The sequence below is a fragment of the Quercus lobata genome, chromosome 1 (assembly GCF_001633185.2).
Source record: "Quercus lobata isolate SW786 chromosome 1, ValleyOak3.0 Primary Assembly, whole genome shotgun sequence".
In the NCBI taxonomy this organism is placed as follows: Eukaryota; Viridiplantae; Streptophyta; class Magnoliopsida; order Fagales; family Fagaceae; genus Quercus; species Quercus lobata.
This window is the reverse complement of record NC_044904.1, coordinates 12,977,967-13,050,055: the sequence shown is the minus strand read 5'-3', so window position 1 is coordinate 13,050,055 and position 72,089 is coordinate 12,977,967. Positions and strand designations below refer to the sequence as shown.

The following is a 72,089-nucleotide window of genomic DNA, read 5'->3' as shown; positions in this document are numbered from 1 at the left end:
ATGTAGTCTTTAAGCTTTAATGGTAGCAACTGAATTAATCATCAAGGTGTAGAAAATATCTCCTCCTTGAAAACCCTATGTTTGTGTAAAGGAAAACTTCTCTAGATCTTACAAGAGATTTACACAAACCACAAATATGAGCAACACTAAAACATGGCTAGGGTTTGCCTTTTATACTTATGACAAATAAGAAACCCTAAAAACATTTTAAAATAAATAGGGCTGAGTTGGACGAATTTGCAGAAAAGCAATCTGCCTGAGCTTCGATCAGTCGAGCCTAAGCTTCGATCGATCGAGCCAGGCCGAAAGCCACAGTGCTTCCTGCTTTAAACTCGATTCCAACTTTACATTGACATACAACTTTAAGCTAGTTTTAAACACTTCTAAACACATTGTTTTGATCATGGTTTGCCAACAATACACATTAGAGTTCTAAATACATAAAATCCTAAACTTTAGAACCTAACAAATTGAAAATACATGGATGGGTAATTTAAGACATCATGTCCTCCAATGTTTGGGAGACTTGAGCAATTGGTGATCTCTCCAGTGAACAAGCGTCGCAGTGTCCCAGTGTAGCCCTCATTACATAGGAAGCGGGTATAGTCGGACGTTGAAATGTCATATATCAAACTGGGGTCCAATGCTCTAATGGGGTCAATTTGGCCAGCCCCATATGCTAACTCAGTTTGGTCATCCTTGATTTTCAATTCAAATGCTGATCATCAATCAAGAAGCAAAATTATAAAACACTCAAAAAGCCTAATTTTTTTATATAAAACTTATTTTGGGAAATATGAGATTATATCTTGATCAATGTGTTTATATAGAAGGAATACAAATGTTAAGATTGTTGGAAATATGCATATATGTAGCGGAAAGTTAAACGGATCTACTTCATTCACAATTTATAACATGCACTATGTAAATTTAAGAATTCAAGTATAAGAGAGAATACCTTGAAGCGGTGAATTTCAAAAACAAAGATTGAAGCACTTGGGAATACTTTTAATCTTCACTCCAATTCCACTAACGCCCAAGAAGTGTGGACTCTCAATTGGTTACAAATGATGAATTTGAGAGTGACATACACTCACCTACACCATTTTACAATGATGTTTCTCATATATATAATTCTATACATTTTTCCCTTTGTATCTAACCAATTATCTAATTGGGCTGACCTTTTGGGCCTTTCCAATTGGGCTTAAGTGTGTGGTTTGGAGTGGGACCAAAAGGGACTAATAAGACACTAGCTCCAATGGGCCTTAGACTTTTCTGTCAACTCTTGACAAGTCCAAAGTTACCATTAACTATATTTAATACCACTATATAAATATAGTTGCACTCTAGGCCTTATCTATAAATTATATCCCAAGACTTTATTGTACATGCAACCCCTTCATAAAATATTCGTAGTAATACAAAGTCATTAATGTAGACTATCACTATATAAATTACTACATCTTAATCCTTGAGTACCCGGTTTAATCCTTTTAAGTTATTCACCATATATTTATGAAATCCAATTCATAAATATATACTTTAGTAATTTCTTACTAAAGTGGTTAGGCCTAACTCTCTGAATAACTAAACCCATTAAACTTATCTCAAGGGAATATTTTATATCTCCGTTAAGAGACTATGAATTCCATCTTATGAATATATGTTCCATCAACACTAAATGTGGCTGCCCAATATAATGAGGTTTTGACCGTTACTTTAGATTTCACTCTTGACATATCAAAGCAACCTACACTTCATGATCAAGTCCATTATTTTCTCAGGATTAAGAGTTCATGCAAATATAAGTCGTGAGATTTATTATTCAATTGACAGTCTTTACAAGAATAATAAATCTCACAGCGGTCCAGTTCAATATGTTTTAACTCTTAAAACATATCAACATATCAACTAGAAGTCACTACTTCCATGATCAAGACAAATCATCTTAGTTGATATGTTATAGTCTTCGCAGATGAAACGCCCAATTTCATCACCGACTACGAACTAAATTCTGAGTTTACAAAGAACTTGTAATTTATATCTTCTGTGACTTTTCACATAAATCACATACTATGCATCTCATGGACTATATGATAATGTCCAAATATTCATGTTACCATTATTCAGATAATAATAAAACAAATTTATTAATTACAATATTAAGTCATGCATCATGTCATACATAATGTCACACATAATATCATACATAGCATCATACAATAGGATTTAAGGGCACTAATCCTAACAAAGATTATTACAAATTTTGCTACCGAAGATTTACAAACTAAAGTGACAATATGAATTTCATTGGTGCATCTTCAATAACTAATATATAGACATATATATATATATATATATATATATATATTGTGGATAATGACACATTGGTTTGTAATGATTTTGCAATAAAATTTCTAGTATCCCTAACTTTACTCATAAAATGAATATCATACATTTCTTATTAGAAAATAATCATCTCCATTAATCATGGGGAAAATTTGTTTCATAGTAAAGATTTTATATTTGAATCAAACAGTTTACATAACATATGGAAACATATTAAGATGGGTATTATTTCTACTAAACTAATTGGCATATTATACATATTGTTGGTAAACAATGAGCAGTGTGATGGCATTGGAGAATTTGAAATAAAAATTAAAAACCTCTTATTGACACCATTATAATGATGGTTCTTGTAAAATGACACTCATCTTTAACACATCATGAGAATTTCAGGAGACTAACCAGTTGTCATTAGGGCCGATTTAATTGCAGAAGAAGACCAATTAGGGTGGAATGTTTTGATGTAGGCAGCAGCACCAGCCACATGAGGGCAAGCCATTGAAGTTCTAGATAGTATATTATACACACCAAACCGGTCGTCCGAAGGAGACCTAGTCGCTGATGAAAGTTTAGAGTAAGCAGCTAGTATATCTAGCCCAGGTGCCACAATATCCGGCTGCAAATCAAACATAATTTAAAACCATCATACTAGTATATATGCTCAAAATAAGTACACAAATTTATGCCTAGAATGTTTATCATTGCAAAAGGTTACCTTAAGTATTGTGCGAGATATCTTGGATGGACCTCGGCATGAAAAGGAAGCCACAAAGGGTGCAGCAGTGTTGCGTATTGATTTGGACTGGTGTATGATAGCTTGAGGGTTTCTGAAAATTTTATCATTGAAAAAGAAAATCTATTAAGAATGTTAATATATCAAGTTATTTTTTTATATTAATTGAATAATTACAAGTTATAATGAACCCTAAATAATGTATAAGGTATATATAGGATCAAAAACTAGGCTACAGGCTAGCTCTATATTAGTATGAACTTAGATTATATACTTTGGTCACAACAAAAAGAAAAAGAAAAAATTCAAATTAATAGCAACCCTCCTAGCAATTATTGGGGAGGGGGGGCATTTTATATAATAAATCTGTTTCTTCTTACTTACTTGGTTGAGTTGACGTATGCAAGAATTTTGTAAGCAAAACTAGAATCAACAAAGGCACCAGGGATGATAGACGTAAAGGTGGTATCTATCTTCTCTACGAGAGATATGAGATCCCCAGCCGCACCTATGCTCTTAATGTAAGTTTGACTTGCTGATTCATTGCATAGCACGATCTTTCCTTTGACTTTATTCGCGTCCAGGCTCCCTTCACTACAATACCTGCACAATTCTTTAATTGATTAGTGCTACTAATATTAACAGTCTGACCCTGAATATATATTAGGTTTGGTGATCTTCAATTACAGTATAAATCATGAAATAGAAAGTGCTCTCTAATTAATTACCAGGGAGTTGAAGTTGGAGATAAAGAACTATTGGCTGCTAATCCCGCAGTGGTTAGAGGGTACGTCTTCTTTTTTGGTGAAAATATGTTGATGGAAATTCCCTGTTATTCAATGCCCCATTAAATGTAACGTGATTATGATCAAGAGAAATGGAAAAGGATCATGCTCCCAGATAAAAGCACTCCATTGCTGAATATTATTACACTCTAAATGAGATGAGTTGTTTTATTTACGATCATCCCCATTTAAAATCTTTTAAATAATGTGACATTCTGTACATAGTTAGATTTTAAAAAAATTAAAAATTAAAATCTTAACTATAAAACGAAGTCCACCTGTTTCAAGTAAAAAAGAAAATTATCATGTTCCTAGATGGAAGCACTCCTTTACTAAGCAAGACCATCATAATTAATGCCACAAGTTGCTTCAGGATCATCTCCATTTGAAATATTTTCATATTTTTGGTTAGATTAAATATTACTATAAATCTAGTGCTATATCATTTTTTTTTGGTAGCAAAACTTTGTATGCCATCCCAAAAAGAAAGAAGAGACTTACATCAGTTTGTAGGTTATTTCCAAGTTTAACTGAAGTCCTGAACAGCCTATCAATGGAAGAAGCACCAACAGTCATTATTCAAGGACCTATGTTCTGCACAGTATACAAAGATGGGCCACCATTCCCCGCCGAACATACTGTGAAAATCCCCCTCTTCATTGCATGAAAGGCACCAATCGAAATGGGATCCTCAAAAAAGCTACTTGAGGATGCTCCAATAGATATTGATAGCAAGTCAATTTCATCATCAATGGCATCGTCCATCTAGCCAAAAGGTCTATCTCACTGCAATCTTCGTTCGAACACACCTTGTACATTGCAATGCGTGTTGATGGAACCCCACCTCGAGCTATGCCTTTGGCTAAACCGTAAAAGCTTGCGCCTGCTATTGAGGCACCTGCTGCAGTGGATGCAGTGTGACTGCCATGGCCATCATCATCTATTGGGGATGGATTTGGATCTAATTTGGCCCTTACGGGGTCATTGTTGTAGAATGTTGCACCTATTACCTTGCTGCATAAAAGGGTGAATAGCTTGGAAATTAAATGAAAGATCCATGCGTGAATAGCTTGAATCATGTGCTTTATAACAACCTTATGTGCACCACATGGAATAATATCCCATTGAACTTGTCCTACTTAAATTAGGACTTGTGGTTACCGACTTAGGTTTTGCTTTTTACCCTAACTAACTTGTACTTGTATAAATAGCAATGAATGGAAATAGTATTTTGAATCAAATAATACCATGTCATCCATATCAAAATTCAATAAACAAGAGACATGTATGTAAAAATAACTACTCATTAACACAACCGATATGGTATCATTTGATACCAAATACCCTCTATAATTGATGGGTGGTAATCAGAGTGAGCACCAACTTTTGTTATTAGAAAAGGTTTCCTCTATTCTTTGGTAGAGTTCTAAGTCGAGACTTTGTTTGTGCTTTGGTGTCTACGAGTTCTTTGGGTGTATTTGAGCCTTAGGTTTTGTGAGAGTGCTTTTGGTACCACCTTTGTACTCTCTTTTGTTAGTGAAACTTTCTCCTTAACACCGCTTGTGGACGTAGGCCATAAGTCGAACCATGTAAGTCTTAGTGTTACCTGTGTGATTGTTTCTTCTTTTTTTATTTCTATTTTTCATAACCCCATTGCTATTTGGATACATACAACAAATAGATCTTTATACTTTCTCTATTCTCAACAAATTGGTGTCAAAGCTTCTGCTTTTATAATAAGATGTATTATTTAAATTTCATTTTTATCCTAAGTAATGTTTAAAACACAATATTTTATTTTTAGAATTATTGATAAGATCTGCTATGATTGGAATAAAGCAACATACTTTTTATTATGCATCTAGGCATACTATTTTGTGGTTGGTCATAATTGAGGAGAGAGATTGAGATTGTTTACTTGTTACAGCCGGTGAAGTTGCCTACTACTTGGCATCTACCCTTCCATTTTGACGGAGAAGGTCCTAGTCCTTTGTCATCAAAACTTGGAGCATCAATATAAATTCCTAAAAAATAAGAGGAGGAAAAATAAAAAATTAAATAAGTTATCAAAATTCCACCATGATGACATGTAACATAGAGGAAGTTAAAGCTCTATGAGAAATCCCATGATCTTGTTGTATGAATTTTTGAATTCTACTAGGAAACACCGACACCACATTTTCATTCTCTATAAAAGATGCATATACCTATATAAATTATATAAGACAACCACTTGAAGAGAAATAAAGAAAAAGAAAAAGAAAGAAAGAAATGTCGTGTAACATGATGTTTTTAGTGTGTACCTTGTAGTCTTTCAACTTCATCTGGCAATAGGTTTGCTACAAATGCGTTAAAACTCTTTGTGTAGCTATATATCATGGACTTATGGGCAATAGGGCCACTGAAAAAAAAAACAATACTTGATGGTTTAATTGTCTACCCAAAAAACTCAATTTGTTGCATGCTGGGATGCTATATCATATATGGATTATACCCTAAAAGCTAATTTTATATACATATAAAATGATATAGAATAGATAGTACAGGCATTCTTAGAGTAGCAAGGCACTAGAAGTCATGGCGCAAGATCAAGGGGGTGCTAGTAGAGGCAATCGGGGTGACAATGTCGGAATTACATAAAATTTGACAAGTTGAAAGGAAACAGCATTTTGATAAAGACTTGAGCCTTAATCCTTGTGGGTCACCCAAATTTAGTCAAATTCCTTTGTTAAGGCCCCGAAAACTGTGTTTTTCATATTTTTAGTAATATTTGTTTTTCTTTAATAACTTTTAATTTAAAAATCAGAATAATGTCTCATCTATTTTGGGACATCTCTTAGAAACAGTATTTTCAATTTTCATAATTATCTCAATTTTGCTATTTTTGGAAAAAAATTTAATATTTTGCCACCTAATTATGTGTTTAACACAAATTAGGCTTTTGAACATATTGCTAGCTGTCCTAGGTTTTCTTTTAATTATTTAAACATATTGTAGCCTCCAAGACAATTTAGTTTTCAGATTTATAAAAATACAGAATTTGTCTATTATTTTTCTTTGGTGGATTCCAGATACCTATCACCTTGTGGATTTGAGGTTTTCATTAAGAAGATAACGTGTTTAGTTTCTTTTTCCATTCAAAAAGAAAAAATGTTTGTTTTCTTGTAGCTTCCACAACATCAGAAAAGCCCAATGCTATACATATTGATAAGTTCCTAACCATTATGGAACCGTCCCCTACCACCAAATCTTTGACCCATGTATGAATTATACTTCACCCAATTACTTTCCATGAAAGAGAGAACAAATCAAGACATTTATTCCTAGAGAAAATCTTCAGATTAGTCAACAAATTAAGGGACTAATTACTAGAAAAAATCATGGGATTGAGAACATTAATATTTAATATGCAATTCAAATTCAGATTATTTTTACTTTTGCATGTAATTCTATTATAAATTTGGATTCCATTGTAATTTACTTTCATGAGAGGTGTATGAGAAAATCATGTAAACTTGAATGTTTTCTCTCTTCTCCCTTTTCTTTTCTATGTATCTCATTTACAAATTTATAAATGAATTATTCCAGGTATAAATAAAATAAAAAATAAAAAATAAAAAAACAAAAGGAAAACTAGTATTGTTTAAATTAAAATATGAGTAGATATAAGCATGCAATGTTTAGATATTTTGTCATCCCACTTACCCTCCAACAATTGAAGAAAGCAAGTTGTGATGAAGATTAGTGGCAGAGGTTTTTGACTGTAGTGCCTCTCCCATGTACGCAATGTACGCATATGTGTTAATGAAAAATAAATTTCTGATTAGTGAATGAACTCGATTGTATGAAGTGAATGGATCAAGTAATATACAAATTATAAAATGCCTTCACCTTTCTAACTACGTCACTAGAACCATGAGTGAATGACCAATGAAGTTGCGTAGCCAGAAGGAAGAGGGTGATCATACAAATTTGAACCATTTTTAGTTCTTCCATTACATTCAACACTGCTCTTGCTTTCTCTGTTGTTCCAATATTTATAGTCAGATTTTTCTTTAAATATCCCTAGTTGTTCTTTCTCTTTTTTTGTGTTTTCTTAATATGGAGAACATTTTTATGCTAAAATATAATCTTGGACTTTTTCCAATTTACAATTAAGATTCTTGCATAGACTAATTAATTAAAGATACTACATCTGTTTAGGTGTAACTTCATTATATTTAATTACAAACGGTTTCTTTATTAGCTTGTCCACCTGTTAAAACTGAGAATAAGCACCCAAAATTTTTATGTATTGAATTATTTAAACAATGTACAAAGTAAGAATATGTTATTTATATAACTAGTCGCTAACCCGTGTGATGCACGGGATAGTTAAACAAAATTTATACACATTCACTTTTATTGGTACAATCATTTGAAAATAATTCTAACTAATACCCAAATGTAAGAGACACATTGATTTACTATTTAAAGTAGCCTTTTGAAGAATTTACACATATTGTGCAACTGAGCCTTAATTTCTTATCAACAATAAAAACATGGAAAGAAAATTAAAATTACAACAATTAATTACATTATCTTTCATGCTATACTTTGTAATTGTACGGAATTAAGTCAACTCAATTTAAGTAGTTGTAATAAAATTGGCTTCTACTATTCTCTATTCTATAGAGATATGAACATATTAGATTTCTCAAACAATTAACGGTATTGCAATAAAATGATTTATTATTGAAAATAAGAAACAAAGAAAATCTATCTATAGCTTAAGAAACACAATATACTAAAATTAAAGAGATAAAATTTTCGGAGGACAAAATATTATAGATAATTTTAGAAACAAATTATACACTTAAAAGGGTTAGTAATTTATAGCACTTACCCCCCACTATTAGTATATAGACACCAAGTGCGGTCGTCGTAACCCTTTGAAAGAACCTTACCCTATTGGACCCTATCAAAAAAAAAAAAAAAAAAAAACCCAATTAACAAAATTGATCCAAAAGGGTCTAAAAAGCACACAAAATCAATTCAAAAACAAAAATATGAGACAAAGTAATTACTTTCCGCTGCCAATGAAATCGTCTTTTGTATTGCTATTCCAAACTGCAACACTTATCTCTCTAAGGCCTTCAATTAACGAAAACACAAACTTCTCTTGGAATACCGGAGTATTATGACCATCTATACACACACACACAAAAAACAAAATCAGCATAACTCACTATAACTCTATAGAAGCCTCAAAAATATAAAGAGAAATTAAAGGGGTTGAATTTGATATTTATGTTTGGAGAGAGAGAGTTTGCAGAAACTGTGGTTTTATATTTCTTAACTTGAGAGAGGGGTAAGGTTGCTAGGGTTTTGAGGTGTTATAATGTTTTTATTTTTATTTTTTATTTTTTAAATATTGTACTGAAATATTGTGCTGACGTGAAAAAATGTGGTGCCAGCAGAGGCTTCGGTTTTATATATATATATATAGACTAAACAGTGTTAAAACTAACCAACTCCTAAACTAGCCCATGGACGATGAAATAGAATTTTAACGACTTTATTTACACCGAATCTAATAGACGGGTGTTTCCTAAAATAAAAATCTAATCGAAGTGTACACAGACAGTTGTATCACACTCTAGCAGATTATGGGTTTACTTGTAAGTTATAACAAATATGGTGTTTTGACTTTGAGAAGGCCAAATAATAATAATAAGCGTACTGATTGTTTTGGGGATCTGTGAATTAAGTACTGATGGTTAAAAACACACGAATTGGCATGCATGCATATAATTGGTGCGACTTTTATCATTTCAACTAGATCCTATAATTGGCCTACGCTAAAAAATTGTTGCATACTAAATTTATCACTGTGTCTTGAAAATATATGTAATATGCGGTGAGTTAATTTTGATAACATTGATGCATGCAAATTTGATCAAATTGCAACCCACATGGCCACATGGCGCCGTGTGCCAAGATCCACGATTTGTTGGTGAAGATGGAACTTCCATAGCAAAAGAGGCCAAAGACTTCTGTATTATTTTTTATTCTAACCTCCATATCAGTGCACACTCCTTTGGAAAAAGAAATTAAAACATGAATCAGGATTTCACTTGGGTCTAATTTCTAGGAATTCTCTTTGACACCCACACTCTCTTCATTGGGGCCAAGAATAAATTAATTTGGGACGACTCCAATGACCACCTTTTCCTAGGTTTCAATTGTGAACACATAAACCTGATGGTGAAGGCACTAAGTGGGAGTAGACAAGCAAAGTTTTGCAAAGAGTATGATTCTAATGATTACCATTCAACATCTTCAGGTTCTATTTCAGATCTGCCATTGTGAGTTCATCCTACATGGATTCTTTTGTTTCAAATATATTTATAGATGGTAAAGAGTTCTATAAAGAAGATACTATCATAAATTGGAATTCTCCACCAATCTTTGACAAGTACCTTGATGAAAATTGTGAATTGTGTATGAGTAGTCAAGTTGTGGCTGATGATGATGATGAGATTTTACAGAAGAAAACTCTTTAGAGGTAAGATTTATTCCTCTAGTCGTAGAGAATTGGATATAAAGAAATTATCTCTTAAGGAGCAAAATCCACATGTTGATTTTCATGGAATTGACAAATATTTATTTCTTAATGGTAAACTTGATGTTGATCTTAGTCCATCAATGGAAACTAATGCTCCTCATCTGGAAAATATGGGTGATGTTATTTGGGAAGCTTTTGTGCAACGTGAAGTAATAAAATTGGGTTCAACACTCACAAGGACAAAGCCACAACAATTTTGTGAAGACGAAAATCTTGGATTAATGGGTGAGTATGCTGATTTGTTTGTAGCATTGGCTTCATGTGCTACACTTTGGCAAAACAAATTACAATCAAAATTTGTTCAACAATGTTTATCATGAACGAGAAAAGAATGATCAGTAGCATGTTGGCTTTACTTGTATTGCTAAAGAAAAAGGAATGGAGAGGAATGATTGGACATCCAAAAGATCGAGGGAAGATTAATTCTTAAGTCAAACTCGAGATCGAGTTCTTTTTCGAGAAGGGGAGAATGATGTAGGAACAAAGTGGCAACTTATGCGGCAGCCACATAGGTGACATGTATCATTTATTTATAAGCCCATTTGTCTTTTATTTATCTTTATTATTTAGTCAAAACTAATTATAAGTCTTGTTAGTAGTTGTTCTAACCTAATAAATTTGATCATAGAGTGATGTGAAGTTAGTTTAGAGAGTTGTCATCTGTATTGAAAGTTGTCAAGCATTTAGTTGAAAGCATTTATTTCACATGCAATGTATTCACCTATAATTATCAACTAGTATGTAACCCGTGCTATCGCACGGGAATGAATATATTATTAATCATGAGTTTATTTATGTTTAAAGGCTTTTTCTTATACGGAGAAATATTTATAATATACAATCAAAATTACTTTGAAAATTTAAAATAGTAATATGTAGGCTATTAGATCAAATCATTGGAGTGGTGCAATTGCACAAAGGTTGTCACTTCAAATTTTAAATCAAACAATGGCTATTTCAATTTCTTATATTTTGTATATAGTAAATTTGAAAAAAAATAATCAATGGAGAACATGATAATCAATTAATCATATACAATTTAAAGGCAACATTTTAGGAAATTGTCTCTGTTTTACAAAATTTGGACAGCTATAATAGCAATTACCGAAATGAAGTACATGGCTTAACCAAAATATGACCAAAAGTCAGAGAACACGAAGCACTAAAATAAAAAAATGTAGTGGCTAATTGAAAGGGTTTATGGGAAAAATATGAAAGAAAGAAATAGAAGCACACTTTATGGCCTTTGGGATTTTCCAAAAAGGGTTAAAAGTGCACACTTGATGTGCGGTTCATTGAATGCTCCTTGGCTTTGGGGTCTTGCAGTTCATGCTGCAGGAGTGATAGGCGCAATTATAACAGCATTACTAACTTATAGTATAGTAGTATATAACTATATTTGTAATATCTGGTATATGAGGGGTGGCTTGATATTTTCGAATTTAAAATATCCCTTTTAGGATATGAGAGGAAATGAAGTCATCAATATCTTAATGCAAAATATTTGATGTAGCTCTTGGTAGCATATGTAAGCACACCCCGTTATGAAGGCCTGGAATCTGACAGAGAGATAGCTGTGAAGGATTCAAAGGCTCCTTTTTAAAGCAGGGGAAAAGAAATTGGGAACTGATGAGAAGAACTTTATCCACATATTTAGTGAACGAAGCAGGGCACAATTGGCTGCTATTATTTTTGCTTACCATGACATGTATGGACATTCACTTAAAAAGGTATATATATATTTTCTGAGTAATTTTATATTTTTGTTTTTGTATTTTTTAATTTATATATAAAAAAAACAAAAATCTTTTGCCCGAAGAAAAGAAGTGCTTATTCAATGTTGAAATTTAGGTAGTGAAGGGCAAGACATCGGGGCTTTTTGAATATGCTCTCTTGACAATTTTAAGTTGCTCAGAAAATCCGGTGAGATACTTTGGTAAGGTATCATTCCACATTCTGGGTTTAATTGTTGTTTCTCTTTGGTGAATTTGATTACAATGTATAAGTTTTTCATAATAGTAATTTCACAAACTGGTAGTTTCATGCTAAGAAGTTAACGTAAATAGTACTTTTTGCTATTTAGGTTTTATCATTGATCATTTTGTGGAAAATAAAAGAGGCAATAGTAGAGTAATCTGGTACATGTGTATCCCTTTATGTTGGATGATTTTAGTACTATTAACTACTTTAAATTTGAAGAATAGTAGTCCGAAATGATTTCCTTAATTGAAAAAAAAAAAAATTCATTCTAATGTAAAAACCAATGGGAATTAGTTTGGTTTTTGAAGGCATTTCAGCACCCTAAAATAATGAGGTATGCCAAAGCTCACACATATTTTCTGTTCCTTGTGTGGGTAAGGCCCATGTTATTGTACATATACATGGATCAATTTGTAGTTGGACAGCATCATGATAATTCTATAAAGCTTTTGCATAATTTCCTTTTATTATGAGCTGACCTTTTTCAAGAAAATAAACAATTATTAATACATTATCATGGCTAAATACTAACCATATTTTTCTAATCACAACATAAGTAGAGGGAAAAAATGACCTTTGTTAACAAAATAAGCAGGTACAATGGAAAATCACAGCTAACTACTTGTCATATATATATATATATTTAAATATTGTAGACATCTTACGCCTTGCATGTATAGAATTCTTTAAAGGTATGACTATTTGAGAATATTTATATGCATGCATTAATAGTTAAGGGTAAGTTTGATATATATATATATAATGCTAAAAATGGTAAAACTTTAAAAACTTAGATACCAAAATATTATAAAATCAACTAAAACTCAAATATCTTAAATTTCATAAATATATATTATATGTGTTAGGATTGAATTGTTAGATTTTTTTATAATATTATACCACTTGATGATTATGTATAAGATTATTATTTTTAAAATCTTCCCATTATAATATGGATTTTCTTTATTGAATACCATAAAATATTTTTCATTTCATTTTCAAGGTCAATACTAAATACGAAAAAATAAGATAATTTTCTTGAATTCATTTTTTTGAATAATAACTCATTTCTTTTGAGAAAAACAAAAAAATTATGTTGAACCAAACAAAATATTTTCGAAGTATAGAGTGTATAGACTCTAGAGAAGCAACGTATTTAAATAGTAAATTTATATATATATATATATATATATCATCTAATAAAAATTTATTAAATAATGTATAATTGTGAAAAACTATAACACAAGAAATAATTTGAATCTTAACTTTTTTTTTTTTTTAGGTTGACTCATTTTATGCATATGACTATATATACACAAAAGCGATTATTGACACATAAAATAATTTCTCCCCATTCTGAATCATTACAGTTGCATCTTGAATCTCTACCTTACCTTTTCTTTTTTGTTTTTGGCTATTTTCCCTTTTTTGGGCAATTATTTGATCTGTGCCTTAGGTGTCAATTCCTCGAAAGCACGTTACGTGTTTTGACAAAAGGATGAAATGTGGATTGATGGAAATCCCACCATGTGACCACTTAGAACAATTTCCACTTCAATTGAATTTGGGATAGATGTTTACAAACCTTTTTTTTTTTAATTTTTTTTTTAAATTCCACATAGATGTTTTGGCTTTCAAATGTAGGAGCCGTTTGATAACGTTATTTTAGTAATATTGTTTGTATTTTTTTTAAATACGTGTGAATGAAAAAATGTATGAAAATGCATGTAATATTGTTTAAAAATTGAAAATATGTTGTTAAACTACTTTACCAAACAGGAACCTTAGACTTTACACTACAACACATATTTAGTCTAGATTTATATCTCTAATAAATAGAATATGAACAGTTTATCAAATAATTGACCAATAATAAAAACATAAACAATAAAAAAGAACGGACCTTTGATAAGAAAATAAGTAGCTAAAAAGTCTCAGTTCGTTCGCAACAAAGTTTCCCAATTTTATGACAATCTGGAGGGAAAAAATCACACAAAATAAGGACATGAATTGTAAAAACATAGATGACCTTTGTTAAGACAATAATCTGTTTAAAGACCCTTTATTAGTCAAAATATTTCAATTACTGCTCATAAACAATAGTCGCAACAGTAGATAAACAGTAAAAATATTGGCCTGAAACGCGTGCAAAAAAAAAAACAAAAAACAAAAAACACAAAATAAAGATGTGAAATTCTACTTGATGATTCTACCAAAAAAGAAAAAAAAGAAAAAAAAAGGAAAGAAATTCTACCTGATTCACTCCTGTCCAGTTGTTATAAAGTTAATCCTTGTTGTTTATTATATATATATATATATATATATAATTATTAATTACTGTTCACTTATAGACTTTGATTGAGGAGAGTCAAACATGGTATAACTGGACGAATACTAATTGAATTTTACCGTACTATATTTTTTATTTTTTATTTTTATCTTGCACCTACACCTACTACACGTCTCTAGAGTCTTCTTTAAAAAATCAAAAATCAAATCAGCAAACGCAAGCAGAAGACAGAAGCTTCAATCCCATCTCAGATCTGTTCTCACTTCTCAATATTAAATCAAAATATCACTCCCAATCTCAGAAGTCTCCGTTCTCTCTACTCCCAATCTCAAGTCTCTCTAGTCTCAAGTCTCAACCCTTCACTGACTTCACTCCATACCCTCCACAATCCAAACCCCAGCTGTTGCCGCCGCCGCCTCATCAACACACTCACGGCTTCGCCTCACTGTCCACCATGGGTTAAGGCTTCTCATGTTGACGGATCAGTTTCTTAGTCTCAAGACTCAGGTAAATTTTCTTCCTTTTTCATCTATCTTTTTCTCTATTTGGGAATATGATTTTTTCCCTTTAAATTTATGTACATCTCTCTGATATTTAGTTTTTTTCCTTTTTTCTTTTTTTGGGTGTTTTCATTTGGTTATTCACAAAAACGAAGGAATAGGAGTAATCAAACCTTTCGTTTTGCAGAGCAGGATCTTTAAAATTGTGAAGAAAAGTACAATCGGAATAGATGGAGAACCTCTGCCCTATATAAGATACAGAAATACATGCATCATTGATACTGAGATATTCTTTTGAAATTTCATAGCATTAATTGAAGAAGAGGGGAGCTGTATATTGAAGGAGACGAAGGATTTTGGGTTTTGATTATTGTAGAAGGGGAGGTGAACCTGAAAGTACACGGGTGTGAAGAGCAATGTTTTATTCACCCAAAAAAAGAAGAAGAGCACAGCGTAATCTGATCCCACTTAATTTTAGATAATTTTAGACAGATTGAGGAAAGACACGTCACACAATTAGAGTTATAATTTGAAATTGTAATCTGGACACGTGGCATAAAATTAGAGATCTAATTTGAAATTACAATTTGAGTTTCTCTCTGCTTCACCTATTATTTTATATATAGATAAGAAATCAGAAGAAAAAAAAAAGTTTCTATTCCCAAAAAAAAAGTTTCTATTCAAAAAATTATTTGCAAGTATCCGAGTTAAGTGATTCCTCCCAACAATCAAGTGTGTGACTTGGTCATGTTGAGTGACATTCATGATTAGTAGTATTGAGTAACATCTGCTACCTTCGGTTTAGTGGCATCCCGAAACCATTCATCCTATCATTAGATTAAAATTTTGATTTAGCCTATTTTGTAGGTCTCGGCCTACATTAGTCCATGACACCACCAAGTGTTGCAATGGCTTCATGACACTAACTCGATAGAAGTTGAGGTTGAAGGGAAATATCAAGTAACAGTCATACCTATAACCAAGAAAGATTCACGTGTTCATAATTATGGGATCACATAAGGGAATTGCTTTGCTCATATGGACTTTAGCTTCAAGGCTTCAAGTTTTATGCATTGAGTTGCCAAGTTAAAGGTGTTTTGTGCCAAACTTATGTGAGCAACTGTGTGAGTAAGGTAATGATGGAAGTTGTTATGGTGTTTTGTACCAAACTTATGTGAGCAACTATGTGAGTAAGGTAATGATGGAAGTTGTTATGCCATTATGGCAATTTAAATTTGCTCGATTGGGATGAACAGCTGAGGAGTAGTTTGTAAGAGATAATTAATTACTCTTGCTTTTAGTGCTCTATCTAGCTACCTAATGAGCGCTCCTTGTAACACTCTTTTGTCATAAAATTTTAAACAAGGTCAGAGTCATCATCATAGACATGTATCTGGCCATTTAATTAGTGTCTTTGTTCAATTAGTTTATATATTACAACAAAATGGTATATTACAAAAACTGCATAAATATAAGTTTATAGATTATATAGTAAATAATATATGATAGGCACAAATTTTGACATGTGTATTAAGAGCGTAAAGGACATGCAATCCAATGGTCAGATTTTAAATATTTAGTTTTGTAGCTAAACATTGTCTAAATATGTTTATTTCTTTTACATTGAAATAGAAACCATTAAATAACAAACAACAAATGACTTTTTTTGGGGGGTGTGGGGGATGCAGAACAGCTGCATTATTAGACATTAGGCCTAAGAAATGTCACCTACATCTGTTGTGCTAGAGTAATGAATATGGGACTCCTGACTCTATGTTTAGTGTCACTCCACTCCAATGATGCTGATAAATGGGTAATTTGGTTAGTTTGGAGCAACAATGGTGGCCCCTGTATCGTAACATTGAAAGATTTTTTCTCGTTAAGCTGACTAAAAGCTAGTACGTTCGGAATAACAGAGACCTTGAGATTCCTCGGCGCCTTGACAGTTGCCTTGTATATGGAATTTTTAAGGCCCACATTTGTAACTGTCCTATGAAAGACGATGTTTATACTAGTGTTAGGGTTTTGAAATTGATAATACATGGATGGGTAATTTAGGGAATCATGTCCTCCAATGTTAGGGACACTTGCACAATCGGTGTTATCTTCAGTAAACAAGCGTAGAGTTGTCCCACTGTAGCCCTCTTCGCATAGGAAGCGGATGTAGTCAAACTTTGACATGTCATAGATCAAACCGGGGTGCAGTGCGCTAACAGGGTCAATCTGGCCAGCACCATAGCCTAACTCAGCAACAGTAGCCTTGATTCTCAATTCAGATGCTGATCATTAATCAAGAAGCAAAATATAACACTCATGAAGAATACTAATTTTTCATATTATAAAAGTTATTTTAGGGAAATATGAGATAATATCTTGATCAATGTGTTTATATAGAAGGAAGACAAATGTTAAGATTATTACAAACTTTACTAACAGAGGTTTACAAACTAAAGTGACAATATGAATTTCATTGGTGCAACTTTAATAACCAATAAATAAATATTTAAATTACTATTTTGTGAATAATGACACTTCGGTTTAATGTAAGGGTTATTTAATAAAAATTGTGGTATCTCTAACATTACTCATAAAATAGATATCAAACATTTCTTATTAGAAAGTACTCCTCTCCATTAATCATGGAGAAATTCTATTTCATAGTTAAGATTTTATTTTTGAATCAAACAATTAACAGATTGTCGTGTGATATTGTATACATATTAACATGACTAATATTTATTCTAAACCAATTGACATATTAACCACATTATTGGTAAACCATTAGCAATGTGATGGCCCTGGAGAATTTGAAATAAACACTAACGACCTCTTATTGACTCCATTCAAATGGTGGATCTTGTAAAATGGAACTAATCTTTAACATATCATGAGTTAAAATGGGAGAATTTCAGGAGACTAACCAGTTGTCATTAGGGCCGATTTGATTGCAGAAGGAGACCAGTTAGGGTGGAATGTTTTGATGTAGGCAACGGCTCCAGCCACATGAGGGCAAGACATTGAAGTTCCAGACATTAAAGTATACACATCAAACCGATCGTCGCCAAGAGTTCCAGTCATTGATGAAAGTTTAGTGTAAGCAGCTAGTATATTTACCCCAGGTGCCACAACATCCGGCTGCAAATTAAACATAATTTAAAACATTAAAAAAAAAGTACACAAATTTATGCCTAGAATGATTGGCAATCATTGCAAAAGGTTACCTTAAGTAATGTGCGAGAGAGCATGGCCGGACCTCGAGATGAAAAGGAAGCCAAAAAGGGTGCCGCAGCATTGGGTGCTGTTTTGGACTTGTATATGACAGCCTGAGGGAATCTGAAAATTTTACCAATGAAAAAAAAAAACATAAAGAATGTTAATATATCAAGTAATATTTTAATTAATAGAAAACTTACCTGTTATAATGAACCCCAAATAAGGTATATATAGAAATATACTCTAAATTGGTCACAACAAAAAGAAAAAGGAAAAATCTAATCAATAACAACTCTCCTAGCCCATTATGGGGGGCATTTTGTATAACAAATTTGATTCCTCTTACTTACTTGGTTGAGTTGACATATGCAAGAATTTTGTCACCAAAAATAGAATCAACATAGGTAGCAGGGATAGCAGATATAAAGCTCGTATCTCTCTTCTTTTGGAGAGATACAATCGCCCCGATCCCACCCAAACTCTTAATGTAACTAAGTCTTGCTCCTCCTTGGCATAGCACAATCTTCCCATTGACCTTTTCCCGATCAAGACTCCCTTCATCACAAAACCTGCCCAATTCTTTAGTTGATTAGTGCTACTAATATATATATATATATATATTTGAACTGTGCTACTAATATTAATAGTCTGAATATATAAATCATGAAATAGAAAATATTGAAGTAGAAAATGCACTTTAATTACCAGGGAGTTGAATCTTTTGATAAAGTACTATTGGCTGCTATTGCCGCGGTGGTTAGAGGGTACATCTTCTTGTTTGGTGAAAATGTGTTGATGGAAAGTCCCTGTTATTCAATGCACTAGTAAATACAATGATTATGATCAAATGAAATGAAAAGGCATCATGTTCACCATTGCGCACCCTTGGTGTGGTGGTCACTCCACAAGTATAAGTGCTTATATGGGGTGTGGTGGGCAAGGGCCAAGGTTTAAGTCTCCAGGACGGAGCTTCACACACATATACACTAAGCACTCCTTTACTAACTTTATCCAAAAAAAAAAAAGAGCGCTCCTTTACTAAATATTGTGACATTCAAAATGAGTCAAGTTGTTTTATATACGATCATCTCCATTTAAAATGTTTTAAATCTTGTAACTTTATACATGGTTAGATAAAAAAATAAAAAAATAAATTCCATCCATTTCCAGTGAAATGGAAAATAATCATGTTCTTAGACGGAAGCACTCCTTTTCTAAGAAAGGCCATCATATTTGATACCACAAGTTGCTTTAGGATCATCTCCATTATGAAATATTTTCATATTATATAAATCTAGTCCTATATCATTTAAAATTTTAACAGTAGAAAAACTTTGTACACCGCCCCGAATAGAATGGAAAGACTTACAGTAGTTTCTATTCCATTTCCAACTTTAACCGGAGTCAAAAACTGCCTATCTAAGCCAGAAGCACCAACAGTCATTATCCAAGGAGCTGTGTTCTGCACTGTATACAAATCTGGGCCGCTATTCCCTGCTGAACATGCTGTGAAAATTCCCTTCTTCATTGCATGAAAGGAACCAATTGCAAAGGAATTGTCAAAGAAGCTATTTGATTCCCCACTGATAGATATTGATAGCACGTCAACTCCGTCATCAATGGCATCATCCATTGCAGCCAAAAGGTCTATATCACTGCAACCTTTGGGCCAACACACCTTGTACATTGCAATGCGTGCTGATGGAACCCCACCTCGAGCTGTGCCTTGGGCTAAACCATATAAGCTTGCACCTGCTATTGAGGCACCTGCTATGGTGGATGAAGTGTGAGAGCCGTGGCCTTCTTCATCTTGTGGGGATGGATTTGGATGGCGTGTGGCCGGGTCGTTGTTGTAGAACACTGCACCTATTACCTTGCTGCATAAAATGGTGAATAGCTTGGAAATTAAATGAGAACTCCGTGCATGTAGAGAAGTATTATTTAAAATTCATTTTCATCTTGAGTAATGTTAAAAATGGATTTTTTTTTTTTAATTGTTGGTATAATCTGCAATGATTAGAATAAAATCACTTTCATCTGGATCTATTAGACATACTTTTTATTGTGCACCACCATATTAACCATTGTGAAAAAGAAGGTTGTAAATTCAAATATTGTGTCACTAGTCAAAATATTTTGTGATTGGCCACAATTGAGGAGAAAGATTGAGATCGTTTACTTGTTGCAACCAGTGAAGTTGCCTGCTACTTGGCATCTACCCTTCCATTTTGATGGTGGAGGTCCCAGTCCATTGTCGTTAAAACTTGGAGCATCCATATAAATTCCTAAAAAATAAGAGGAAAAAGGAAAGATTATGAAATTTATCAAAACTATTCCATGTAATAAGGATAAAGTCAAAGCTCTTTGAGAAGTCTTAATTTATTACCTGAGTCTAATACACCAACAATAATATTACTTTCAATTTGATGATTTCTCTTCAATGTTTGAGGCATTCTTAAGATATCCCATGATCTTGTTGTATGAAGTTTCCGTATTCTACTAGGAAATACTGACACCACATTTTCGTTCTCTGTAAAGGATGCATATATGTATATAAATTACATAAGACAACCACCCCCAAGAGGGAAAATATATATATATATATATATATATTTTGTAACATGATGTTTTTAGTGTGCACGGTGCACCTCGTAGTTTTTGAACTTCATCTGGCAATAGCTTTGCGGCAAATGCATTAAAACTCTTCGTGTAGCTATGTATTTTGGACTGTTGGGCAGTACTAGCACTGTAAAACAACAATACTTGATGGTTTAATTGTGTACCCAAATGTTACAATATGTTGCATGCGCTGTAATGTCATATTATATTATATATATATGGATTATACACTAAAAACTAATTTTATATGCATAGAAAAGCCTAATGCTATACATATTGATCGGTTGCTAACAATTATGGAACCATCCCCCACCACTAAATCTTTGACCCATGTATGGATTAAACTCTACACAATTTATTTTCCTTAAAAATGAAAACCAAATCAAGACATTGATTTCTATAGAAAATCTTGGGACTAGTCAACAAATCAAGGGTTTGATTGCTAGAAAAAATCATGGGATTAGATTCCATTATTGTAATGTACCATCATGAAAGGTGTATGAGAAAATGTAGTGTTTTGGGCTCTGGTCTCGTAGATGTAAGCTGTCAAGCTGAATCATGGAAACGCTAATGTTTTCTTTCTTTTCTATATATTTTATTTATAAATTTCTATATGAACTATTCCATGTATAAATTACAACCAAAAAACAGAACTATTTCCTGTAAGAAATAAAAGGAAAACAAGTATTGTTTAAAATTGAATATGTGTAGATGTAAGCATGCAATGTGTAGGGACAGCAATGTGTTTGTGCCTAAGGCCAAGATTTTAAGTGGCTTTTTTTTATATATTTAAATATTAATTAAAATAATATTAATTTATTTTTATATAATTTTATTTCAAAAATTTTCTTAATATGGGAGAGTTTTAAAAATTAACTTTTATTAATTGAGTCCATTTTTGGTGCCTTGATTTTTATTTTTTTTGGAAAGGTAGGAATATCTTAACTGAATATATTCTACTGGGTAATGAAGGGGGCTTTTTTTAATTTGAAGCCTTTAGGTCACTACCTTAATTGCCTATAGTGTTGAGCTAATCCTAGCAATATTTAGATATTTAGTCATCCAACTCACTCTTGAATTACTGAAGAAAGGACGTTGTGTTGAAGATCAGCGGCACTGGTTTTTGACCGCAGTCCCTCTCCCTCTCCCTCTCCCGTAGCAGCAGCACTGGTTCTTGACCGCGGTGTCTCTCCCATATACACAATGTAAGCCTATGTGATAATGAAAAATAAATTTATGATTAGTGAATGGAAATTATAAAATTTAAATAATATACTTAATAAATATGTTCATACAAATTATAAAAATATATTCACCTTTCTAAATGTGTCACCAGAACCATGAGTGAATGACCAATGAAACTGCATAGCCAAAAGGAAGAGGGTGATCATAAAAGTTCGAACCATTTTTGATTGCATGCGATACTGCTCTTCTCCGGCTTTCAATACTGCTCTTCCTTTCTCTCTTGCTCCTATATTTATAGTCAGATTTTTTCTTAAAACATCCCTAGTTTTTCTTATGTGTGTTTCTTAATTTGGTGGAAATTTTCGTGCTAAAATGCAATCTTTGACTTTTTCCAATTTTCAGTTAGATTACTGCATAGACCAATTGCAAGCAAAGGTGTTTAGATTTAACTTCATTATAATTAGTTACAAACGGTTTCCTTATTAGCCTTTTTAGCTGTTAAAACAGAGACTAAAGACTGAAAATTTGTTCTGTATTGAAATTTTTCTTAGAAAATTTTCTTCTGTATTTAATTAATTAAACAATGTACAATTCCTCAATTTTTTTTAAAAAAAATGTATAAATTAAGAGTCTGTCATTTATATAACTAAATTTAGTGTTAAAACTAACTCCTAAACTAACCGTTCGTTATGAGGATGTTATGATGGCTCGATTTTTTCCCTGAAATCTATCTATACTATTGTTGAGTCGGTGGCATGTATTTGGTCAAAGTAAGTTTGCATAGTCCTAGTAGTAATAGGACTCTACTTTGGCAATGTATGATATGCACTAGAAAACCAGGTCCTACTTGGTTTAGGACTTATAGTATCCGACCTATGCTAGTGTGTGTGTATATATATATATGCATAGATTCTTTTGTATTCAGTTTATTGTATCTTAGAGAGAGGGTTAGCTGAATAGGAGAAATAGTACAAGACTAGTGCAAACACAATAGGTGCTCTATTCTTTGTGAGAGAGCCAAAGTGTATGATGTATTTGGAGCTTGGGTTTTGTGAGAGTGCTATGTAAATTTCTGATGTCTTTTTTTCTTCTCTCTTCTTTAATCTTATGTTAATGAGTGTATTTTTCACAACAACTATCTATAACATGATTTCCCTCTTTGATTTGGACTTTTATCAAGGTCAAAAATACCTCATCTATTAACCAATGATTTCTCCTACAAATGTTTTAGGAATAGGGTCAATAACATCAAAAAAAAAAAAAAAAAAAAAATTCCCATAAAATCCTCTTTTTTGAACTAAATTTTTATGTTTTTCGAAAATACCTCTACACCCTAAGTTTGAGCATAACAAAAGTAGAGGACAACATAGTAAAATTATATCTCTAACTCCACCTAGAACTTTGCCTACAAAATAGGACCACTATTTCGCCACCTTAGGTCTTTAAGAAAAACTCTTAAAAAAAAAAAAAAAGTCACCATATTTCACTCTAAATAAAAATAAAAAATAAAAAATAAAAAAACTTTATCAACAAGATTTACCAGTTTCTGTCCTTTTTTTTTTTTTCCTTATCAAATCTCATTTTCTTTATTTTGAATTTGAAGGAAAAAAAAAATAAATAAATAAAATAAAAAACTTCTATCATAAAACCATTATTATAGCTTCTCATCCATATTCCTTAAATTTAGGCATTACCAGTTTACCACATATCATTTATTTTTATTGTTTTGGGTAGTTCCCAATTATCTCAATCACAATTTCTAAAGATATGACTATTCCAATTAGTAGTATTTGTTCAAAGTTAAAAAATTCACAAATAAAAAACTACAAACCCACAAAATCATGAATCCATAGTTCCATCATGAAAATAATAATAATAATAATAATGATCAGTTACTAGTTGCCCCATTTCAATTCTTTCTCACTTCTCCCACTTCATTGTACCAAAAAATAAAGATCATTTCATGCCCAAATTCCATTGGGAGAATATCAATATTTTTCTAGTTGGTGACACCACTTTCTATTAGTGTAAGGGCCTAAAACATCACCATTCCGCATGGCTTCTCCTATCAATCTATTATCCTACAAGTGTTTTAAGAATATGTATGTTTATAAATTGTATCTTGTTACTCATTAAATTCTTCTTCTTTTTTTATTAACGAAGAATTATGAGAAAACTTAAAATAAAAAAAATAAATATAAAAAAGAAGCCTCATTGCACATGCTAGTATAATTCCAAACAGCTTACACCTAATCTAATTTACATAAATGCCTCTAAATTTTTGTTTAAAGTAAAGCTCCCACAATTTTCCATATTACCTATATTTTCTTTTTAAGTTTTTTATCATGAACTTCCATAGCTTTAAAGTAAGAAAAAGTCTAGGAACATAAAATTTTTCACAATTTCTTGCCATAGTTGTTACATGATAGGATGTGATTCGTGAAAGAAAAAATTGTGGATGTAATAATTAACTATTCATAGTCTACCATGTCAAAGTTGTGGCAAGAAATTTGTGAAATAATTCATGATCCTAAAACTACTCTTAAAGTAAACGACAAAATTTATTACAGTACTTATGTGTTATTAATTAGGTTTCCTTTAAAATTCTATTATGTGAATTTTTTTCTCGGTATATTCTAAATCTTAAGAATAAAATATAAATAACAGCATCTAAGTTTTGTCTTAGTGTGAATTTGGATACAATATTTGCATCCGTGCAATTTTTAGTTGGTCTTGTGCACTATTCACAAGACCTGTAAATAATTTTTTTCAGCAAAAACAACTTTAAAACTAGGTTCCACAATACTATTCACACATTTAAAAATTATTTTACTACAGAGTTTTTAGTTTTTAACAATAAACGGTATCCAAATAGACTCTTAGGCTTCGTTTGGGAGGTCATAAGATAATGAAATGGTATGGAATAGAATGATCTTAAGGGAATGGAATGGAATGTATTTAAGTAAGGGAAAGAAATGAAATGGAATTAAGTAACCTTGATTGGATGTTTTAAAATAAAGGAATGGAAATGAATGAAAATTAATAGAATGTAAGTAACATAGAAAGAATGAAATGGAATCATTTTATAATAATATTACTATTAGACCCATATTTTAAAATAAAGGGTTGAATATATAGGTCTATTTTGGGAGTTTTAATAAAAAATTTATTAAATCTAATTTCATTCTCTCTCATTTCTCCCAATTTTAAGTGAATGAAAATTTGAGATTTTAAGGAAATAGAGAGGAATAGGTATTCTCTCATACCCATTGCATTCCCTATTACTTAAACTCTCAAATAAGGAAATAAACTTTCCATTCCCTCCATTAAAATTCTCAAACAAAAAAATGAAAGAATATTTTAAAACTATTCTTTTTACTCATTCTCATTCCATTCAATTCCATTGCCTCCTTCAAACAATGCCTTAAATTAAAGTTACCACATATTTACGCGTCACTTTTTAAATTTTTTTAACGTAAACTTTCATATTTACTCAAACCCATAAGAATCTGTCATCTGCCTCTCTCTTCGCTCTCTCAAACCGTAAAAAGCCAGCCTTCTCTGTCTCCACTCCAGTCTCCTGTCATCTCCAGTTGCGGGTCAGAATGTCAGAGATCTTGCAGCGACCCAGATCTCCCTCGCAACTATGGTCAGATTTGTTCGAACCCTGAATCTTCATCGCCTTTCAATTCATCTGTAGGCTTCAAAGCTCTTCTGCCTCCTTTTATATATGTTCTAATTATGATATTGTTCAGTATTGATTTCGGTTTCTCTCTCTACTTTTCCATGAAATTTGTTTTTAATTTTTAAATCTTGGGTCTCATACTGTTTTTCTCATTGTTGAATCAAAATGCAGAATTTCAGTTTCAGGGGCATCAAAGCTGTTGGCCAACATTCTGTACTCATGAGCATATCTGTTGGGAACTTGATTGCTAGATGGGATGATGAAACGATGAGTGTTTTTCCTTGAATCATCTTTTTTGGGTTGCTTTGAATTAACCTATTCCATACATGTTCTTTTGATGTTGCATGACATATGAGATCTTTTCATTGAACTATTTTTTTTCCTCCTCATGTTGTGATAAATCTGAGTAGCTATATTATGGTTATAATAGAAATTTTTTTGATAAAATTGATTTAAATCTTAAACTACAGGGTTGTTTTTTTTTTTTTTTTCATGATATATGTTCGATGAAATTCCTTTTAAAGTTGATTATATGATCTACTCATTCAATTTCACGTTCCGAGTAGGCTTCTTTATGTGTTCTGAAAATGTTTGTTAAAATTTCTAGGAAACATGAGTCCTATTAGTTTGAATTTAAGAACCCCAAGGCCAATCAACTTAGGATGCTTCAAATTAAACTATGAGCCTAGCCCAGTGAACTGTTCTCATGGCAATCATCTTGCGGTTTCATGTCTTGCCAAGTAATAGGATTAGTAGGGACACTGAGGGTTGGCTTGGGTTGCATATTTTGCTTCCTCAGGTGGGCCACACGAATACATCTTTTGGCCAACCTGGTTGTGCAATGTTATACCCTTCCATTCAATTGGGATAAGAGAATCTAGAAACATAATATTTTTTGCCACAACTCTAATGTGGTAGTCACAACAACATAAGATAATTGTGAAAAATTGTGATCCTAAAATAACTCTTGAAACAAGGAAGAATTGCATGAAATGATCAACTGCAAACATGATGAACTCTTTGCAGGTATGTTAGCTTTCTAGATTAATTGTTTTGGTATTTTATTTATATTGGGCTGTTATGTTTATTCTAATTATGCTTTTGTTGTTCACTCATACCTCTTTTTGTTTTCTAATTCTGTAGTTCATAGCTTTTTTATTTGTGGTCTGACTGATTTGGAGGATCAATTTAGCTGTTAAGTTTGATTGTGTTTGTGGTTTTGGATCCTGAGCTCAATACTGATACCATGAAACTAAGAAATTTCAAGGCCTTTCCAACAATCGCTTCCAATCTCCCCTTTCACAGGCACCTTCTTTTCTCATTCTTTCTCTCATTGGAAAACCAGCAATTCAGTTATCTATTTTTCATTGGATTTTGGGTTTTGGTAGATATATATCACTTGGTTTCTCAATCCAAATTTTTTTTTCACCTTTGGTTTATCAACTCCCCTCAAATTGTTCCATTAAATGATTATGGAAAACTGGTTTGCATCTTGGATGGTTTTCATCTTCATTGTCTTAGAAATTAACATGCAACATAAGAAACTATAGCTTTACCAATAACTTGATCATTGTCTTAGACGTTAACATGCAACATCAGAAACTACAGCTTTATCAATAACTTGATCATTATCTAGACAGTGATAGATAATGTAGATATTCAAATATAGTTGGTGAACATGCACGTTACATTTTTTTCTTTTTTTAATAGGAAATCTAGTCGAAGCTATTTACTTCATGACTGGAAAATTTGGTTTACATCTGAAGCAGTCTCAGAATTTATAATGGGTGGAATTTCCTCCATCCATGTTACTTAATCTTCTATAAATTGGGCATACTTGGCTAATCCATGCACTGCCTTATTTCCTCTCTTCAGGTGTGGCGTACTTCAAACTGGCATAATATTGGCAATAGCTGCCAAAGATTGTATTCTTCTGTTTCCTACTTGATGCCTTCTCACAAAAAAAGTAAGTATTTTTATCCCTGAATTTTGCCCAACAACTATGTGATCTCTGATGCCACATATCTTCCTCCATCACATATAATTTCAATTGGTTCAATTATTTTCTTGTCTCTCCTATCTGCTCTTGGTTTGAGAGACCAACAACATGTGCCTCCAGTGTTTGCAATTCCTTTTGCATACATTATATGTTCTGCCCCATGTGTCCAAAGACCCGTGAGTTCCATCTTGTTAAGGCAGCCCTGCAATTCTCCAAACAACCTTCAATTGGATTTGCCCCTCCCATGTGCATCCCCCCTTCCCATTCCTCCTTTACAACCTCCTCGCTCTGATCATGTTTAATCCACATAGATTTAAATAAAAAAAGTTTGGCACTTCCTTTAGTTTTTTGTGTGGGCTGGTCTAATCTCAACAATAAGACAGTGGTCAGAGGCCAAATTTGCTAGATGAAACAGCCTTGCTCTAGGCAACTTCCTTCGCCACTCCGTTGTGACTAGAGCTCTATCAATTGTTTCTTTAATGCATCCATTATCCCTCCTGTCCACGGCTTAAGTAAACCAAGATCCTGTATAGCCCAAGTCTCTCAGCCCCACATTTTCTAAACAATTTCTAAAATTCGTAATTTGTCTACTAAACTGGTCCAACCCCCCCCCCCTCCCCCTTCCTTCTCATTGACACTTAGAATTTCATTGAAATCTCCTATGCACACCTATGGTTTGTCAATCTGTTGCCCCCTAGACATTTTAACAGCTCCCATGACTATATTCTCTTATGTGTTTCAAGGTTGCCATAGAATCCCGTTAATCTCCACACCCCAATCTCATCATTGGAATTAATCAATGCATCAATGTTACATATAGCACTAATCATAGTGGTTAATAGTCCTTTTTTTTTTAATCCCAGTGCTCTTCTTAGTACTTTCTTTACCACATAATGAAAAATAAAAATGCAAGTTCCCTATAATATAAATGTGAGATATCTTCTTCTCAAAGTTTATACTCTCTCTCACTGGACAAATTTTGTAATCTTAAATGTATAGATACATGGATAGGTGATGGTTTTTGTGTTGATATGTTTTTGAATTGAATAAATTATTCTCTCCCTTACCCTTTAGAAAGTGCCTAGGTTAGCCATTAGTGGTTGATTATCCAGCACAATGTTTTGAATTTCGTTCCGTTCCAGCATAGTGTTTAACATTTTTTTTGCTATTTTTTTTCCACAAAACAATTGTTATTGGCTTGACTGCAATAATTTTGAAAAGTTTCTTCTGTTTCAAGTTTAGAGTGAGTTTTGAGAAGGATGTGCAAATGCAAGAGGCAATGTGGGAAAGACAACATGAACTTGTGACTGATAAGATATATGCTAGGTACATGAAACTTTTCCTTCTAATTTCAATTGGGTATTTGTTTTTGTGGTCCTTATTTTATTTTTCTTTTTGATAAACTTATTCTTAGGTTTTTAGACATTTATATTGTAAATTACTTGATTTTAGGTATCATTCTTTTGTGGACTAATTGGTTTTCAAAAAATGGCTGGCAGATTTGCAAAAGTTATTGCCTTACCAGCTGCTGCTATGGTTAATTAGGCGTGTTCTCATTATATCTAGCACTATGTCTAGCATCTGACTGATTTTTAGAGTTAGGTAGTGAGTATAAATGGTTAAGCCTAACAAACTGTCTGTTACTCAAGCAGCTTAGCTTAAAAGTGTAATATGATTGTAATAAACTCTTCATAACAGAAATAACACTCAACCTTTTTTCCTTGCTCTCTTATAGCTTTCAAGCCTTGCATCCCAATTTATGACATTGAATAAAAGAACAGGCTTGGGTTTTGAAAAAGGTTTTCGAATTGGTTTTAGGTGAGTGAATATTTTTATTGCTGAAATAATTGGATTGCCTATATGATCATAGATTTTTTCTGGATTTCCTATTTTGTTTTTTGCTAAATGGATGTTTGGTCAATGAATTATATGTTTTTTATCATGTATCATATAGTTTGTGGTACATGTTATGGGATAAAGGCAGATATATACAAATTTAAAAAATACAACATGGTAACTGTTAGAAATGCACATTAACAGTAACAAAAGAGCCTCAACATAGGAAACAAATACATTTAGTCCAACAAAACTAAATGAAATTATATTGAGTTCAAGCCTGAGGCAGAGCTGGCAGACTATGAAAATTGGGTAAGAAAAAGAGAAGATGGGAAACCAGTCACCGACCCGATTCAGAGAGAGAGAGTATGTGGATGAGTGCATTTTGATATGCGAACAATGGTGATGTCTTTTAATGTTATTGAAGGGTGTATATCAAATAATACCAAGTGTTGCAATCACAAGGCTTCATGACACTAACTTGATAGAAGTTGAGGTTGAAGGAAATTTCAAGATCAAAGTAACAATCACGTGCCTATAACCAAGAAAGATTCACATGTTCATAATTATGGGATCACACAAGGGGATTGCTTTGCTCATCTAGACTTGATCTTCAAGTTTTATGCACTAAGCGGCCAAGTTAAAGGTGATTTGTGCCAAACTTATGCGATCAGCTATGTAAGTAAGGTAAAGATGGGAGTTGTCATGCTAGTATGACAATCTAAATTGCTCTATTGGGATGAAATTTTAAATAAGGTCAGGGTCATCATCAATGACATATTTTTGGCCATTTCATTTAGTTTCTTCGATCAATTAGTTTATATTCACAACAAAATGGTAAACAACAAATACTTGTATGTTTATTTCTTTTTCATTGAAATAAAAACCATCGAATAACAAATAACAAATGCATTTAGGGGGGGGTTGGTGGTGGGGGGCAGAAGCAGAACACCTACATCATTAGACATTAGGCCTAAGAAATTTCACCTACATCTATCGTGGTAGAGATAGCGAAATCAATATGGGACTCTTAACTCTATGTGTACCATCACTCCATTCCAATGATGCTGATCGATGGGTATATTGGAAAGTTTGGAGGAATTGTGGTGGCGCCTTTAGCGTAACCTTGAAAGATTTTTTCTGGTGCAACTGAGTAAAAGATAGTTTGTTTGGAACAATAGTGACCGTGAGATTCTTCGGTGCCGTGACAGTTGCCTTGTATGTAGAATTTCTAAAGCCCACATTTGTAACTGTCCTATAATAGATGGCTGATATAGTAGAGTTAGGGTCATCATACTGATAATACAATGTTGGGTAATTTAGGGAATCATATCCTCCAAATTTAGGGACACTTGAGCAATTGGTTTTATCTTCAGTGAACAAATTTAGATTTGTCCCAGTGTAGCCCTCATTACATAGGAAGCTGATGTAGTCCAACGTTGACAAGTCATAGATCAAACCAGGCCGCAGTGCGTTAGTCGGGTCAATTTGGCCAGCACCATAGGCTAATTCAGCAAGGCCATCCTTGACTTTCATTTCAGTTGCTGATCATCAATCAAAAAGATAAGTTATAAAACACTCAAAAAGACTAATTTCCTTTTTCTTTTTTTTCATAATATAAAAGTTATTTTAGGGAATATGAGATGATATCTTGATCAATGTGTTTATATAGAAGGAAGACAAAAATGTTAAGATTATTACAAATTTTACTTCCAGAGGTTTACAAACTAAAGTGACAATATGAATTTCATTGGTGCAACTTCAATAACTAATAAATAAATATTTAAATTACTTTTTTTGTGAATAATGACACTTCGGTTTGTAAGGGTTATGTAATAAAATTTGTAATATCTCTAATATTACTCATAAAATAAATGTCAAACATTTCTTATTAGAAAATAACCCTCTCCATTAATCATGGAGAAATTTTGTTTCGTAGTTAAGATTTTATTTTTGAATCAAATAGTTTACAGATTGTCATGTGACATTGGATACATATTAACATGGATAATATTTAGTCTAAACCAATTGGCATATTAACCACGTTGCTGGTAAACCATGAGGAATAAGATGGCCTTGGAGAATTTGAAATAAACACTAACAACCTCTAATTGACACCATTCAAATGGTGGTTCTTGTAAAATGGCACTAATCTTTAACACATCATGAGTTAAAATGGGAGAATTTAAGGGAACTAACCAGTTGTCATTAGGGCCGATTTGATTGCAGAAGGAGACCAATCAGGGTGGAATGATTTGACATAGGCAGCGGCAGCAGCCACATGAGGGCAAGACATTGAAGTTCCAGAGATTATATTATATACATCAAACCGATTGTCATCAGGACTTCCAGTCAATGATGCAAGTTTAGAGTAAGCAGCAAGTATATCTATCCCAGGTGCCACTATATCCGGCTGCAAATCAAACATAATTTAAAACCATCATACTATTATATATGCTAAGAAAAAGAGTATAAAAATTTATGCCTAGAATGGCAATCATTGCAAAGGGTTACCTTAAGTATTGTGCTAGTGAGTATGGTCGGACCTCGAGATGAAAAGGAAGCCACAAAGGGTGCAGCAGCATTGGGAACTCTTTTGGACTTGTATATGATAGCCTGAGGGACTCTGAATATTTTACCAGTGAAAACAAATCCGTAAAGAAAGTTTAATATATCAAGTAATTTATGGCAAATGTTAACAAGCACTATACGGTGCTTGTTAAGGTTAAAATAATGTGGGTCACACTAAACTAAAAAAATTGGATAAATGGAGAAAAATTGTATAAAGCTGACCTTAAAGCCTATAAAGCTAACAAAGTACTGACATAAAACTAAATGGTTGACAAAGATTCTGACATAAAGTTGGGTGACAAAGATTATGACAAATGTTAACAAGCATGCATTTTTTAATTTATAGAAGAATTGTATGTTATAATGAATTGTAAATAAGGTATATATAAAAGTAAAAGCTATGCTAACTCTATATTAGTACGAGCCTAGATTATATTTTAATTTGGTCACAACAAAAAGGAAAAATCTAATCAATGACAACTCTCCTAGCCCAATATGGGGGGGGGGGGGGGCATTTTATATAACGAATTTGATTCCTCTTACTTACTTGGTTGAGTTGACATATGTAAGAGTTGTGTTACCAAAACTAAAATCAATAATGGCTTCAGGGATGATAGTTGTAAAGCTCGTATCTATCTTCCCTATGACAGATATCAACACCCCGATCCCACCCAAAGACTTGATGTAAGTTTCATTTGCTGCTTCTTTGCATACCACAATCTTTCCATTGACTTTTTTCTGGTCTAGCTTCCCTTGATCACAATACCTACCCAATTTTTTAATTGATTAGTGCTACTAATATTAATATTCTAAATATATATTAGGTTAGGTGATCTTCAATTACAGTATAAATCATGAAATAGAAAATGCTCTTTAATTACCAGGGAGATGAACCTGGCGATAAAGTACTATTGGCTGCTATTGCCGCGCTGGTTAGAGGGTACATCTTCTTATTTGGTGTAAATGTGTTGATGGAGAGTCCCTGTTATTCAATGCACTAGTAAATGTAATGTGATTATGATCAAGTGAAATGAAAAGGCATCATGTTCCTAAATGGAAGCACTCCTTTACTAAATATTGTGACACTCTAAATGAGACAAGTTGTTTTATATAGGATCATCCCCATTTGAGATCTTAATATTGTAACACTCTACACATGGTTAGATCAAAAAAATTAAAATCTTAACTATGAAATGAATTCCATCTGTTTCATGTGAAATGGAAAATAATCATTTTCCTTGATGGAAGCACTCCTTTACTAAGCAAGGCTATCATATTTGATGACCCAAGTTGCTTTAGGATCATCTCCATTTTGAAATATTTTCATATTTTTGGTTAGATTAAATATTATAAATCTAGTGCTATATCATTTAAAATTTCAACGGTAGCAAAACTTTGTACACCGTCCCAAAAAGAAAGAGGCAACTTACAGCATTTTCCTTGCCATTTCCAAGTTTAATCGGAGTCCTAAACTCCATATCCATGCTAGCAGCACCAACAGTCATTATCCAAGGAGCTGTGTTCTGCACTGTATACACATATGGGCCGCTATTTCCCGCTGAACATGCTGTGAAAATCCCCTTCTTCATTGCATGAAAGGCACCGATCGCAATGGGATCGTCAAAGAAGCCACTTGAACCCTCACCGATAGATATTGATAGCACGTCAATTCCGTCATCAATGGCATCATCCAATCCAGCCAGAAGGTCTATATCACTGCAACCTTCGGGCCAACACACCTTGTACATTGCAATGCGTGCTGATGGAACCCCACCTCGAGCTGTGCCTTTGCCTAAACCGTACAAGCTTGCGCCTGCTACTGTGGCACCTGCTATGGTGGATGAAGTGTGAGAGCCGTGGCCGTCAACATCTAGTGGGGATGGCTTTCTTTGGGGAAATTTGGGGTCGTTGTTGTAGAAAGTTGCACCTATTACCTTGCTGCATAAAAGGGTGAATAGCTTGGAAATTAAATGAGAGATCCGTGCATGTAGAAAAGTAGTATTTAAAATTAATTTTCATCTTGAGTAATGTTAAAAACACAATATTTTCTTTTTATAATTGTTGATAAGATTTGTTATGATTGGAATAATGTCACTCTCATTTAGAATCCACTAAACATACTTTTTATTTTGCACCATTGTATTAACTATTGTGAAAAAGAAGGTTGCAAATTCAAATATTGTGTTGCTAGGCTTAATATTTTGTGGTTGGTCACAATCAAGGAGAGAGATTGAGATTGTTTACTTGTTGCAGCCGGTAAACTTGCCTACTACTTGGCATCTACCCTTCCATTTTGATGGAGGAGGTCCTACTCCTTTGTCATTAAAACTTGGAGCACCCATATAAACTCCTAAAAAAGGAAAGATTAAGAAAGTTATCAAAATTTCCCCATGTAACAAGGAGAAAGTCAAAGCTCTTTAGCATCCATATAAATTGCTAAAAAATAAGGGGAGGAAAAAGGAAAGATTAAGAAAGTTAACAAAATTTTTCCATGTAACAAAGAGAAAGTCAAAACTCTTTGAGAAGTCTTAATTTATTACCTGTATCTAATACTCCAACAATAATATTACTTTCAATTTGAAGATTTCTCTTTATTGAGAGAGGCATTCTTAAGTAATCCCATGATCTTGTTGTATGAAGTTTTCGTACTTTGCTAGGAAATACTGACACCACATTTTCGTTCTCTGTAGAGGATGCATATACATATATAAATTACATAAGACAACCACCCTAAGAGCAAAAAAGATAAAGAAAGAAAGAAAATGTTGTGTAACATGATGTTTTTAGTGTGCACCTTTAAGTTTTTGAACTTCATTTGGCAATAGGTTTGCTGCAAATGCATTAAAACTCTTGGTGTAGCTATGTATTCTAGCTTGTTGGGCAATACTCTCACTGAAAAATGAAAGTACTTGATGGTTTAATTGTCTAGCAAATGTTATAATTTGTTGCATTCTAGCTGTGAGGTCATATCATGTATGAATTATATCCTAAAAACTAATTTTATATGCATAGAATATCCTAATGCTATACATATTGATTTGTTGCTAACCATTATGGAACCCTCCCCCACCACCAAATCGTTGATCCATGTATGAGCTAACCCTACTTTGTCATCCAACTTACTCTTTAATTACTGAAGAAAGTAAGTTGTGTTGATGAACAACAGCATTGCTTCTTAACGGCGGTGCCTCTCCCAAATACACAATGTACGCCTATGTGATAATAAAAAATAAATTTATGATTAGTGAATGGAAATTATAAAATTTAAATAATACACTTAATAACTGTGTTCATACAAATTATAAAAATATATTCACCTTTCTAACTTGGTCACTAGAACCATGAGTGAATGACCAATAAAGCTGCGTAGCCAGAAGGAAGAGGGTGAGCATACGAATTGGAACCATTTTTTATTCCTTCGTTGTATGGATACTTCTCAGGCTTTCTCTCTTGTTCCTATATTTATAGTCAGATTTTTTTCTTTAAACATCCCTAGTTTTTCTCATGTGTAACTAAAATGTAGACTTTGACTTTTTCCAATTTAAAGTTAGATTATTGCATAAACCTATTCCAGGAAGAGGTGTTTAGGCGTAACTTCATTATAATTAGCTTGTCCACCTGTTAAATTTATCTCAGAGAAGTCCCTTCTCTATTGAATTAAGTAAACAATGCACAATTCCTCAAAATTAAAAAAGAAATGTATAAATTAAGTGTCCGTCACATATATAAGTAGTAATAACTAAATTTAGTTTTTAAACTAACACCTAAATTAGCCGTTTGTTATTAGGGGGCTGAAATATAAATTTAACAACTTTATTTACACCTAGTCTAATTTAGTCAACGTGAAGACAGGTGTATCACACTAGCAGATCATGTGTCTCTCATGTGATTACTTAATTAAACTTCTGTAGGCCCCTCCCTTCCCCTCCATCCAAACCGACACCACCATTCTTTTGTAATTTATTTATTTATTTATGGAATCTTGATAATTTTCCTTTAGATATCATACCAATATCAAGTTTGTACCCATTACATAAAAATTTTACTTTTTTTTTTTTTTAGAAACAAACACATACAAGGGAAAGGAAAAGATGTTCTAATACAAAGGCATACCACAACTTAAATTTTACTTAACTTTTATTTTTACAAAATTTGAGAGAAGCGATTAGGCAGCCTTAGTGCCTTACTCCTATTTTTTAGATTCTAGTTTTTATTTATTTATTTAGATTCTAATTTTTATTTATTTATTTATTTATTTGGTATTAATGTTGTTGTAATTGTTAATTGGACTTTTGAGTTGTGAAAATCTATATATATTGTGGAAAGACAATGCATGCACACAAAGTAATTTAGAAGAAGATAATAAATAAAATAAAATAAGGACCTAGTGTACTATGTACATTTCCCTACTTACACACCCCCCCCCCCCCCCCCCCCCCCCCCAAAAAAAAAAAAATTATATCAAGCCATATTCAGGGGCGTAGGGAGGGAGGCGGGGGGCTTGACTTTGAAATCCTCCCTCTCCCTTGTATTTTTGGTTTAGAAAAAATTTGAGCACAAATTTCAATAATGACACTCTAGATTTTTACTAAAAACATGTAATACATTTATATAGTTGACTAATATATTTTTATTTCCTATAAGTATATATTCTTATATCATACATAGTTCATTAAATTAAAGAATATTTAATGTATACCATAAGTAAATTTTTTATTGTTAAATTGACTTGTATATTTTTAGACATGTTAAGACTTACTTTTTTTATTTTTTTTTTTATTTTTACCGCCGCACACCTTTGGTGCGATGGTCACTCCACAAGTATAAGTATTTGTAGGGTGTGGTGTGGGGGACAAGGGTTGGGGTTCAAATCTCCAAGAGGGAGCTTCACACGTATATATACTTAGATTAGACTAGAGTAGAATTTCTATCTTGTACTAAAAAAAAAAAAAAAAGACTTACTTTTTTTAATGAAAAAACCTACTTTTTCTTTTGTTGCAAAAACTTCTGTGTGTGTGTATATATATATATATATATTATACTATCTATAACATGATTCCCTCTTTGATCTGGAATATTCTTGAAGGTAAAAAATATCTCAACCAATAATCAATGCTTTCTCCTACAAGTGTTTAAGAATAGGGTCAATAAGGTCACAAGATTCCCCATAAAATTCATTTTCTTAGACTAGACTTTTATATAGTTTAGGGCAAATTACAACTTACCCACCTGTGATTTGCCTGAAATTTAAGTTGCATACCTGTGGTTTAAAATTTGACACTTTACCTACCTAAAGTTAGCTCAGCTAAAGTTCCGTAACCCACCTCTATTAAAAATAGAGTTAAATATGTAATTTTGATCCACTTATATGTCTCTCTCCTCCAAAAACACAAACAACATAAAAATAAAGGCTAAAATGCAAAACTGACCCTCTAAGTTTCACCTTTTGTCATTTCAATCCTCTAACTTTAGTTTTGGTCAATTCAGTCATCTAAGTTTCAAAAGTGTTTCAATTCAGGCCTTCCACTAACTTCTGTTAATGCTATACCGTTAAGTGCAATTTTTTTTGTCTTCTTCAGTTTTTTATATTAAAAAATGCAGAAAACTTATTTAAATTAAAAAAAAAAATGTTGAAAGAAAGATGTAATTAAATTGTTTTCTCTTTCTGTTAAATCTAATAATCACCCTCTAAAGGAATCCTCTCACAACAGTAAGTTGGAGGCGCTCTAGGATAGGGAAAACATCTCTTTCTTCATCATCTTCCCTTCCTAGGGCTATCAGCTGAAGATTATCCTGTACATTCACAATATTGCCCCTCTGATCTTCTCTTCAGGATTGTACTTTATCAGCCAAATCCTCTCTAATATTTAAAAAGTCAACCAAAGACCTCCTGTCAAAGCCACCAAAGACAATGTTGCCACTACTCCTCACCGGTCACTACTGACTATCCTTGCTTGGTGGTGGTTGTCTTTCTCTTAACTCAGTTCGACTAGGCCAGTCTTCCTCTCTACGTTTTCTCATCAAACCCTCATTGGAGTTCCAACCCATGGCTGGGCTATTGTGTTTGGTTGGTTTCAAAGTCTTTTGGATTTGGTGAACAACTTGGTTAAGCTCCCTCTTCGATCTAGTTTGTGTCGTTGGATTCTTTCTCTCCAATCTAATATGGGTGTCCTTGGATTCTTTCTCTATCTAATCTGATTTGGGTTTTCAAGTATAGTTTTAGTCAAATCTTTTCTTATTTCTGATTTTGTTTTTAAAAACCAAATGAACCACAAAAAAAGAAAAACCCAGAAACATTGTTTCTTGAATAAATAATCATTGTTTATGTGTAGGGAATTTGTAAATTGTATATGTTACTGATGGTTGATGTTAGATAATTGTTTGCTATGCTTTGTTCTGAATTTGTATATTAAAATTTTGGGTCCGTTTGGATGCCATTTTTAGTTGTGAATCTTGTGATCAATGCAAAGAAATTTTTTGTTGTTTGTGTGCTGGGTTTGTGGTGTATTATGGGGATTTCTTAATTTCTTAATTTTTTTTTAAATTTAAATTAGTTTTCTGCATTTTTTAATATAAAAAACTGAAGAAGAAAAAAAAATTGCACTTAACAGTAGAGCATTAACAAAAGTTAGTGGGAGGTATGAATTGAAACACTTTTGAAACTTAAAGGACTAAATTGACCGAAATTAAAGTTCAGTGACTGAAATGACAAAATATGAAACTTAGTGGATCAGTTTTGTATTTTAGCCAAAAATAAAAGAGAAAATAAGATCAAAAGGTGGTTGGTAACAAATTTTTCTCAATGTCTTAGCATTTTAAACATGTTTTTACGCTCATTGCATCAAATGCAGAGATTCAAACAAATACCGTAAAAGAATCATCATATCTAGCAACCATACAAATTCCTTCGTCAATTTTTAGCTTCATCAATTTATAACCACAAAAATCTTGAACTAAAATCTTCCCAATCAACCTTAAACCCAACATCATCAGCACAGAACTCACAACCTAGATTTGCAAAAACCCAGCAACTTGCGCCAACACGGAGGCTCCCTTTTGCATCTTCGTGGGTCCCATACTCCCATCGAGACTCCCATCTTTGTGTCATTAAATTTATAGTTTGGCAATGTAATTTCTTTGAATTTAATGTAGGTGTTTTTTTTTTTTTTTTTTGGGTAGGCATGGGATGCGTATTACAGTGGCAAACCTTTGATAGTTGATGACATGTTTGATAGAGTAGAGGTCAAGTTGATTAACTCTTTTCAATCTCAATTTCCGACTGAAATTATCATTTATATGATTGTCTATTGGTCTATGAGGTTTAGCAAATTGTTATATGATGACAGTTAAAGCTAAGGTGGTATGGTTCGAAATCAATTGTCAAATATTCTTATTGTAGTCTTAGGCGGCATTCAACCTACGCAGATGCAGAGGTAATTCTCTTTTGAACATTTATTCTTGTTCATGAATCTGTTCATGTATCCTCTCACTATGTGTGTCTTTTCTATCAACTCACAATGAATTGTTAGAGATATCAAGGCCCGAGCCTGTTTGTAGCTAGGTAGTTATTCTTGTAATGCAAATGCTAAGACATTGAATAAAGTTTGTTACCAACCACCTTTTGATCTTATTTTCTCTTGTATTTTTATGTATTTTTGTGTTTATGGAGGAGAGAGACATAAAAGTGAAGCAAAATTATATATTTAGCCATATTTTTAACAGAGGTGGGTTACAAAACTTTAACTGAGCTAACCTTATATTGGTAAGTGTCAAATTTCAAACCATGGGTAGGTAACTTAAATTTTGGGCAAACCACAAGTGGGTAAGTTGTAATTTGCCCTATAGTTTAAAAATAACCTTTACACCCTATGTTTAAGCTGTGACAAAACTTAGGGACAACTTGATCAAAATACATCTCTAAGAGCATTCACATCAGCTCGTCTAAAAGATTCCGTCTATTTTACACAAAAAACCTACTTTTTCTATTTTACACCATTACTTTTACAAAACACCCACATCAGTTTATCTATTTTACAAGACTATTCAATAAAATATTCATTATTCATCAATTTTTTATTATTTTCCCTAATGGTTATACTTTTTTAATTTAAACTTATATTTTAAGTAAACTACCAACACCGGTGGCTTGGCCAATAGAGCCGCTTGTGGTGGAGGTCCGATGGCCCACCAGATTGGTGTCTCCGACCATTGTACCGCCATCACCGGTGGGCTAATTGTTGTAATAGTGTCTCCGACGACCGCCGTCGAATCGATGTCTCCGATGACCGCCGCCGAATCGATGTCTCCGACGACCGCCGCCGAATCGATGTCTCTGACCACCGTATTACTAGAATCGGTGACCGAATTGATGATGTTGAATCGATGTCTTCGACCACCATATTACTAGAATCGGTAATCGAATTGATGTTGTTGAATCGATGTCTCCGATCAACGGTCATTTTTTTTTTTTTGGACCAACGGTCATAATTTTTATTGTTATATCCACCGGTCATAATTTTGAAATTCAAACGGTAAATTCAAACATAACTTTAAACCCAATGGTAAATTCAAACATAAATGTCATATTTTTTTAACTTTAAATCCAATGGTAAATTCAAACATAAATGTCATATTTTTTTAACTTTAAATCCAATGGTAAATTCAAACCTAAAGGTCATATTTTTTTTTTTTTTTAAATTTAAACCCAATGGTAAATTCAAACCTAAAGATCATATTTTTTTTAACTTTAAACCCAATGATAAATTCAAACCTAAATGTCATATTTTTTAACTTAAAACCCAATGGTAAATTCAAACCTAAATGTCATATATATATATATATATATATATATTTTTAAAAACTTTAAACCCAATGGTAAATTCAAACCTAAAGATCATTTTTTTTTTTTTTTTAACTTTAAACCCAATGATAAATTCAAACCTAAAGGTCATATTTTTTTTAACTTTAAATCCAATGGTAAATTCAAACCTAAAGGTCATATTTTTTTAACTTTAAACCAAATTGTAAATTCAAACCTAAAGGTCATATTTTTTAACTTTAAACCCAATGGTAAATTCAAACATAAAGGTCATATTTTTTAACTTTAAACCCAATGGTAAATTCAAACCTAAAGGTCAAATTTTTGAAATTCAAACTCAAGTCACATTCTTGCTCTATAAATATGACCATTTTCTCTCTAATTTCCACCCACTTCTACAAAATTATCTATTCCATTCGGTTTTTGTTCTCTCTTAATGGATTTCCATTATGACATTGATTTTATTTTTCCAAATGATGAGCCTCCATTTGACTCATCTTCTGATGATGATGAGACGGAACTTACTCTAGCTATTGCCGTAGAAGAATTAAAGAATGAAGGAGCATCAACATCACGTCGTCGTTCGGTTCAACCTCGCAGGTTTATCTGGCGTAATCCTTTGCAAGGTCATGATAGGCTTTTCCATGATTATTTTACTGAAACACCAGTGTATATATCCTCCTAATGTATTTCGAAGGAGGTTTCGAATGAGTCGTTCTCTTTTTCTACGTATCCATTCAAGAGTTGAAGCTACTGAACCATACTTTGTTCAAAAAAGAAATGCGGCTAACACACTCGGGTTGTCTTCCCTTCCAAAGATGACCGCTGCAATCAGAACGCTTGCTTATGGAGTGTCGGCTGATTTCATGGATGAATACATAAGGATTGGAGAAACCACTGCAATAAAAAGCTTAAAAATATTTGTTAAAGCGGTAGTTTCAATCTTTTCTGAAGAGTACTTGAGGTCACCAAACAACAATGACATTGCAAGGTTGTTAGTAGTTGGCCAACATCGTGGATTTCCAGGAATGCTAGGGAGCATCGACTGCATGCATTGGAAATGGAAGAACTGTCCAAGTAAGTGGAAAGGTCAATATATTGGTCATACACGTGATCCAACAATAATTTTGGAAATCGTGGCGTCGTATGAACTTTGGATATGGCATGCATTTTTTGGGTTACCAGGGTCTCACAATGACATCAATGTCCTAGAGCGGTCTTCTGTATTTTTTGAGCTTGCTGAAGGGCGTGCTTCTCCGGTTAATTACTCGATAAATGGTAATAACTATTCGATGGGGTACTATCTTGCAAATGGTATATATCCATCATGGGCAACATTTGTCAAAACAATTCCAGCACCACAAGACCGTAAAAGACAACATTTTGCTTCCGCACAAGAGGCAGTCAGGAAGGATGTCGAACGTGTATTTGGAGTACTTCAAGCACGATTTGCAATTGTGCGTGGGCCTGCACGTTTTTTCCATCTTGAAACGCTTAAGGACATTATGATGGCATGTATAATATTGCATAATATGATCGTTGAAGATGAGCAACATACTTACCTTGGAGCAAATGACTTTGATTATGATCAAATCAACGATAATGGACCCGAACCAGTATCACATAATCCCACTTGTAACCTTATGCAGTTCATTGAACGTCATAATTCCATTAGAGATAGAGGAATTCATTCTCAACTTCAAGCAGATCTCGTTGAGCATCTATGGCAACTACAAGGCCAGTCGTAGGAATTTGTAATTCTAAATTTCTAAGCATTACTACTTTTATTTAATGTGAACCTTCGTTGGAATTTGAAATTTTCTAAGTTTAATATTACTAAGTTTCCAAAAAATTGAGACAACAAAAAGCCCTATATAAGTTGACAAACCCTTAGGTAAGTTTGTCAACTCAAGTTTAGTTGTAAACTTACACTAGATACTATCCTGATCATTGGTCATTTTTAACACAACTGTAGCTATTCAACAAAGCTTTTTTGCTTAGTATATCAGTATATGTAGCCTAAAGCAAACACCTTTTCTACCATACATTGACATTCTATACCTAATAATTCATTTGGTAAAAGTCCACTCATAATTTATAGTTATTCAATAATTTAAAACACAGCAGAACAATAATGTAGAACCATGCAGAACAATAATTTTTCTTTCTTTATCTCAAACAGGGGTATTTAACCCCCTGCTAACAGCAGAAAAGTAATGCAGAACTATGCAGAAAATCATGTCTGCAGAATTCAGAAAAATGACAGTATGCAAAAAAATCACATTATGCAGAAAAATAACAATATGCAGAAAAATAACATTGCAGAAAAATGACACTATGCAGAAAAGTGACACTATGCAGAAAAATAACACTATGCAGAAAAATAATTATGCAGAAAAATGACAGTATGCAGAAAAATAATAGTATGCAGAAAAATAACACTGCAGAAAAATAACAGTATGCAGAAAAATGACACTATGCAGAAAAGTGACACTATGCAGAAAAATGACACTATGCAGAAAAATAATTATGCAGAAAAATGACAGTATGCAGAAAAATAACACTGCAGAACAATAACAATATGAAGAAAAATGACACTATGCAGAAAAATAATTATGCAGAAAAATCACATTATGTAGAAAAATAACACTGCAGAAAAATGACACTATGCAGAAAAGTGACAGTATGCAGAAAAATGACACTATGCAGAAAAATAATTATGCAGAAAAATCACATTATGCAGAAAAATAACAGTATGCAGAAAAAGAACACTGCAGAACAATAACACTATGCAGAAAAATGACACTATGCAGAAAAGTGACACTGCAGAAAAATAACATTATGCAGAACAATAACACTATGCAGAAAAATAATTATGCAGAAAAATAACATTATGCAGAAAAATGACACAATGCAAGTACAGCCACCTGTTGAGAAAGTGCAGAAAAATAGCATATACAACTAATAAAATCAGCAACCAATAAAATAGCATATTTACATTCAAATAACATTTACAACAAATAAAATCAGCAAGTACAACCAGCACAATACAAAATTTACAACATTGCATCTATTTCCTTGCACAAGTAAAGACTAAAAAAAATTTAGTGCTAGTATTTTTGCAATATACAAAAAATTACTTGATGATATTGTCAATAATAATATTCCATTATGATGCATATTTAGACCTTAACCTCTCCAAGATTTCCAAACGACGTAGACGGATGTATTCTTTTTGTTCAGGATCCATAGTTCTTGTATCTTTCATCATAAGTTCATCTTCCATTTTCCTCTTTTCTACTTCATTCTTCTCTTCCTTGATACGAATCAACTCTCTTCGTTCTTCGGAAGCAATGCGCATTGCCTCTCTTCGTTCTTCTAATGCAATGCGCATACTTTCCTTTTTCTCCTCATGCTTTCTTCTCTTTTCTTCCTTGATTTCGTCCAATTGGGAGGAAAGTGTTGGAATCACGTCATCACAATTCCTTCTTTTATTTAATTTCTCCTTTTCGGCCTTCTTGCCTATAGGTCTCTATAAGGTTTCGCCGGAGTTCATCTCTTCATTATCTTCATCTACATTTATTGAGCTTGCAAAGGGTTGTGTGGCTGGTTGTGTGGCTGGTCGTGTGGCTGGTTGTCTTGTGCAGGCCTTCAAACTATCTCTTAGAATCAACCACTTAGCTTCATTCCTCAAAATTCTCCAACAATGCTCAAATTGAAATGCATTTTTGCAATTAATTTGATACATAGCTTTTGCATCTTCAATCTAGAAAAGTAAAAAATTGAAAATAATAAGAATCATAAAACTAAAAGTGTTTTGATGTACAATACATATTAAATGTTGAGTTTAAATACCTTGTCATACTCAGTTTTACCGCTTTCATTCCGGTTCTCAATTTGGGCCAAGCATCCACAGAACTTGTTGGTCTCCCTTTGAATTTTTGGCCACTGACTATTTAAAGAATCCTTAGTGCGGTTAAATTTCTTGTCATTGTGGAAGGTAGACCAAATTCTCTCCCAAAATGTTGTGTGTTTTTGGTCCGTCAATGTCACGGCATCTAAGCTAACATTGAGCCACGCCGACACTAGCTTAATGTCTTCATCTATGGTGAAGTTGATTCCCCGTTGACCTCTCTTAGTAGTTGATTTTTTTGCAATGGGGGTTATAGATTGTCCCATTTCAACTTGGGGTGGAGATTGATGGACATTGACGTCTGAATGTGGAGTGGACATCAAATTACTGCTGTCAAAAGACTCAAAACCTTGTTCATTGTCTTGTAAAATGTCAAGGAAGAAGGGATTTTGATTTTGTGAGTCCATCACCTAACAAACACCAAAATAATTTAGAAGCAGCACTAATAAGCAACAAAATTGAAAACAAAAAAGAAAAGGCTTGGAGCCTCAATATAAATTCCTAAAAAATAAGGGGAGGAAATAGAAAAGATTAAGAAAGTTATCAAAAATCCTCATTGATGACATGTAACAAGGAGGAAGTTAAAGGTCCCTGAGAAGTCTTAATTTATTACTTGTATCTAATATAGCAACAATAATATTACTTTCAATTTGATGATTTCTCTTCACTGAGAGAGGCATTCTTAAGAAATCCCATGATCTTGTTGTATGAAGTTTTTGCATTCTACTAAGAAACACCAACACCACATTTTCATTCTCTGTAAAAGATGCATATATGTATACAAATTATATAAGACAACCACCCCAAGAGAAATAAAGAAAAAGAAAAGAAATGTTGTGTAACATGATGTTTTTATTGTGCACCTCGTAGTCTTTCTTCATCTGGTAATAGGTTCGCTGCAAATGCATTAAAATCTTTGTGTAGCTATATATTCTAGACTATTTGGCAATACGGTCACAGGAAAAAGGGCAATTTGATGGTTTAATTGTCTACCCACATGTTACAATTTGTTGCATGCTAACTGTGATGTCATATCATATATGGTTATACCCTAAAAGCTAATTTATATGCATAGAAAAGCCCAATGCTATACATATTGATAAGTTCCAAATCATTGGCCCATGTATGAATTATACTCTACCCAATTTGTTACATTTACATATGAACTTGAACTTTGGAATGTATAATTTACTTTTCATGAATGTGAAGACCAAATCAACATTGATTGCTAGAGAAAATTTTGGGATTGGTCAACAAATTAATGTATTGATTGCTAGAGAAAATAATGGGATTGAGACAATAAATATTTAATATGCAATTCAAATTAAGATTACTTTTTTACTTCTGTTGGTACTTCTATTATAAATATGAATTCCATTGTAATTTACTATCATGAAAGGTTAAAGAGAAAACATAGTCTTTTGAGCTCTTGTCTTGTGGATGTTGGCCATTAAGCCGAATCACATAAACCCTAATGTTTTCTCTTTTCTATCTTCTCTTTTCTCAATATCTCATTTACAAATTTCTACATGAACTATTTCAGGTATAAATTACCACCAAAAAAAAAAACTATTCTACGTAAGAAATAAAAGAAAAACCAGAATTTTTTCAATAAAATATGAGTAGATGTAAGCATGCAATGTTTAGATATTTTGTCATCCCACTTACTCTCTAACAACTGAAGAAAGCAAGTTGTGATGAAGATCAGTAGCAGAGGATTTTGACTGAGGTGCCTCTCCCATATACACAATGTATGCCTACTTATTAATGAAAAATAAATTTCTAATTAGTGAATGAACTCCATTATCTGAAGTGAATGGAAATTATAAAATTATTAAATGCATTCATCTTTCTAATTGCGTCACTAGAACCATGAGTATATGACCAATGAACCTGCATAGACAGAAGGAAAAGGCTGACCATACAAATTCGAACCATTTCTGATTCCTCCATTGTATGCAATACTGCTCTTGCTTTCTCTCTTGTTCCTATATTTATATTCAGAATTTTCTTTAAACATCCCAAGTTTTTCTGTTTTTGTGTTTTCTTAATATAGTGGACATTTTCATGCTAAAATATAATCTTTTCACTTTTTCCAATTTCCATTTAAGATTCTTGCATAGACTAATTAATCAAAGATAGGGATGGAGAGATTAGATGCAGGTTACTAAATAAAAAAGAAACTCCATCTCACAAGTTTTAATTGTGCAAGGCTTAAAAAACAGATAAGATGTTTCTTTTTTTTTTCTTTTTTTCTTTTTTCTGTTTCTTTTTTCTTTCTTTCTTTCTTTTGCTTGATAGGAAAATTAGAATTGCTAGCAGAGGTGTTTAGTTATAATTAGTTATATACAGTTTCTTTATTAGCTTGTCAACTTGTTAAAACAGAGACTAAAGGCTCAAAATTTTTATGTATTGAATTATTTATGATAGGCCAAAAACAGATTGACCCCTTGTGATTGAATTAATTAATTAATTAGCCAAGTTATCAATCAATCAATTTATCATGCAAAGCGCGTGGTGGCACAAACAAACCATCAAACAACTAAATATGCAGCGGAAAATAAAAGACACGGTGATTTGCTTACAAATGGGGAAAACCTACACGGCAAAAATCCCACCGGGTGATTTTTAGGTCACCACTCCCGAAACTCCACTATTATCACAACAAGCGGTTACAAGTAAAGAAATCCCAAGTACCTTACCAACCTACAATTGAACCCTTACCCCAATATCTAATTGGACTTGTTCTGTAGTGACAGTTCCCCTTTTGATGCACGACTCTCAAGTACGTGACTAACAAATTGTGCAGATCCTAGTACGCGACTTCAATCACCAACTAAGAAGGTTGTTGGCTGTAAAGTTCTTCAGTTCATCTACACGATGAAGATCAAGAAGATGCTTGGTGACAAAACCCTATGGTGCACATACATAGCAACTTCTTCAAGAGAAAGAGATGAACTAAGGCAAGAACTTCATCTCCGGTCACAATTTGCTTGAACAGAGTTTGCTCAATGTTTGTGCAACTTGTGAATTGTTTGACGGCCCTTAAAACAATCCTTTTATATATCTAGGGTTAGGAGAAAAGAAAGCCCAAAGACACATTCACAGATCCCAAGAAAATCATATCAGAATTCTGAAATTCTTAAACCTCGACAAATAGGAGGTGTCGACCAACTGTCGAGCAGGTGTCGAGCACATGGGCTGAACAGCTTCCCTAAACCTCGACACATGCTAGCTGTCGAGCTTTAGTAATTTTGCACTTTCAGCTTGTTTTCTTGGACAGACTTGAAGGCGTCAACACTTGATCTTGAAACATGGTTTCTTGAAGTATTTAAACACATCCTAAATCTACCAAATTACAAGTAAAGTGCGTTTTGTCAAAGGATAAGCCAATTACATAAAATCGTGACATATGTTCTTAACATGTGAAACACATATGTCCTAACAATTTAGACAATGTATAATTTTGGAAAATTAAAGTGTACAAAATAAGAGTTTGTTATTTATATAAACCAGTGTGTAACATTGTGTATATTATTAATGATTATTTTATGGTTAAACTTAATTATTTGAAAGTAACAAATTTATGTAAGCCTTCCAGGGCCATAGGCCCAGGCCTCATGCCACCCCAAAGCCCATTGGGTGAATACTCTTAATCTGTATGCATCATGTTCCATCACCAGGACCTTGCCCGGTCAACCTTATTCCAAACAAGACAGTGATTGCTCGGGGTACCGCCTCCCGACTGCCCGGCAGTACCTTGGAGAGTATCACCGTCGTGTGGCTATTCTGAGGAAGGAAGTAGTTCCAATGCCACTCCTCCCACTGCCACCTAAACACCCACTTAAAGGCAATGGAATTGGACCTCCAAACCCACTAATATCCTAAAGTAATTGATAGGCCACAAACTAAATGACCCCTTGTGATAGAAATTAATTAATTAATTAGCCAAATTATTAATTAATCAATTTATCATACAAACACGTGATAGCACAAACAAATCACCAATAAACTAAATATGCAACGAAAAATAAATAACATAGTGATTTGTTTACAAATGGAGAAAACCTAACGGCAAAAACCCCACCAGGTGATTTTCAGGTCACCACTCTCGAAACTTCACTATTATCACAACAAACGATTACAAGTAAAGGAATCCAAGTACCTTACCAACGTACAGTTGAACCCTTACCCCAATACCCAATTGGACTTGTTCTGTAGTGACAGTTCCCCTTTCTGATGCACGACTCCAAAGTACGTGACTAACCAATTGCGCGGATCCTAGTACGCGACTTCAATCACCAACTAAGAAGGTTGTTGGTTGCAAAGTTCTTCAGTTTATCCACACGATGAAGACCAAGAAGATGCTTGCTCACAAAACCCTACGGTGCACATACACAACAACTTCTTCAAGAGAAAGAGATGAACTAAGGCAAGAACTTTGTCTCCGGTCACAATTTGCTTGAACAAAGTTTGCTCAAACCTTGTGCAACTTGTGAACTCTTTGATGGCCCTTAAATTGATCCTTTTATATGTCTAAGGTTAGGAGTAAAGAAAGCCCAAAGACAAATTCACGGATCCCAAGAAAATCATATTGGAATTCTGAAAATCTTAAACCTCGACAAATAGAAGGTGTCAAGCAGGTGTCGAGCACACCGAATGTAGAACAGCTTCCTTAAGCTCGATAGATGCAGCGGTCGAGCCAGCTGTCGAGTTTTAATGATTTTGCACTATGAACTTGTTTTCTTGAACAGACTTGAAGGCTTCAATACTTGATCTTGAAACATGGTTTCTTGAAGTATTTAAACACATCCTAAATCTACCCAAATACAAGTAAAGTGCATTTTGTCAAAGGATAAGCCAATTACATAAAAGAATGACACATGTTCCTAACATGTGAAACACATATGTCCTAACAGTAATCATAACCCTTCTACTAATCTTGAGTTATAAATAAGAGATGAGAATGAGGAATTGGGGGTTGGCAATTCTGGGAAGAGTACTAGGAAAAGAGAGTAAATACTCAGAGAAAACAAAGGAGTGATTTTGTGAAGAAGAAAGAAAGGCTTGAGGAAATAGAAGTATGTTTGGGTCTGCCGAGCAAAGGACCACCCACAGTAGGAAACCTAAAAGCCCACAAAACAAATAGATTGTGAGCCCAGGTAGAGTTTAGGCCCAATAGCCATATATTTTGGGCATGCACATAATATATACTCGAAAAAGAGTGTGTGTGTGTTATATTAAAGGGCAAACTTCAAAATCTATCAAGAAAATTTGTTATATATGTTCTTCTAAGACAATTAATTCTATACATGATTTGAATATGATATTAATGGTGTGTCTCCACATAAATTTAGGTACATGGAGCAAAATTGGAGTTTAATTTCAAATTTTAATTGAACTCTTGGAAAGATAATTATGTTGTGGTCCTCACATAAATTTAGATGCATTTTGCAAAATTGAACTCTAATTTAGAATTCTAATTGAACTTTCTCTGAGTTTTACCTATATATATATATATATATATATATTTATATATATATATATATAGCTAGTCACAGACCCATGCAATGTGTGGGAATATTATTAATGATTATTTTATGGTTAAACTTAATTATTTGAAAGTAACAAATTTATGAATAAGTTAGTAAACTACCATTAATAATAATAATAATAATAATAATAATAATAATAATAATAATAATAATAAAAAGCCTAAAGATATATAACATAATTTATCAAATTACTAAAACAAAATTTTGTCAAGAAATCATTTAAATCATCCATCAAGTTTATGGCATACCCTAGAAACTTCATAATTAAATATAGTGTAAAGTAACTATGGCTTTTACGAAATCAATGAATTCAAATTGACATATTGAAAATAAATAAATAAAAAGAAGTAGAAAAATAAAAATGAGAAAATTTTGACATCCACCCTCTCTTCATTGGCGCCAAGAATTCATTTATTTGGGATGACTCCAATGACCACCTTTCCCTAGGTTTCAATGGTGAACTCATAACTTGATGGTGAAGGCACTAAGTGAGAGTCCACATCATAACCAAGTTTTGCAATCACAAGGCTTCACAACACTAACTTGATAGAAGTTGAGGTTGAAGGAAATTTCAAGATCAAAGTAGTAGTCATGCCTATAACCAAGAAAGATTAATGTGTTCATAATTATGAGATTACATAAGGGGATAACTTTGCTCTTCTGGATTTAAGCTTCAAGTTTTATGCACTGAGTGGCTAAGTTAAAGGTATTTTGTGCCAAACTTATGCGAGCAACTATGTGAGTAAGGTAAAGATGGGAGTTGTCAGAAATAATTTATTAAATCTCTTGCTCTATTGGGATGAACGTCCGAGCAGCAGTTTGTAAGAAATAATTTATTAAATCTCTTGCTTTTTGGTGCTCTATATAGCTACCTAGTGAGTGCTCATTGGAGAACTCTTTTGTCATAAAATTTTTAGATAAGGTCATAATCATCATCAATGACATATTTTTGGCCATTTTTAATTAATGTATTTGTGCAATTAATTTATATAACCCAACAAAAATGGTAAGCTGCAAATAAAAATATGTTTATTTCTTTTGCATTGAAATAAAACCCATTAAATAACAAATAATAGATGATTTTTTTTGGGGGGGGGGGGGGTGGTGGCTCATTAGTAGAAGATCTGATAAACTTAGGCCTTTCTTCTAAAACAAAAGAAATTAGACATTAGGCCTAAGAAATTTCACCAACATCTATCATGGCTGAGTCAAAGTAATGAATATGGGACTCTTAACTCTATGTGTACCGTCACTCCATTCCAATGATGCTGATAAACTTGTCGTTTGGTTAATTGAAAGCAATTGTGGTGGTCCCTGTATCGCAACCAGGAAAGATTTTTTCTGGTTCAATTGACTAAAAGTCAACTTATTCGGAATAACAGTGACCTTTAGATTCTTTGGCGCCCTAACAGTTGCCTTGTATATAGATTTTCTAGAGCCCACATTTGTTACTGTCCTATGAAAGATGGCTGATATACTAGATTTAGCGTTGGTAAATTGAAAATACATGGATGGGTAATTTAAGACATCATGTCCTCCAATGTTTGGGAGACTTGAGCAATTGGTGATCTCTCCAGTGAACAAGCGTAGCAGTGTCCCAGTGTAGCCCTCATTACATAGGAAGCGGGTATAGTCAGATGTTGAAATGTCATATATCAAACCGGGGTCCAGTGCTCTAATGGGGTCAATTTGGCCAGCCCCATATGCTAACTCAGCTTGGTCATCCTTGATTTTCAATTCAGATGCTGATCATCAATCAAGAAGCAAAATTATAAAACACTCAAAAAGCCTAATTTTTTATATAAAACTTATTTTTGGGAAATGTGAGATTATATCTTGATTAATTTGTTTACATAGAAGGAATACAAATGTTAAGATTATTACAAATTTTACTACCAAAGATTTACAAACTAAAGTGACAATATGAATTTCATTGGTGCATCTTCAATAACTAATACATACATATATATATATATATATATATATATATATTGTGAATAATGACACATAGGTTTGTAATGATTTTGCAATAGAATTTCTAGTATCCCTAACTTTACTCATAAAATGAATATCATACATTTCTTATTAGAAAATAATCATCTCCATTAATCATGGGGAAAATCTGTTTCATAGTGAAGATTTTATATTTGAATCAAACAGTTTACATAACATATGGAAACATATTAAGATGGGTAATATTTCTACTAAACTTATTGGCATATTATCCATATTGTTGGTAAACAATGAGAACTGTGATGGCATTGGAGAATTTGAAATAAACATTAAAAACCTCTTATTGACACCATTTTAATGGTGGTTCTTGTAAAATGACACTCATCTTTAACACATCATGAGAATTTCAGGAGACTAACCAGTTGTCATTAGGGCCGATTTAATTGCAGAAGGAGACCAATTAGGGTGGAATGTTTTGATGTAGGCAGCAGCACCAGCCACATGAGGGCAAGCCATTGAAGTTCCAGATAGTATATTATACACACCAAACCGGTCGTCCAAAGGAGACCCAGTCGTTGATGAAAGTTTAGAGTAAGCAGCTAGTATATCTAGCCCAGGTGCCACAATATCTGGCTGCAAATCAAATATAATTTAAAACCATCATACTAGTATATATGCTAAAAATAAGTGCACAAATTTATGCCTAGAATGTTTATCATTTCAAAAGGTTACCTTAAGTATTGTGTGAGATATCTTGGATGGACCTCGGGATGAAAAGGAAGCCACAAAGGGTGCAGCAGTGTTGCGTATTGATTTGGACTGGTGTATGACAGCCTGAGGGTTTCTGAAAATTTTATCAATGAAAAAAAAAAATCCATTAAGAATGTTAATATATCAAGTTATTTTTTTTATATTAATTGAATAATTACAAGTTATAATGAACCCTAAATAAGGTATATATAGGATTAAAAACTAGGCTGCAGGCTAGCTCTATATTAGTATGAACTTAGAATATACTTTGGTCACAACAAAAAGAAAAATAAAAAATTCAAATTAATAACAACCCTCCTAGGAATTATTGGGGAGGGGGGGCATTTTATATAATAAATTTGTTTATTCTTACTTACTTGGTTGAGTTGACATATGCAAGAATTTTGTAAGCAAAACTAGAATCAACAAAGGCACCAGGGATGAGAGACTTAAAGGTGGTATCTATCTTCTCTACGAGAGATATGAGATCCCCAGCCCCTCCTATGCTCTTAATGTAAGTTTGACTTGCTGATTCATTGCATAGCACGATCTTTCCTTTGACTTTATTCGCGTCCAAACTTCCTTCACTACAATACCTGCACAATTCTTCAATTGATCAGTGCTACTAATATTAACAGTCTGACCCTGAATATATATTAGGTTTGGTGATGTTCAATTACAGTATAAATCATGAAATAGAAAGTGCTCTCTAATTAATTACCAAGGAGTTGAAGTTGGAGATAAAGAACTATTGGCTGCTAATCCCGCAGTGGTTAGAGGGTACGTCTTCTTTTTTGGTGAAAACGTGTTGATGGAAATTCCCTGTTATTCAATGCCCCAGTAAATGTAATGTGATTATGATCAAGAGAAATGGAAAAGGATCATGCTCCCAGATAAAAGCACTCCATTGCTAAATATTATTACACTTGAAACGAGACGAGTTGTTTTATTTACAATCATCCCATTTAAAATCTTTTAAATAATGTGACATTCTATACTTAGTTAGATTTAAAAAAATAAAAAATAAAATCTTAACTATAAAATGAATTCCACCTATTTCAAGTAAAAAAGAAAATTATCATGTTCCTAGATGGAAGCACTTCTTTACTAAGCAAGACCATCATAATTAATGCCACAAGTTGCTTCAGGATCATCTCCATTTGAAATATTTTCATATTTTTGGTTAGATTAAATATTACTATAAATCTAGTGCTATATCATTTTTTTTTTTTTTTGGTAGCAAAACTTTGTATGCCATCCCAAAAAGAAAGAAGCGACTTACATCAGTTTGTAGGTTATTTCCAAGTTTAACTGGAGTCCTGAACAACCTATCAATGGAAGAAGCACCAACAGTCATTATCCAAGGACCTACGTTCTGCACAGTATATAGAGATGGGCCACCATTCCCCGCCGAACATGCTGTGAAAATCCCCCTCTTCATTGCATGAAAGGCACCAATCGAAATGGGATCCTCAAAAAAGCTACTTGCGGACGCTCCAATAGATATTGATAGCACGTCAATTCTGTCATCAATGGCATCGTCCAATCCAGCCAAAAGGTCTATGTCACTGCAACCTCCGTTTGAACACACCTTGTACATTGCAATGCGTGCTGATGGAACCCCACCTCGAGCTATGCCTTCGGCTAAACTGTAAAAGCTTGTGCCTGCTATCGAGGCCCCTGCTGCAGTGGATGCAGTGTGACTGCCATGGCCATCATCATCTATTGGGGATGGATTTGGATCTAATTTGGCCCTGATGGGGTCGTTGTTGTAGAATGTTGCACCTATTACCTTGCTGCATAAAAGGGTGAATAGCTTGGAAATTAAATGAAAGATCCATGCGTGAACAGCTTGAATCATGTGCTTTATAACCACCATATATGTGCCACATGGAATAATATCCCATTGAACTTGTCCTACTTAAATTAGGACTTGTGGTTGCCGACTTAGGTTTTGCTTTTTACCCTAACTAACTTGTACTTGTATAAATAGCAATAGATGGAAATAGTATTTTGAATCAAATAATACCATATCATCCATATCAAAATTCAATAAACGAGAGACATGTATGTAAAAATAACTACTCATTAACACATGCCTTTCATTTTTAGCATGGTAATTATTTTTTGCAAATGTATCTCACTTATTAGATTTTGATACAACCGATATGGTATCATTTGATACCAAATACCCTCTACAATTGATGGGTGGTAATTAGAGTGAGCACCAACTTTTGTTATTAGAAAAGGTTTCCTCTATTCTTTGGTAGAGTTCTAAGTTGTGACTTTGTTTGTGCTTTTGGTGTCTATGAGTTCTTTGGGTGTATTTGAGCCTTAGGTTTTGTGAGAGTGCTTTTGGTACCACCTTTGTACTCTCTTTTGTTAGTGAAACTTTCTCCTTAACACCGCTTGTGGACGTAGGCCAAAAGTCGAACCATGTAAGTCTGAGTGTTACTTGTGTGATTGTTTCTTCTTTTTTTGTTTCTATTTTTCATAACCCCATTGCAATTTGGATACAAACAACAAATAGATCTTTATACTTTCTCTATTCTCAACAAATTGGTGTCAAAGCTTCTGCTTTTACAATATATAAGATGTATTATTTAAATTTCATTTTTATCCTAAGTAATGTTTAAAACACAATATTTTATTTTTAGAATTATTGATAAGATTTGCTATGATTGGAATAAAATCACTTTCATTTGGATCTACCAACATACTTTTTATTATGCATCTAGGCATACTATTTTGTGGTTGGTCACAATTGAGGAGAGAGATTGAGATTGTTTACTTGTTACAGCCGGTGAAGTTGCCTACTACTTGGCATCTACCCTTCCATTTTGATGGAGGAGGTCCTAGTCCTTTGTCGTCAAAACTTGGAGCATCAATATAAATTCCTAAAAAATAAGGGGAGGAAAACTAAAAAATTAAATAAGTTATCAAAATTCCACCATGATGACATGTAACAAGGAGGAAGTTAAAGCTCTATGAGAAATTTTAATTTATTACCTGTATCTAATAAACCAACAATGATATTACTTTCAATTTGATGATTTCTCTTTACTGAGGGAGGCATTCCTAAGAAATCCCATGATCTTGTTGTATGAAGTTTTCGAATTCTACTAGGAAACACCGACACCACATTTTCGTTCTCTGTAAAAGATGCATATATGTATATAAATTATATAAGACAACCACCCCAAGAGAAATAAAGAAAAAGAAAAAGAAAGAAAGAAAGAAATGTTGTGTAACATGATGTTTTTAGTGTGTACCTTGTAGTCTTTCAGCTTCATCTGGCAATAGGTTTGCTGCAAATGCGTTAAAACTCTTTGTGTAGCTATATATCATGGACTTTTGGGCAATACGGCCACTGAAAAACAACAATACTTGATGGTTTAATTGTCTACCCAAATAACTCAATTTGTTGCATGTTGTGATGTTATATCAGATATGGATTATACCCTAAAAGCTAATTTTATATACATAGAAAATGATGTAGAATAGATAGTACAAGCATTCCTAGAGTAGCATGGGCACTGGAAGTCATGGCGCAAGATCAAGGGGGTGCTTGTAGAGGCAATCGGGGCGACGATGTCGGAATTACATAAAATTTGACAAGTTGAAAGGAAACGGCATTTTGATAAAGACTCGAGCCTTAATCCTCAAAGGTCACCCAAATTTAGGCAAATTCCTTTGTTAAGGCCCCGAAAACTGTGTTTTTCATATTTTTAGTAATATTTGTTTTTCTTTAATAACTTTTAGTTTAAAAATCAAAATAATGTCTCGTCTATTTTGGGACATCTCTTAGAAATTAACAGTATTTTCAATTTCCATAATTATCTCAATTTTGCTATTTTTGGAAAAATTTTACTATTTTGCCACCTAATTATGTGATTAACGCAAATTAGGCTTTTGAACATATTGCTAGCCGTCCTAGGTTTTCTTTTTACTATTTAAACATATTGTAGCCTCCAAGACAGTTTAGTTTTCAGATTTATAAAAATACAGAATTTGTCTATTGTTTTTCTTTGGTGGATTCCAGATACCTATCACCTTGTGGACTTAAGAAATCCCTTGTGGATTTGAGGTTTTCATTCAGAAGATAACGTGTTTAGTTTCTTTTTCCATTCAGAAAGCAAAATTTTTTTTTTCTTGTAGCTTCCGCAACATCAAAAAAGCCCAATGCTATACATATTGATAAGTTCCTAACCATAATGGAACCGTCCCCTACCACCAAATCTCTGACCCATGTATGAATTATAATTCACCCAATTACTTTCCATGAAAGAGAGAACAAATCAAGACATTTATTTCTAGAGAAAATCTTGAGATTAGTCAACAAATTAAGGGACTGATTACTAGAAAAAATCATGGGATTGAGACAATTAATATTTAATATGCAATTCAAATTCAGATTATTTTTACTTTTGCATGTAATTCTATTATAAATTTGGATTCCATTGTAATTTACTTTCCTGAGAGGTGTATGAGAAAATCATGTAAACTCGAATGTTTTCTCTCTTATCCCTTTTCTTTTCTCTGTATCTCATTTACAAATTTATACATGAATTATTCCAGGTATAAATTACCACAAAAAAAAAACTATTCTGTGTAAGAAACAAAAGGAAAACTAGTATTGTTTAAATTAAAATATAAGTAGATATAAGCATGCAATGTTTAGATATTTTGTCATCCCACTTACCGTCCAACAACTGAAGAAAGCAAGTTGTGATGAAGACTAGTAGCAGAGGTTTTTGACTGTAGTGCCTCTCCCATGTACACAATGTACGCCTATGTGTTAATGAAAAATAAATTTTTGATTAGTGAATGAACTCGATTATATGAAGTGAATGGATCAAGTAATATACAAATTATAAAATGCCTTCACCTTTCTAACTACGTCACCAGAACCATGAGTGAATGACCAATGAAGCTACGTAGCCAAAAGGAAGAGGGTGATCATACAAATTCGAACTATCTTTAGTTCTTCCATCACATTCAACACTGCTCTTGCTTTCTCTGTTGTTCCTATATATATAGTCAGATTTTTCTTTAAATATCCCTAGTTGTTCTTTCTCTTTTTTTGTGTTTTCTTAATATGGAGAACATTTTTATGCTAAAATATAATCTTGGACTTTTTCCAATTTAGAGTTAAGATTCTTGCATAGACTAATTAATTAAAGATACTACATCTATTTAGGTGTAACTTCATTATATTTAGTTACAAATGGTTTCTTTATTAGCTTGTCCACATGTTAAAACCGAGAATAAGCACCCAAAATTTTTATGTATTGAACTATTTAAACAATGTACAAACTAAGAATATGTTATTTATATAACTAAACAGTGTTAAAACTAGCCAGCTCCTAAACTAGCCCATGGACACTGAAATAGAATTTTAACGACTTTATTTACACCGAGTATGTGTTTGGATAGGACTTATTGTGCATCTACATATTTTATTTCATGTTTCCTTTTTTTTTTTTTTTTTAGTGCATGAACAGTGAAATCACATGGATTTATTGTGCAGGAGATAATTATCACTGTTCACGTACTGTAGCAGTACTATTTACGCACTGTAGCAACACTGTTCATGTATTTAATTAAAAATATTAAAAATAGATCCTACGATATTATTCACACATTTAAAAATTATTTTACTCTAGTGTTTTTAATTTTCAGTTTCAACAAAAATAAGTTATAATAAAAATCTAATAGACGTGTACACAGACAGTTGTATCACACTCTAGCAGTTTATGGGTTTACTTGTAAGTTACAACAAAAATGGTGTTTTGACTTTGAGAAGTCCAAATAATAATAATAAGTAATACATCGTACTGATTGTTTTGGGGATCTCTGTGAATTAAGTACTGATGGTTAAAAACACACGAATTGGCATGCATGCAGATAATTGGTGCGACTTTTATCATTTCAACTAGATCCTATAATTGGCCTACGCTAAAAAATTGTTGCATACTAAATTTATCACTGTGTCTTGAAAATATATATAATATGAGGTGAGTTAATTTTGATAACATCAAATGCAAATTTGATCAAATTGCAACCCACATGGCCACATGGCGCCGTGTGCCAAGATCCACGATTTGTTGGTGGAGATGGAACTTCCATAGCAAAAGAGGCCAAGACTTCTGTATTATTTTTTATTCTAACCTCCATATCAGTCCACACTCCTTAATTTGGAAAAAGAAATTAAAACATGAATCAGGATTTCACTTGGGTCTAGTTTCTAGGAATTCTCTTTGACACCCACACTCTCTTCATTGGGGCCAAGAATAAATTAATTTGCACTACAAGAAAAATGCCTATTAGCGACCAAAAATTTTTTACGGATCCAAAATACCCTCTCAAAAAATTTTATTTGTGATGGCAAAATAAAGCCCTCATAAATACTTGGTAAAATGTGAAATATTTGTGACCAACAAAAAAAAACTATCGCAATTATGTGTTATAGCAGTCACAAATACTAATATTTTGGAGGGAAAATTCCCTCCATATTATTTGCAAGGGACAATTAAAAATCTCTCCCAAAAAGTGTATTATTTGTAACAGTTAAAAAAAAACCGTCACTAATAGTAAATTATTTGCGAGGGCTAAGATCATTCTTCACAAATAATCATTAAAATGTCAAAATTTTTGGAGGGAAATATTCCCACCAAATTATTTCCAAGGGACAATAAAAATCCCTTGCAAAAAGTTTATTTTTTGTGTGGGTTAAAAATATGTCCTTACTAATACTAAATTATTTGCGAGGGCCACAATTGACATTTGCAAAAAATCATTAAAACATTAATTTTTTTTGGGGATAAAAGTTATTCTAAAATTCAAAGAAAAATAAAAAGAAACGCATAAACATATGGCACTTTGTATTCTTTAGATGAATCTTTTGTTTACAGTCTAAAAAAAAAAAAAAACCTTTTATATACATCCTATATAAGATAGGTCTATCCTTATTTTCTAAACAATTGTACCCATAAAAAAAAATGATAGCAATTTCAACTTCAAAATTGTAGCCTAAAATTCAAGAATTTCAGCCTTTTGTACTCTCTCTCTCTCTATCTCTCTCTCTCAAAAGTGAATAAAAATATCTTTCCAATAAAATAATGCATAAAAGATGAGTTCATAGATCGAATGGTAAATTACATCTGATTGGCATGAAAATTGGCATACATGTTAAGAACATATAGAACATTCAATCCAATGGTTGGATTTTCAAAGTACGAATTCAATAATAAGTTATTGGGTGATGTAACATTTTTTGGAATTACAACAAGTGTAACTTGAACCCTACTCTATATTTCTTAATTCGATGTGAATTTTGACAAATCTACCGCTAAATTACATTATCTTCATATATTTTTCATGCTTACAAAATTTCAAGGTAATCAAAGATTAATAGTCATGTCATCAATCAATTGTCTAGATTCAAGTTTTAGTGATTTAAAGTAATGCATAAAATATGAGTTTATAGATCAAATGGTAAATTGCATCTAATTGGCATGAAAATTGGTATGCATATTAAGATCATATAGAACATATAATCCAACGGTTGGATTTTCAAAATATGAATTTAGTAGTAAGTTATTGGGTGGTGTAACATATTTTAGAGTTACGTTAGGTGTAACTCGAATCCAATCCTATATTTCTTAATTCGATGTGAATTTTGACAAATCTACCATTAGATTACATTATCTTCATATATTTTTCATACTTACAAAATTTCAATGTGATCAAAGATTAATAGCCATGTCATCAATCAATTGTTTAGATTCAAGTTTTAGCTATTTAAAGTAATGTATAAAATATGAGTTTATAGATCAAATGGTAAATTACATCTAATTGGCATGAAAATTGGCATGCATGTTTAGAACATGTAAAACATGTAATCTAATGGATGGATTTTCAAAATATGAATTCAATAATAAGTTATTGGGTGGTGTAACATTTTTTAGAGTTACATCTGGTGTAACTTCTACCCAACCCTATATTTCTTAATTTGATGTGAATTTTGACAAATCTATTGTTAGATTACATTATCTCCATATATTGTTCATGCTTATAAAATTTCAAAGTGATCAAAGATTAATAGCCATATCATCAATCAATTGTCTAGATTCAAATTTTTGTAATTTAAAATAATACATAAAATATGCGTTTATAGATTAAATGGTAAATTACATCCGATTGGCATGAAATTTGGCATGCATGTTAAGACCATATAGAACATGTAATCCAACAGTTGGATTTTCAAAATATGAATTCAATAATAAGTTATTGGGTGGTATAACATTTTTTTAGAATTATGTCAGATGTAACTCGTATCCAACCTTATATTTCTTAATTCGATGTGAATTTTGACAAATCTATCGTTAGATTACATTATCTTCATATATTTTTTATGCTTACAAAATTTCAAGGTGATCAAAGATTAATAGCCATGTCATCAATCAATTGTCTCGATTCAAGTTTTAGTAGTTTAAAATAATGCATAAAATATGGGTTTATAGATCATATAGTAAATCACATCTAATTGGCATGAAAATTGGTATGCATGTTAAGACCATTTAGAACATGTAATCCGACTATTGGATTTTCAAAATATGAATTTAATACTAAGTTATTGGGTGGTGTAACAGTTTTTAGAGTTACATTAGGTGTAACTTGAACCCAACCCTATATTTCTTAATTCGATGTGAATTTTGACAAATCTACCATTAGATTACATTATCTTCATATATGTTTTATACTTACAAAATTTCAAGGTAATCAAAGATTAATAGCCTCGTCATTAATCAATTGTCTAAATTCAAGTTTTTGTAGTTTAAAATATTGCATAAAAGATGAGTTTAATGAGTAAATGGTAAATTATATCAGATTGGCATGCATGTTAAGAACATATAGAATATATGATCCAACGGTTGGATTTTCAAAATATGTATTCAATAATAAGTTATTGGGTGGTGTAACATTTTTTAGAGTTACATTAGTTGTAACCAGCCCTATATTTTTTAATTCGATGTGAATTTTGACTAATCTACTGTTAGATTACATTATCTATATATATTCTTCATGCTTACAAAATTTCAAGGGGATTAAAGATTAATAGCCATGTCATCAATCAATTGTTTAAATTCAAGTTTTTGTAGTTTAAAATAATGCATAGAAAATGAGTTTATAGATCAAATGGTAAATTACATCCGATTGGCAAACTATGAATAGTTAACCATTACTTACACATTGGATTTATCTTCTTTTTTTTTTTTTTCACTAATCACTTTCTACTATGTCCCAATTATGACAAGAAGCTATAAAAATGTTGTGTTGCTAGAGTTTTTCCTAATATTATTAATATTATTATTATTTATTTAGACTTGGATCAGACTTCACCTTATCAATAACTAACCCCAAAGTCCCAAACCCAAGATATTACTCTGTTTAACATAAGCATGGTTCAACCTTGGAACTATAGTGTTAGTAACATTCAGAAGATTTCGATATCTTGTGGTCCTTTTTTAGGATTCATATCTCGTGCAATACCTAGGGTATTGCACGGTGTGCAATACCTAAATTCTCAAGCATAGATTTAATCTAATGGCTTAAATCATTGACACCTCACCAAATAACAAAAATACTACTTTACCCTTAAATCATTTCAACCCGCCCACTGTTTCAGATTCAACCCGCCCACTGTTTTGGTAAGTCTTAGTAAACCCAAACTAAAATCAATTTTTTTTTCTCTCTCTCCTTTGCGTTTAAGGTTGCTCTTTGCCTCTCCTTCAACCCATTCTCTACATCTCCTTCTATAATGTTGAATTTAATCAACCATTTTGTTGACTTTATTCCGTGCCAAATTTGCTTGTAATTCGGCATTTAGAAACCTTATATTTAGGTGGGAATCATGTAAGGGTAGTGTGTGAGAGAGTGAAGAAAAGCTCAAAAGTGTGAAACTCAGCAGGGCCTCGCGATTGGATCTTACAACTGGCTCACGGCTAACAAGTTGCTAAAAGAGACACTTTTGTGAAGTATGTAGAGAAGCTGAAGAGTCAGGCCAACTGTTGTACTACAAGACAAAAGTCTCAGGCTGGCCAGATAATTAGCTTACGACTTGAACTTGTAACTCAGTCCAATTATGAGGCCAAGTCCCCAGACCACTCTGTTTGGGAAAAACTGACCTTTCACATTTCAAACACACACCAGTATAAATACCCCTTATACCCACATATTGAAGAAAGCTTCCAGAGAGAATTTTGAGAGAGAAACCCTAGAGAAAAACAAGATTGACTCATCCACAATCTTCATCCTTTGATTCTTCAAATTCTTCTACTCTCACCCTCTCCATTGTTACATCCTTGAGAGGTACATTAGCCAAAACCTTTTCTCACCATACCCATATCTGTGAGGAGGCTGTTTGGTGCTTGGGAAGTAGTTAGGAAGGGACCAATTGATATTGGTTGATGTTATGGGCTATAGCGGAATCCGGTAAGCTAGAGAAGACAAAGGTTCGGCGTAACCTCGTTGGAGCAAGAAGCTTGGAGGGCTTAGGTACACTGGGTAGATTAGGCTTGAAGGGTCTTCTGCTGTTCATGTATCCCAACTTCATTCTCTAGTGGATTATTGACCGCTTGGAGAGTGGTGGAGAGGTTTTACGCCGAGGACTTCGATTTCCTCTTCAATAACACATCGCTGTGTTGTCTTTGTATTTGCATCTCTCTTCTCTTAATCTTTGCCATTTAATTTTTGCAATGGTTGTGATTTTATTTGGTTTAAATTGTTTTATCAATTTTGCTTTAAGCTTATGTTCATATTCTACACATATATTGTTTAATAATAAGCTTGAATTGGTAATTTGTAATTTGGGGGTCTAAACATTCAAGGTGTTTTACACACTATTTGAACATTCACCTTCAATCCATTATCACCGGCCTCAATGGGATCAACGTCTAGATCTTGTTGGGATTGCTTCTGCTTCTTTTCCTATCGATAATTTCTACTAGTGTCCTCAATGTGGCTGTGGATTGAACTACGGTAGTCAGCAAGTAAGGAAATTTAGATTCAACCCTTTTATTTCTTCTAGTTGAAGATCAATTATTTTGAAATTGTAAAGTAAAAAAAAGTCTAGGTTTTGTTTTAAATGAAATTATTGGAACTGGTTTCGGTTATTTCATCAAAATGATGGGATTTGAAACTTGTTTTAGTTGGTTAAAGATCGAATTTTTATTTTGTGCTTGCCTTGTATGTCTTTAATTTGATATGTCATTGGTAATAATTGAGCCAAATAGTTTTGTTGAATTTAAACAAAGTAGATCTATTTGAAAGATTGGTGAGAATTGATGGTCAAACTCCCGCATATAGGGAGCTATGAAGTACCATTGGGTTAGCTATACTTATGATTTGATTGTACTCCTTAGCAGTTAGCTAATATCTTAGATTGATACGGAGGCTTTAGGATTTATCTTGTTGTAGTACATACTGGTTGAATAATTGGTTGTAAGGAAATTTAGATTGAATCGTGTTTGTGGCTTGGATTGCGTTAATGGGCAAGTAAGGAAATTTAGAATGAACCCTTTTTGTTTCTTCTAAGGAAATTTGGAATGAACCCTTTTTGTTTCTTCTAGTTGAACATCAATTTTTATGGAATTCTTAAAATTTAAAAAAAAAAAAAAAAAAAAAAAAGGACGACGAAGAAAAGGTCTTTGTGGGATTTTGGATGTTGGGTTTCTTTTGATTTGAGATATTGGATATGTGTTACTGTTATTTCTGTTAGGTTCTAAAGACTTAGGATTTTATGTATTTAGAACTCTAATGTGTATTGTTGGCAAACCATGATCAAAACAAGATGTTTAGTCATGTTTAGACTTGCTCAAAGTTGGCTCATTTATGTAAAGTTGGAACAAGTTGATGCAGAAATTAATATTGATTCTCGGCTTGGTTCGATCGATCGAAGCTTAGGCTTGATCAATCAAAAATCCGGTCAGATGCATTTTTCTGCAGAATTCCAACTCAACCCTAATTTATTTAAAACATTTAGAGTTTTGTGTTTTTGCCCTAGGTATATAAGGCAAATCTTAGCCACGTTTTAGTATTGCTCATATTGCTGTTTGTGTAAATCTCTTGTGAGACCTGTGAGGAGCTTTCCTTTACACAAGCTTAGGATTATCAAGAAAGAGATTTCTTCAAGAGCTTGATGATCATTCAGTTGCTGCCATAAGAACTTAAAGAAACACAAGCGAGTGTACTTGTACTTGCTGGAGAATCCAAGAAAGAAGAAGTTCGTGGTTTCGTAGTTTGCACGTGGTCGTGTTAGTAAGTTTCTACTAGTGGGTAGCAATAGGATGTTAGTGGTCTAAGTCCTATTGAACAACTTCGATTCTTTCATAGTGGATTCAGGTTTACCTTGAGGATAACTACGTTAAATCCTCCCCAGGTTTTTACCGGTTTGGTTTCTTGGGTGATCATATCATTGTATTATTTATCTTTCCGCTGCTTTGTATGATATGATTGTATGATTGTGATAACCTAAATTTGGAATTTGGGCTAAGTAACAACTTGGCTAATTACCTAGGTTAATCCAATTGTGTTTTTAAGGGGTCTAAAACCATCAAGTGGTATCAGAGCGGGTTGCTCTCTTGTTGTCGAACTTTTGATCACTGAACTGATCCTTGACCCCTGTTGTCATAGAACACGGACATTCTCTTGTTATTCCTTCTCTCTTTGATGGGAATAACTATGCTCATTGGAAAGTAATGATGAAAGCATTCCTGAAATCAATTGATGAGAGAGTCTGGAACTCCGTCGAATATGGATGGGAGAAGCCCACTACTCCTGTTAGTGAGTGGCAAAGTTCTCAAAAAGAAGCAGCTGCGTTCAATAGCAAAGCTATGAATACTATCTTTAACGCTGTTTCTATGGAGGAATTTAAGAGAATCTCAAATGTTGAGGTTGCTCATACTACTTGGAATATCCTTCAGACTGTGCATGAAGGCACAAAGGTTGTCAAAATCAACAAATTGCAGCAGTTAACTTCTAAATTTGAAAGCATTAGGATATCTGATGATGAATCTTTTGATGAATTCTATGCTAAACTTAATGATATTGTTAATTCTGCATATAACTTGGGTGAAATCTATGATCAACCTAAAATTGTTAGGAAGATTCTTAGATATTTGACTGAAGATTTTAGACCCAAGGTGACTGCCATCACTGAGAGCAAGGATGTGGACTCCATCCCTGTTGATGAACTTGTAGGATCTCTTCAATCCTATGAGTTAGACCTACCTAAGACTAGCAAATCCATATCAATGGCTCTTAAGTCAGTTGATGATGTTGATGTTGGTGGATTTGATGATGAGCTCTCTACTACAGAGATTGCTTACCTTACCAAAAACTTTAGGAATTTCCTTAGAAACAACAACAGAATGGTAAGAGATAAGAACACTACTAAACCTAGAAAATTTAGGAAGAATGATCCCACTAAGGTTAACAACACCGATAAACCTAGAGAAAAAGTATGTCAATCTTCAAATAATTCTATGGGTCCTCAATGGTTTGGATGTCAAGGGTATGGTCACATGAAATTTGAATGTCCTACCTACTTGAAGTCTAAGGGTAAGACTATGGCTGTAACCCTTAGTTATGGTGAAGTTTCTGATGATGAATCTAGTTGTGACGAGGATGGAAACTTCATTGCTTTCACTGCTACTGCTATAGTCAATGAAAGTGTATCTACTGAAGAGAACCCTTCTAATGGGGAACTCTTTGAGGACGTAGATCTTCAAGAAGCCTACAATAAACTTTGCAAGGTTGCTACAAAGGATGCTATGAATGTTGAATTAGGCTTGAAGAAAATTGCATCTCTTGAACTTGATAAGAAAAATTTGCTTGTTAAACTATTTGATGCTACTGAACTTTTGAATAATGTGAAGACTGAGAACATGCTTTTACTTGATAAAGTTAAGAATTTGGAACATGAGCTTTCTGTTGCTAGAGAACAATCTAATAGGTTTGCTAGTTCCAAACTTGATCATATGCTGAGTGTTCAAAAGTCTCCTTCTGATAAAATTGGGCTAGGTTTTGTAGAAAGAATCAATGTGTTTGCACCCAATTCCACTATCTTTGTTCCTTCATCTTCTTCTAAATCCCCTGTGAGTGAGGTTGTGAGTGAGGTTGTCAAGCTCTTAGAAGTTACACCTCCTAGGAAGATTAGGGTTGATCTGAAAGAGTCTAAATCTAAGCAGTCAACCCTTTCTAAGGACAAGTCACATGATAAGCCTGCATGGGTTTATCAAGCACAAGCTGCAAGCTGTTAAGAGAGCAAACAAACCAAAAGTACCTGTGTCTCAAGCAAAAGATCCTATGGTACTCATTGGTGAATTGGTAAAAGCTCTAAACCTTTATTCCAATCCTGGAGTTAGTAATCATTCTCATGTGAATAAGAACTCCAATGCTCGTGGTGCATCTAAAAAGTTTTGGATGCAAAGGGCTCAATCTAATTAAGTCCTTCTGACATGGTCCTTGTGCTTCATTGCTATTCTTTGTGACCATTGTTCTTTGGTTTTTGTTTTCTATGTTTCTTTGATTTGCATTGCATAACATTCATGCATTTCATTCTAGGTTGTTTTTGTTTATATTTTTCAAAAAAAAAAAAAAAAAAAAAAAAAAAGGAAGCAAATTGTGTTTTGCACTATTTTCTTGGTTTTTGAAAATAAGGTCGGTCAATTATTTTCACATAACATGTCTTTTGTACCTTATTTAGCTTTGATGAGCTTACTTATTGCACTTTACTAGTTGAAACTTTGTAGTGCATGTTGTGTGAGAAAGATGTTTATGGTTTTGATCACTTTGTCTTGATCTTGAAGTCACATGTCTTTGACTGTCAGACTTGAACTTTTAGAGAAAGGCATAAATAACCATCTCACCACTATTCACTAGTCAATCATGAATACCTTAGTGCATATCGTAAGATTTTGTGCTCGAGAAAGTGTAGCACATGCACAAAAAGATCATAAGGTGTAGCCTCGATTTAAATGTTAAAATTGGTGTGTACATTATTGGACTTAATGTTAAATCAATCAAATAAAATTGATATGTACATTATCCAACTATTTTAATAAGTTTCTAAATAATTAAAATTTGTGTATACAATATGAGGCAAAATCAAGAAACTTACATAATTGTAAGCTTATGATCTAGGAGATGTGGGAGTTATATGATGTAACTCTTTTGGTAATAGTCTCTTTCAAATTCTATGTGATGAATTTTGTAGACTTTATGTTTAATTGCTATACACATATCACCTCACATGTATCTCAAGTTTTTGCTAGTTGCACACACTACACAAGTTACTCTTTGCTAAACATTGTACATGTTACTGTGTGTGTCTTTGGTCTGACCAACCAAGTTTGCAAATACTATGTGTTTTTATGCAAAACAGATTTGATGCTTGAAACTTTATGGAAAATGTATGAAATTTTAACTTTGGGAAAACTGGGCTTAAAACTATTGTTTTTGAAAAACATATCATCACATACTCATGCATTTTGTTCATTAATTTCAATGCTTTGAGATGTTTCTAAATTTTTTTTTTTCTCAAAACGTTTTTTGTTAGTAAGCCATTGCCTGTTTCGATTGATCCAATCTGTCTTTCGATCAATCGAAATTGTTTTAAAAAGTCTTAAGGAAGCCTCTATCTGTTTCGATTGATCCAATTTGTTTTTCGATCAATCAAAATTGTTTTAAAATTTTAAACAAAGCCTCTGTTTGTTTCGATCAATCGAAACTATTGTCTCGATCAATCGAATTTCGAGAATAAGGTTTTTGAAAAATTCATATTTGACTTGTTCAAACCACTTTTTCAAAAACTTTTTCTCTCTCTCCGACTCGGCAAGGCTCCACAACAAATTTTTTGTCATTTTCCTCCTAATTTATTGAAAGGTTTCTCTCTCCATAAGCTGGTATGTCCATATTACCCTTCCTTTTGCATTGTTTTTCATGTTTTCATGCATTATTTCATGATTTATGGGTAATTTTTCGGACTATGCATAAATTGGGGTTTTTGATTAATCAAACCTTATTTTGTGAAATTGATCAATGGGTTTTGTTGCTGTATTGATATATTCATGATCTATGATGGTTAATTTGATCAATTTGGGGTTTTGTGAAAAATTAAAAATTCTAGGGCTTGTATTGAACCTGAATTGGGGATTTTGTTCAAATTAGGTTTAATTGATGAAATTGGCTTGTTGTGTTGATGTAATTGATCATTTTTATCTATTTTCTCTCATGTGTAATGATCAATTCGTCAATTTATTACAAATTGAACAAGTGGTTTTTCAAATTTTGGGGTTTTTGTTGGAAACTCTATGCTCAAGCCAATTTTGTGCATTTGAACTTAACTTGGACTTAGTCTCACTGCATTAGAGCATGCATCATGACATTTAACTGTTCATGCATCATATAGATTTTTGTTCTATATTTTTTTGTGCTAACTTGCAGTCTGCCCTTGGTTTTTGTTTTTTTGTGTCTTGGTCCTTATCCTAACACCATGCCTAGGAAGACTAGAGCTCATAGGACCCCCTCCACTTCCTCTGAGTCTCCCTCTAGAAGTGAGTTGTTTAGGAATGAAAAAAGTAGAGAGGTCTATGAGAAACTGAACTATAAGCGTAAGATTTGGGCTAAGCGTTCTGTTGTGCTAGATGAGGTAGATCCTGTGGTGGAAATGGTGGTGGTGGTGGTAGTACCGATGAAAGAATATAAGAGTAGAGAGGAATGTATAAGAGAAAACAAAAAATGAAAAGAAAGGAAGAGTGAGCCGGTCAAAGAGTAAAGGGATGAGTGAAAATGAGTGATGGGTAGTGGGGTTAGGTGGGGCACATGAGAACCCAAAAAAAATCTGATCTTATACTTTTTTTTTTTTTTTTTTTTTTTTTTTCATTTTAAAACTGACTGGGACATTACACTAAAAGTGCTGACTTTAAAGTTATTAGGGATTAAAGTAATTATTTTAAATTTTAGAGACTAAATTGCTTATGAGTTATAGTTTAAGGACCAAATAAATATTTTGAATATATATATATATATATATATATATCGGTCGGGTATAGGTATGTGCACTAGCACCGAAACGCCAACATTTCTTAGTAGTTTAAACAGTGGCCATTTCGGCCGATTTTGGGCATTTCGGCTGGTATCGGGCGTACCAGCCGGAATAGAAAAAAGCCTTTCTTTTTTAATTTTTTTTTAATTTTTTTTTTTATTTTTTAAAGTTTTTTAATTTTCGAATTTTTGTAAGGGCGGAATGGTAATTTCATTTCCTAATTCTAACCTAACCTACCCGGACCCCTTAATTTCATTTTTGTATGCAATGAACAATTAAGTTTTTTGATTTATATATATATATATATATATATTATTTTAGTCGATACTAGTGTCTAAAACCATGAATAATTTGTTCTGAATTGAGGTAATGTTTTATGGTAAACTTTTATTTTTATTATATATATATATATAATAAGGGTAAACCCAAAATGGTACACCAGTATTGACTGGTACCAAAATATATCATTTCAATACTGACCAAACTGGTACGATTTCCAATACAAGATTGACTCCCTTACTCTCAATACAATTTCTTTGGTAATGACTAGAGGCCTTAGCATTAAAATAACGAGTATTGCATTGCGATCACCTTCCTTATACCTAGTAATTCTAGAACGTTACCTCCACATAGAATCCTCCTTATCAAGCAAGTGTTTAAATCGTCCCTATCTTCTTTGATAGCAAGATTGTTACTAGCACTGGGTTGTTGTTGTTCCAGTACTGAGTACTTGATGGTGATCTTGTGCTTACGAAATTATCCAACCCACATGACCGAATTCCAGTTTGCTCTAAGACTGTAACTGTGTTGACCAACACACTGAAAGAGGAAGAAGCTGACGGTAACTACCAAACGATGCCGTATTAGAGGAGTTTAGTTTTACATCTATACCGCGGCGTCGTTTAATTGGTTTAGCGAGTGAGAGTAGCTTTAGTACTAGAAGTTAAACGACAGCGTTCAGTTCTGGAGTTTGTTACTTAAAGCCACGACACCGTTGATACATGGAACAGTCCAGTTTCTTCTCATGCTCTATTCTTCTTCCTCTACTCTGAGCTCTTGTTCTAGCATTGGATATTTTCCTAGATATTTCTGGTTTAGAAAGTTGACAATGATCTTATGTAGAGTATGAGAGATGAAAAACCATTGCCATAGGAAACTTATTTTTCCAACTTGTAGTAGCCATAGTCCTATATCAAGCCTAGCTTTCAAGAATTTGTGAGCTATTCCGTTGTTGGTACCTCCAGGTAAATTTCAGGCCAATATAACCCCCAAGTCCTCTAAAATACACTGATAAATGACAACTCTAAAGCTTGCCATCAACTGTGAAGCTCTAATACACTGATATACTTCCTCCTTCCTTTTCAGACATGCCTACAATTTCATTAAAGTCCCCAATTGTAAGCCATGGTAATGAATTACCATGCCCCAAAGATTTGAGAAGCATCCGACATTCCTCTCTTTTAGATGAGTCTGGAATCTGGATTCCCATAGAATCCAGTAAGGTGGCACCACCTGCTCAGTCCACCATTTAATAATGAAATTTCACTTAATAACAAGAATTAATATGTTTATTGTATTTAAACATAATTAGTATTAGGGACGAAATTAGAATTTGGAGTTAAAGGGGTGATTCTG

General features: G+C 33.0%; 5 protein-coding genes and 1 pseudogene across 5 annotated transcripts; 1 reads left to right on the top strand and 5 right to left on the bottom strand.

The window, feature by feature from the left end:
- LOC115995268 overlaps positions 1–7,649 on the bottom strand; it is a 20,200-nt pseudogene extending 12,551 nt beyond the window's left edge.
- Positions 7,650–16,921: 9,272 nt separating this feature from the next.
- On the bottom strand, positions 16,922–22,511 carry LOC115979489 (subtilisin-like protease SBT4.15). The gene is made up of 11 exons (XM_031101575.1): positions 22,396–22,511; positions 22,151–22,290; positions 21,109–21,206; positions 20,847–20,990; positions 20,640–20,745; positions 19,830–20,337; positions 19,166–19,266; positions 18,811–19,029; positions 18,469–18,580; positions 18,169–18,382; positions 16,922–17,526 (listed from the first exon to the last, which is right to left on the bottom strand). The coding sequence occupies exons 1-11, from the start codon at positions 22,495–22,497 to the stop codon at positions 16,976–16,978; spliced, it is 2,295 nt and encodes a 764-aa protein (XP_030957435.1). The 5' UTR covers positions 22,498–22,511; the 3' UTR covers positions 16,922–16,975.
- Positions 22,512–30,622: 8,111 nt separating this feature from the next.
- Positions 30,623–35,771, bottom strand: LOC115979711 (subtilisin-like protease SBT4.15). Its single transcript, XM_031101781.1, has 11 exons — positions 35,673–35,771; positions 35,479–35,567; positions 35,150–35,247; positions 34,896–35,039; positions 34,600–34,705; positions 33,786–34,293; positions 33,237–33,337; positions 32,903–33,121; positions 32,299–32,410; positions 31,984–32,197; positions 30,623–31,328 (listed from the first exon to the last, which is right to left on the bottom strand). The coding sequence occupies exons 1-11, from the start codon at positions 35,760–35,762 to the stop codon at positions 30,778–30,780; spliced, it is 2,232 nt and encodes a 743-aa protein (XP_030957641.1). The 5' UTR covers positions 35,763–35,771; the 3' UTR covers positions 30,623–30,777.
- A 6,220-nt stretch (positions 35,772–41,991) lies between these two features.
- On the top strand, positions 41,992–42,921 carry LOC115995257 (putative nuclease HARBI1). Its single transcript, XM_031119763.1, has one exon. It carries the CDS (start codon positions 41,992–41,994, stop codon positions 42,919–42,921), a length of 930 nt encoding a protein of 309 aa, XP_030975623.1.
- A 1,784-nt stretch (positions 42,922–44,705) lies between these two features.
- LOC115995250 (glutathione S-transferase T3-like) lies at positions 44,706–45,493 on the bottom strand. The gene is made up of 2 exons (XM_031119752.1): positions 45,029–45,493; positions 44,706–44,939 (listed from the first exon to the last, which is right to left on the bottom strand). The coding sequence occupies exons 1-2, from the start codon at positions 45,491–45,493 to the stop codon at positions 44,706–44,708; spliced, it is 699 nt and encodes a 232-aa protein (XP_030975612.1).
- Positions 45,494–51,747: 6,254 nt separating this feature from the next.
- On the bottom strand, positions 51,748–58,329 carry LOC115979402 (subtilisin-like protease SBT4.15). Its single transcript, XM_031101468.1, has 11 exons — positions 58,233–58,329; positions 58,047–58,135; positions 56,617–56,714; positions 56,354–56,497; positions 56,136–56,241; positions 54,627–55,140; positions 54,066–54,166; positions 53,722–53,940; positions 53,327–53,438; positions 53,014–53,227; positions 51,748–52,386 (listed from the first exon to the last, which is right to left on the bottom strand). The coding sequence occupies exons 2-11, from the start codon at positions 58,118–58,120 to the stop codon at positions 51,839–51,841; spliced, it is 2,130 nt and encodes a 709-aa protein (XP_030957328.1). The 5' UTR covers positions 58,121–58,135; positions 58,233–58,329; the 3' UTR covers positions 51,748–51,838.
- Between the last annotated feature and the right edge of the window lie 13,760 nt (positions 58,330–72,089).

Coding starts and splice junctions, on each gene's coding strand:
- LOC115979489 (XM_031101575.1), bottom strand. CDS start 22,497: ATGCAATCAAAAATGGTTCGAACTTTTATGATCACCCTCTTCCTTTTG. Junction 21,207..22,150: donor CTTTCTTCAGTAATTCAAGA/GTGAGTTGGATG, acceptor GTTGTTTTACAG/TGCTAGTACTGCCCAACAGT. Junction 18,383..18,468: donor TCTCTCGCACATTACTTAAG/GTAACCTTTTGC, acceptor TTTAATTTGCAG/CCGGATGTTGTGGCACCTGG.
- LOC115979711 (XM_031101781.1), bottom strand. CDS start 35,762: ATGGTTCCAATTCGTATGCTCACCCTCTTCCTTCTGGCTACGCAGCTT. Junction 32,411..32,902: donor ACATATGTCAACTCAACCAA/GTAAGTAAGAGG, acceptor TAAAATATTCAG/AGTCCCTCAGGCTATCATAT. Junction 32,198..32,298: donor TCACTAGCACAATACTTAAG/GTAACCCTTTGC, acceptor TTTGATTTGCAG/CCGGATATAGTGGCACCTGG.
- LOC115995257 (XM_031119763.1), top strand. CDS start 41,992: ATGACCGCTGCAATCAGAACGCTTGCTTATGGAGTGTCGGCTGATTTC.
- LOC115995250 (XM_031119752.1), bottom strand. CDS start 45,493: ATGGACTCACAAAATCAAAATCCCTTCTTCCTTGACATTTTACAAGAC. Junction 44,940..45,028: donor GTAAAACTGAGTATGACAAG/GTATTTAAACTC, acceptor TTACTTTTCTAG/ATTGAAGATGCAAAAGCTAT.
- LOC115979402 (XM_031101468.1), bottom strand. CDS start 58,120: ATGGGAGAGGCACTACAGTCAAAAACCTCTGCTACTAGTCTTCATCAC. Junction 56,498..56,616: donor TGAAGCTGAAAGACTACAAG/GTACACACTAAA, acceptor CATCTTTTACAG/AGAACGAAAATGTGGTGTCG. Junction 56,242..56,353: donor TGTTGGTTTATTAGATACAG/GTAATAAATTAA, acceptor CTTATTTTTTAG/GAATTTATATTGATGCTCCA.